Source organism: Pipistrellus kuhlii, unplaced genomic scaffold (genome assembly GCF_014108245.1).
Source record: "Pipistrellus kuhlii isolate mPipKuh1 unplaced genomic scaffold, mPipKuh1.p scaffold_m20_p_6, whole genome shotgun sequence".
NCBI lineage: Eukaryota > Metazoa > Chordata > Mammalia > Chiroptera > Vespertilionidae > Pipistrellus > Pipistrellus kuhlii.
Genome location: NW_023425562.1, coordinates 55,738,959 through 55,810,549, shown reverse-complemented (window position 1 = coordinate 55,810,549; position 71,591 = coordinate 55,738,959). Strand labels below are relative to the sequence as shown.

Genomic DNA, 71,591 nt, shown 5'->3' with positions numbered 1-71,591 from the left:
GTCCAGCCTAAATTAAAAAAAAAAAAAAATTTGGGGGGGGGGAATTCTGGGAAGATGGCAGCAAGGAGAGAAGCAGTTTTTGGATTTTCCTAACCCCCCACATAAATATACTCATAGCACATAGATAGCAAACCAAAACCCCCGGACAACAATTACAACAAAACTAAGCAACAAAATGTTCCTTTTAACTCTAAGCCTAAGCACACTGTGGGGAAACCATCAATAGTCTCAACATCTGTGCGCTGTTAAGTCTGTGCCAGAAGAAGCCAACGTAAGCAATAAGTGTCTAATAGACACTGAACATAAAGAGAACCCCAACGCTAACAGGTATAAAATTGAGCAGGATAGAGGGGCAGATAAAATGAAGAGAAGGTCCCCACTCAAGTTGAGGAAGGGAACCAGACGATCCCAAAAAGCTTGCCATCATATTTTTGGGACATTATACAAAAGGAATAAAAAAGGGAGCTCTACAAATTTCAAAAAGGTCGCCTGAATTGTGAGGTTATTCTAAATGGTCTCTTCCTACAATATCCAGGTAAACTGATTTAACATAAAACTTAGCCTCAGAAAAGTATCGAGGTCAAATACCTTACAAAAGTATTATTTTAAAACAATCTAGAGAATGAGGTTCCTACAGAAAACGAAAGCACTCCAGAGGAACATATTCATAAAGTAGACTAGAACTGTAATGTGCTCCTTCCAATCGAGCTAAAATACTTCAGTGAAAACTCAGAAATTACACTTAGAAATAAAAGGAACACTGTTAAAAAATAAAGTCTAAACTATGATATCAGTAACAGTGAATCCACACAACAAATAAAAAAGGTGAGAATGAGGAAGTTCTTAAATTATCAAAAAGAAATGAAGAAGAGCTTAAATATTTTCAAGAAAAAGTGACATTGATAGGCAAAGAAGACATATCATATGGATAATAAGAGTGCTAAGAGGGAAAAGCAAAGGGAAACACCAAAGAGAATAAATATGAAAAACTACAATTCAAAAAAACTTTCTTGAATAAAAAAACAAAATTATATATTGAAAGAAGATACTACACACTTAGTAGTATTGACCTTGATTGACCAAGACATATTCCAGTAAAATTACTATACTTTAAAGAATAATAAACAAAAGATGGGTAAGTAGGCCAAAAAAATCCTTACATAAAGAAAGAATCTAGATTGCCACCAGATTTTTTTTTAAAGCAACATTTTATGGTAGAGGAAAATGGAGCCATATCTTTAAGATACTCAAGGAAAGAAAACAATAACCAAGAATTTTGTATCCATCAAGATTGACTTTCAAATACAAAAGGCACAAACTGTTAACAACGTATGAGAATTTGGAGAATACTGTTTCCCTGATCCTTTCTTGAAGAATCTATTAGAAATGAGCTTCAGATAACAAAAATAAATAGAAATATGTAAAAATAAAGGCTGTTGGCCAACATTCATATACACTTCTTCATAGACCTATGACTAGATGATGTTTGAAAGAGCATGTAGCATTAAAGGTTTTATATCTGATTATGTAAACTTAAAAATCGGACTTCAAAACATGCAAAAATTTTCAATCTGAACTCAGATGAGCAGATAAAATGAGCAGATAATGATGATCGTATTAGTATTATTCATTTAAGACAGTTGTATGTGTAGCATGGATCAAGCAAATGACTAATTATGGACTATTGCTAACATCCCTGTGCCATTAAGAACTAGAATTGTCAGTGGGTAAGAAAAAAGATACAAATATATTGAAGAGAAGTTTAATAAACAATCTGAGTTCGTAGTTAGAATTGAAAATACCAGTATGAACAGAGACGAGAAATAATGACCTAACTAGTATCAATGAGCATTTCTAGCATTCAGATCATGGTCTTGAAATAACATTTAAAAGGAACCAATACTCAGAGAAATGGCTATTCTGGGTCTGAGGCAGGAAATGAGGGCCTGGAAGAAAAGCCTGGAATATTTTGTTGTACCACATGGCAGTTTTACTGGATACAAACTCTAATGGAGACACGGTAAAATGACTTGGGAGCCAAGGTGGACCCTTGCCCAAGGTGAGACAATGTAAGTATACATCGTAAGTGCAAAGGCCCTGTGGCAGGAGTATCATTAGCGTGTTTTAGATCACCCTTGTGAGTTTCTTAGAACCACCCAGCAGGCCTCCCTGGATATTATATCTGGAGCCCCGGTGACTCATTTGGTTGCAATTTTGGTGATTTGTAGCACTTGGTGCTGGGGCAGGACTGCCTCTGGAGTTGTTAACACCTTGTAAATCTGTCCCTTGTAAGCAGCACCATGTGCACATGCTTTGATACAGCTATAATTGTGGTTTTGGGTTTAATTAGAGAAAGCCCCTGTGGGATTAACTATGTGCTAGCAAAGGCAGGAGACATCCTCCTGCAGAGTGCTCACACTAGAGGTATGCTGCCACTGCCAAGATAGGCTGGTCCCCAGGGGCCACATGGGAAATTTGGGACTGCAGGGATGGTGAGGGCCGCTGAGCAATCCCCAACCAGCCTTCCTCCAGCAGGGGTTCCTTAGGGAGGGAGCAGCTCTGGGGCAGGGATCTCAGAACTGCTTGCCGCATCTAATGGGGACACTGAGACAAGACAAGCAGCGTTCCTTCAGGTAAAGGCCATTGAAAGCATCCGTGAACCATATTGGACACCTGCTCAGGGCCAGGCCAGTATACTCTCCAGAGTTAACAGCGTAAACAAGCCATGGTTGCTGCTCTCAAAGAACTTAAGGCATTTTCACATATTCCCGTCTTCACGGACGCAGTTCTGAGCTACCAAGCTGGAGACCTGAGATCTAACCTCCCATTTGAACATTTCTTGGGTAGAAGCATGGAAGGTATGGTGGTAGTGTATGAACTCTGAGCACTGCCAGACCTTCCTCCCATTTTTCTCTCTTCTCCCCTCCCCTCTCTTACGTTTCCCCAAATACCTGTATCTTTCCTTCTGTCTCTTTCACTTTTCCAGCTATAAATAAGACACAGTGGCTACCCTCAGGGAATCTAGTGGGAAAGCCAAAGAACCAGTCAATTTGCAAATCAAAGAATTGCAAGCTTGTAGGTGCTGAGAAGGATACAGATTGTGATGATAAAGAATAAGAGGTGGGTCAGGGTTCTTCTTTCTGGAGAGACAACACAAAAACTGACCTAAAGGATGAGATGGTGATGGTGGAGTGGGGAGAGGCAAAGGGCTGGGCTGTGAGTCCCCAGTCAGTCAGTCTGCACTTGGCAACCAGGTGGAGGAGGAGCAGCCAGGACTGCAGAACTTCAGGAGTCAGAACAGAACCATGTAGCAAGATGGGAGTGGTATACTGGTCAAATAAAATATCATGAATGCTAAGGGGGATTAAAATAAATATAAGACCAGGAAAAGGAACACAGGACGTGTAGCATGGAGATCCTGAGTGGCTGGCAGAGTCTGCTCAGCCCTACTGACAGTCACCAGAGAAGAAGGGCGGGCAGGTTGGGGTTGGTGGTCTGGGGGCCTGGGTTGTGCTCAGTATTTCCTGGCCTCTGCCTTTGAAAAGTCTGTTGTTAAACAAATGTAAAGTATTATTGCCCCTTCCAATACTATTTTTCTCTTAATACATCATGAGTGACAATAAAGATTGTTGCATAAAACGCTTGTGGCCTTCGGAGGGCTATTAGCAAACCCAATTTTTTTTTAAAATATATTTTTATTGATTTCAGAGAAGAAAGGAGAGGGAGAGTGAGATATAGACACATCAATGATGAGAGAGAATCATTGATAAGCTACCTCCTGCATGCCCCACACTGGGGATTGAGCCTGCAAACCGGGCATGTGCCCTTGACCGGAATCGAACCCAGGATCCTTCAGTGTACAGGAGGATGCTCTATCCACTGAGCCAAACCAGCTAGGGCGCAAACCCAAGTTTTTGCCAAAATTCTGTGCGGTAGAAAGGCAGCCCTGGGCTGATCAACCGGAAGCCCAATCTTACCCCCTTCTACTTTGCTGACTCTCGCCGGGGAGGCTGGAGATGGACGGGTCATTAACACTGGTGTCCCTTACCTCGTAGAGTGGCCACGTGGCCCACGGCTGCCCGGGGAGGTGTAAGGGAAGCTGTTGGGAGGGTTCTGGCGAAAATGTTTTGTATCCGCATAAAAGAGACAGGCCCGGGAAAAGAGCTCATAGATGCCCCCGTTCCTGTCAAAGCTTTCTTCTGGCTAATAAATCCACACTTTGTCTTATGTTTTTGTCCTTGTGTTTGAGTTCAGCATCTGCCATTTGTCACTAAAGGATGGCTGGCTTATGCAATAAGCAGAAACTTCTGTTAAGTTCTCTTGCATAACCAGTGGTCCAGAGGTTTTTTTGTAGGAGTTAGAGGTAACCGAACCCTTCAACCCCAGGGGAATAGGCGGGTAAGACACAGAGGATGCCCACTGTGGCAGACTACTCGGGAGTCAGAAGCAACAGTTGCACACACATGGAGGCTAAATCTTAAAACAGTGTTGAGTGAAAAGTGCCATGAACAGTGATATTACTAACACACACACAGAAAGCAACATTGCACCTCCTCAAGGACATGTGCATATTTAAAGACATACACCACTGGTGTCTGAGGGGGACCTGGGATGAAGAAGAATTAGAGGAAGGATGGGGCATGAAAGGGACAAAGAATAAAACAAGGGAGGGGCTTCATTCTGATCAGCAACAAGTGCGGTTGGCGAAGGCTCTCTGCACCTGACTTCCACTTAGAAGGAAAAAGGGAGTGAATGTGTCTTTGGGGAGCTGAGGGGCAGCTCTGTGTGGCTGGGCAGAGGGCGGGAGGGAGGTCGAGGAAGATGAAACTCAAAATTTGAAATCATCGTGGCTTCTACCCTGGAGCTGGCTGTGTTGACCTATGTTTTGTAGACAATGGGGAGCTTTGGAGCTGGAGAATCATGAGATCTGGGGTAGGCGTCCGGAAGACCCCTCTCAGCTGTGAGCATTTGGATCGGGGTAGAAGGCGGTGGTGGGATGCTCTTAAAGTTGTATCTATTATTAAAAAACGACAGCTGACAGCGTGTTTTAAAATGGCTCTTGGTTGGGAAATGTCAACTGGAAGACTTTGGGTCCCTTGACACTCTCGCATGATTGTCTCAAAATGCAAAGCAGCACGCATGGCTAGTGTCTCTGGTGGGCGATAGCCACGTAGATCCTCTGAACAAGGTGCGTGGCCTGCATTTCTCATCTGGTCCGCACGGCACCAGGAGCGACTGCTCCAACCTCCATCCCTGAGATGTGGCAAAGGAGGCTCAGAGCCCACCCCCTCACTATTTAGTTCCTGTTCTCCAGTTTAATTTGGGGGCATGTTTTTTCTATTTAAAGTTATTTGCTGACAATAGAACTCAGTCCTCAAAGAGACAAAAATACACAGAGTCTCCTTAATGAGAAACAGGGGAGACTCCCTTAGGGAGAGAAGGATGAGACAGCTCCAGGCGGACAGAACAAGATGAGGAGAGGGGCTGGGGCAAGGGATGAGGAAGACCCATTGGGGTGAAGGAAACAACTGGCTGCTCATGCCACTCAAGCAGGAAGATCCTAATTACCCCCCCCCCCCATGCCTTCTTACCACCACCACCACCACCACCACCCCGGCACCATTTTCCCCCACCCCCAGACTCAGACTTCTGATCTATAAGATGAGACTGAAAGTAAGAAGGAGTTTGTTTCCAACACAGGTCCAAGGATCTGCCCTGTAAGCTGAACATATAGATCCCCAAGTCCCAGAACAGAGATGCTGGGACATTAGGACCCAGGCAGCCCAGGTATTGTATGGAAATATATTTTCCATACAATATATTTCAGGTGTGTATAGGCAGAATTAAGCTGACTTCCCAGGGTTCCGAAAAGTGATAAACGTTTCGATGTATCCTTTTTCCTTTTGAAAATAAATTTTATTCTCCTCTCCTCTGAAGACCGCCACCTTAATTATTTGATTACAAATGCATTTCCTTGATTCTAAGACACCTTCCCCTTAGACTTGAACTTTGCTGAAATCTGGAGAAATTTCATGTGGGAGGATTTCCTTCTCTCCTCTGAAACAATGCTGTCCAGTTGACAAAGCATCTCAAAGTTCAGAGCATCATAGAATTAGAGACGCATGGCATACTATTCTTCTAAGCCCAGAGTTTCAGGGGGCGGGTGTGGAGAAGGGGGAAATCACAAAGAAGACAACAAAGTCATCCATAATCTCATTCCCAGAGAGACTATTGCCAGCATTTGGTGGCATTTCTTTCTAGTCTCTTGTTTTTGTTGTTCCAAGTCTTTTACCACATATAAGGATTCCTTGAGCACCCGTTGGGGACCAAGAAGTACAGTGAGAATTCTAGCCACGCTGTGTGGAGGAGACACTGTTCCTTCACAGGAGCACTGTCTGTCCCGCAAGCTGGACCCGGGGCAGAATGGAGATTGCTTTCTGCAACCTCCCCTTAGAGACTGGCCTTAATTGATGATCATCCTGACATCAGTCAGCATCCCTCCCCTGCCTCCTGCCATGTGCTGGTTCCTGGAGCAGATTGTTGTCCTAACCTGGTCAAGCATGTGAAGTAATTTCCATACCTGGTAACATTCATGAACTACTCCCTGTGACTATCCCCCTTTGCATCTCCCCATCCCCCCAAGCTTTCTGCAGGAATCCATTTCCTCTTGCTGCTGCCTAAGACATGGCTCATGTAAGTTTCCCTTAACAGACTATGTCAGTTGCCAGACTGGAGTGGCCTATTTCTTGCTTGGGTCTCCACTTATGGACGTAGAATTTCAGTCTTGGGCTTTTCCCTAAGTCACTCTGTGCTGGCACTTTAGGGACATGACTGCTTCATTCCATGGTACAGTCCTAAGAGGTGGGGGATCCTATGTCCATTGAATGTGGGAGGACACAGGAGCTGAGGAGGTGAAAAACTTGTCTGAGGGTCATGGTTAGTGAAGGGCTGAGTTGGGATTTGAGCCCAGGAAGCTCTCAGTGCGGACATCAGACTGGCCTAAGGTGAGAGAGTTCATGGATTATGGGTCAGGACTGTGGGGAAGAGGCCCCTGGAGAATCATGCAGAGGTGATGTTAGTAAAACATGGCTCTGCAGTCCTGATTCTTACAGATCATTTAAGCACTCTGAGCCTCAATGTCCTCATCTGTAAAACGGAGATAAATGGTCTTCCTTCAAAGGGGTATAGAAAGGATGAGAAATTATATATGCAAAGCGCCTGACTTAGAAATAATACTTAGTATAGAAAAACTAGACCTGCCAGGATTTGGATCAAAGCTGTAGAGGAAATATTAGAAATCTTTCTGACATGTAAACATCAATATCAATAGTCTAAGAAGAGGTGCCTATTTTAGGCAAGTTTTATCTGGGATATTTTGATTAATTATAAGTGATATATTGGAGGGGGGAGGGTGGGAAATCAGCTTGGTTTACAATTAAGGAAAAGCAAAATTAGTCTCCAAGTTTTAGATCTGTAAAAATAGTTTATCTCCTCTGGCTTGAGCCTTCACATGTTCAGTTTAAGTTAAACTCAGGACTCTACCTTTTCATACTAGGGATGGGTCACAGGTGTCTACACTTTTAAGGGCTGCGGGGCAATTCTGATGAACAGCCAGAGTCGCCTGGGCCCATCTGAGTCACCTTTGCATGGACCCCCCTGATGCCCACAGCCTAGCTGTGGCGATGGGTAGATGGGCGGGTGAGTGGGGCAGGACACAGCACAGCTGCCAATTCCTGGTGCCCAAGTTAAAGGCCAAGACAGAGGAAATGACTGAGGTGAAGCTCAGGAGGGGGGTGAGCACGAATGGAGCACCTGCAGTGGGCCAGCACCAGGATGGGACTTGAAGATGGAAGGGCTGAGATCAGGAGGTCTGGGTTAGAATCCCAGCTGCTCCACCTCTCTGCTGCTTGTCCTCAGGGGAGCTCCCAATCTCTCAGCCTCTCCATTCCCTGTCTGTTAAGTAGGTTGTTGTGTATATTAAAAGAGAGTATGCAAGTAGGGGCCTGGCTCAGTACCTGGCATATAGCAAGGTTCAACAGATGTTAGCTGTTGTTATCATGATCTTTTTGACTCTTAAAAAAAATTTTTTTTAATTGATTTCAGAGAGGAAGGGAGAGATAGAAACATCAATGATGAGAGATAATCATTGATGGACTGCCTCCTGCACAGCCATTCTGGGGACTGAGCCCACAATCTGGGCATGTGTCTTTAATCGGAATCGAACCTGGGACCCTTCAATCCGCAGGCTGATGCTCTTATCCACTGAGCCAGCTAGAGTATCTTCTTGACTCTTTATGACAGCACCGGCCATTCAGTGATATTGTTTCTGCCATTATACAGATGAGAAAACCGAGGTTCAGAGGTGTTCAGTTGCTTGCCCAAGGTTACACAGATGGTAAATGGCAGGGCTAGAGTTCTAATTCAGATCTGTCTGCTTCAAAATTCGTGCCTTTTCCTTTTCTGGGCTGGACAAAGCAGACAAACTGAAAAGGGAGACATTTTTGTGAGTGATAATGCCCGGAATTGATCAGCCCCAACCTGATGTCTGCTTAATGGGAGCATAAGAGAACCTCCATCCTTTGCTTATGACTCAGGCCACACCAGCCAGACAGGACCTCCAGGAGACAGGGTTGTCGAGGTTCCAAGACCGGGGGTTTTTGACAACTGGGCCTTGTTTGGTGTTGGTTATGTTGGACAAGTGGAGGGGGACATAGGAGAAATGGTCTCACTCCCAGGCATATGGGAGCCGGCTGTCAGCTAATATGGAAAATGATTAAGACAGCTTAATTTTCTTACTTTTTATATATACTAATAATGAAGCAGGAGGAATTTGGAGGAGGAGGTCTACAAGGAGAGGGGAAAGTGTTACAGATGTTAGAATCACGCTCGGGGATGGCTCTGGTCCCAGTGGGACTGCAGCCCTTGTAGCCAGGCGGGAGGAGGAAGGAGGAGCTAGTGGCATCTGACTGTGTGGCCCTCAGCAATGTGGGAAATCTGCATGGTCTGTCCAGAGGCACGAATGTATCTTCTCTGGGTCTGGGGTGGGCAAGGAAACAGAGTTTCCTCTCTGGGTTGATTCTAATCCCCAAATCCTATAAATGACACACATGCCAAGCAGGAGGGCTAGGGGAGCAAGGTGAGTGTTTTTCAACAGGAAGCATGAAGGGTGTGGGAGGTGGGCTGAGGAGGTCAGTGGAGAACTTGGCCTTGGATGGCTAAGAACCTATGGCCACAAGGCCATCAGTGGATGTGGTAAGGCCCAGAAGGGCTTCTAGAGCAGGTGGAAATAGGGCTGGCAGGAGGAAGAAGCTGGTAAGGGTGAGAAGGACCAACATTGATTGAGCACTTGCTGTGTGCATGAAACTAAAAATTAGAATTGAAATGCATTCATCCAACAAATATTCCTTGAATACTTACTTGTGGGGAAGCATGAGACTAGGTTGGAAAGTCTGTAAGGACGATTCTCTGAAAGGTCAAGGCCTCTAGGGAGACCTTGCTGAAGGTCTTGACTTTTCCAAACAAATCCAGGCCCCCAGGTGTTTTACTGGAATCTCTATGTTTAGTCTTTAGACATGACCTTGTAGAAGCATGTGCTTTCTCAAGGATACTTATCCTGCTGATTGTATCTAGAAATTAATTTTAGTTCAAGCTGTTGTTACAATAAAAGCCTAAGGAGGCAGGCGGTCAGGGTGGTCTGGTGCCACTTGCCAGGCAGCCCCTTAGCCTTCTCTTTCACAGAAACATGTGTCAGAGTAATCCATTCATCTGTCACTCAGGGTTTGCTGCTCAGTCCTGGCACCTATCTGGGGATAAAGCAGAGAATAAAACAGACATAATCACTGCCCTCATAATGCTCACATTCTGGTGAAAGACAGGGACAATGATCACATAAGCAGATAAATATCATGCTGGGTAAGTGGTGATACATGTAAGAAAAAGAAAGAAGGTTCCCTACCATTGACTGAGTATGTTTTGGTCTAGGGCTCTGTAGCCACAGATCAGCAAAATGTGAACTATTAATAGATGGGATTTCTCCCTGATATGGTCCCAGTCACAGTGGTTTCCTCTAAAGTCTGGACTCATGACTGAGACCACTTGCCTGCATGTCTTACCTCTTATGCCATTTATTTTGGTCACACATACGCCAAGCTCAGTCCTACCTTGCATTAACCCAGTTTGTCATGTGTCACTCAGGTCCCAGTTCAAACATTATGGTGTGCCTTATGTTAGGCTAAAGTGCTGTAGTAAAAGGACCCTGGAATGTGTGATGGTTCTAGCACACTAGTTTATTTCTCAATTATATAATGGGTGTGCTAGGGCAATGGGTGGCTCCACGCTCTTCCCTCCTGCGGCCTTGCTGTCATTGGAATTCAGCCAGGGGAAAAGGAAAGAGAACCTAGAGTAATCTCACTCACTTTTGAAAGCCTAGGTTCAGAAGTGACATTCATCACTTCTGTTCCCATCCCATTGGCAAGAGCTGGCCACACCTGGATGCAGAGAGGGCTGGGATATGTTGCCCCTGCTTGGGCAGCCACTTGCCAGCTCCCCATCATGTGAACCATGGATTTGGCTGACAAATAAATACCTTTGCCACAACCACTTTCTCAGAGAGGCCCTCCCCAACCATCTCACCCAAGGACTGTTTCCTCTATCCCTGTCCATCCAGTATCCCAATTTTGTTTTCTTCATAGTGCATTTTATTTATCCACTTGTTTATTGCCTCTTTCTCCATCTAGAAGGTAAATCTGTTGGCGGTAGAAACTTTGGTTAACCAGTTAGTGCCATATTCCTAGCATCTAGATCAGAGTTTGGCCAATAGATGATATTTAATGAGTACACGTGGAATAAATGAAAGGACAAATAATTTCAATTTTAACTGTGGGGACACAGAGACGACAGGTGACTTCATGAACACGCATGCTTGGTTAATGGCTTAGCATAGGGTAGGAGCCATCTGCATGCTAATTTTTTTCCAGCTCCAGGGTCGGTCTTGAAGTTGTCGATTCCAGGGAAAGGCTAGGCTGTGGTCTGTGAGTTGGGAAGCCTGGGTTTGAGTCTGGCTCTGTCCTGACTTCTGTGTGTGCCCCTTTCTCTCCTGTACGGGCCTCGGTTTCCCAGTGTGCAAGATGGGGGTGGAGCAGGCTGGGCCAGACAAACTTCCACATTCTTCCTGGCCGGGAATAGACGACCACCCCTGAGTACATCTGTACCTTCTTTTTCCAACTGCTGACCTTTGGGAGAAAGTTCCCCTCCCTTTCTGTCTCCCCATCTGTGGGTTTAATAAGGCTTAATGAGGGGCCCGGGTGGGCCCACCTCCTCAGTGGCCACCAGCTCATACTTCCACCCAAGGGCGGGGTTGGGGAGCATGGCTAATAACAGGGTCCTGGTGGGGGGTGAGCTGACAGCCTCAGCTGGCCTTTCTGGGCCTCTATTAACAGACCACACAGGGAAATGTCTTCCCAGGGCCCGTGATTTTCAATTTTCCACTGGAAAAGGCAGCTGGGAGGAGGTAGCCAGGAGGCCAGAGTCACTTGCCTGTGCTTCTGTCAACAGTATTCCATCTGTCCTCCCATCTATTCCTCCACGTATCCATTCACTTACCCACCCCAGTATTCAAGCATCTAAGCACCTGTCCCCTATCCATACATCTATTTTTCTACATAACCTTCTACCAATCTACCCTTTCACCCAGCAAATAATCCATCATTCACCCAACAACCTTCCATCTATCCATCCACCTTTTCACCTACCCATTCATCTAGTCACCATCCATTCACTCCCCTGCCCATTCACCCCTTTATTCATACTTTCATTCAACACACACACACACACACACACACACACACACACACACATTATCTATTATCTGTCCTTTCCATACATGGTTATCCAAGATCTATCTGGCACCAATTTTGTACCTTAGGCTAAAATAGAGAGGAATAAATAATTCATTTAATTCCCTTCAGCCTTTGTTTTGTTATATGATGAAAAGTATTACTTTGCTGACTATGAGATTTGGGGTTCATCTGAGCTCTACCTTTATTGACTTTGTGACCTTGTGTTTAAGTGCAGGATACCCCCTTTCCAAACTCTGGCCTTTGTTTCTTTGACTGGAGTAAGGGAAGAAGAGAAGAAAGAGAACAGAATGTGCTGGTTTCATGATGTGCTAGAAACTGGGTCTTTAAGAGATGGTTGGAGCTGTGAATGGGGAAATTGAGTCCTGGAGAGAGACCCACAGAATCCAAGGCTTCAAGATCCTCTGATGCTAATGATGATAAACAGCAGGATGTACTCAGAGCACTTCCTCTGAGCTCAGGCCACATGGTGCCCCAGTTTCCACAACCCAACAATGGGGATTAATAACAGCTCAAACCTCACAGGGTTGCTGAAAAGATTAAAGAAGTTAAGACATGCAAAGGACCTACAACTATGCCCGCCATGAAGAAAGTGCTCACTACATGTTCCCATTATTCAGAATAACCCCATGAAGCCCTGTGAGCATGGAGCCTTTTCTTTCTCCAGGCTAGCCTGAGGTCAGACAAGCAGGCCATGGCTGCTGCCTCCCAGCTCTTGTGTCTCTCCAGATAGTCCCAGATGAGTTTGCTCTGAGTGTGGTTTTACTTAACGCCAGGGCTGCCAAGTGTCGCTGTCAGGCTGTCTGAGAGGGTGTCCAGGAAGGCCTCCTGGGAATGCCATCCTTGTCCTAATTATGCAGCAGCAAGCCCGAGTCCTAGCAGATGTTGCCTGGAGAGCAGGATGCTGGAGCACAACCAGAGTTGGCTCTGCTGCCAGGCAGAGATGGGTTCAAAGCCTGCCTTTGGCCCTTCAAAACGTGAGCATGACTATGCCTCTCGGAGGCCATTTCCTCATCTGTAAACCAGCAAAGTGAACAACAGCTGCCTAGCGCACAGTAGGCTCCTACAGTAAAAGTTGGATGCTTACCTCCCTGGAATCCATTCCCCCTTCTTGCAAAATTTTCCCTTGTCGCCATTTCCTTCCTGCTCTTGGGTCTGTAATCACGCCTCAGCCAATCCAGGTGTGGCACTCCTCGGCCACTGTGACTGGTCCAGACAGATGCTGCTGATACTGCCATGTTGCTTTCACAGGGGTCCCAGAAGTGAAGCCACCTTGGCAGGGTGCTGAGTGGAACAATGGAGAGAAACCCACTCCCATGACTACATTTGAGCCCTAGACCATGCCACACCTGAAGCTCCATCCTGAGCTTTTCAATTCAGTAAAGCCCTTTTTCTCAGGAGCTGTTTTCCTGAAACCAAGAGGCAACTGATACAGACACAGTGAATGTGGAGTAGAGGCTGGGTCTCTGCCCAGAAGCCTCACCAGTGACCCATTCCAGGTGATGCGAATATCAGCAGCTGATGGTTCCCTGTGAGGAATTGCCCTTGGAAGCAGGGGACTGCCCTGCCCCAGCATCATCTTTTCCTGGGCTCAGCCCCTACCTGATGTGTAATACACTCAACTTTGCCCCCCTCCCCCTGGGTGGGGACGTTTTGAAGGCTGTCTCAGCTCCAGAGCTCCTTGTGGGATCAGCTGAGGGTTGTGCTGCAGCTCTACTGTGTGTCAGCTTTTCTGTCATCCCAGGCCTACCTTCTGCACTCCCCCACAGGTATCATCCATGGTAAACCCCTGAACACCAACCTCCACATGAGGAATCAATGGAAGAGAACAGGCGTGGCAGAAATTCTAGTACCCCTGCACTGGGAAAATGGCGCAGGAATCTGGGAGGGTGGAAGATGGAAAGAAAGCCCAGAACAGGAAGGCTTAGACACTGGCCTGGGCAAAGCTGAGCAGTCCAGTCCTGGGTCTCTGGAATATTCCAGCCTTCTTCCTGCCCTAGTTTTCACGACTACCCTCGTTCCTTAGTGATGGGTGTTGGCTGTAGTTTGAATCCCAACTCTGTTTCTGACCCACTGTGGGGCTTTGGGCAAGTCCCTTCACCTCTGTGGGCCTCAGTGGTGCCAACTGTATAATGGGACTGGTAAAAATCAACAAGGGGTGCCACAGAGCTCCCCAATCATAGAGCCCAAGGTCTCTGGGGTGCTCATAAATGCTACCTCTTATACAACCCCTCCTAAGGGATGAGGAAGGCAGTTTACAAATCATCCTGCAGGGGCACCATTTTTTACATTTTACCTCTAAGACACCCTTCTCTGCAGCCTTAAAGTTTCCCAAGACTTTTTATTAATCAGAGGAGGTTTGCCCATTTGGAAAGTTTTATCCTATGGCCTTATATTTCATGATGGCTGACAGAGATCAAACAAGAATGAGCCACCTGAACTGAGATGTTAATGTGTGCTGGGCAGAGCTCTTCCTAAGAGCTCGGTAGAAATGGAACTCTTATGACCTGTAACAGGAGTATTATTTAAAAAAAAAGTAAACTGAGGCTCAGAGGGGTTAGGCAGCATGTGAACAATGACATCTGGGCTGTTGGGACGTTTCTATAAGCTAATGTCTTCAAAGTAGGTAGTAGACAAGGATTATGGTCCTAATAAAAAGGACCCAGAGCAAGAAATGATTTGTTCTGTCCCAAGGAGAGTCCAGGAAGGGCTCGGCAGGGCTATTTGAGCTGAGCCTTGATAGTGAATAAAATATGAATCGTCAAAGATTGGAAGGCATTCCAGGCAATAGCAACTGCTTTAGCAAAGGCCTAGAGGTTTATATTCAAGATTCCAACCCATTTCTTTGGCCAGGCCAGTCTCTTCTCCCGCTTGATTAATGCTGATGGGGAGTGGGGTGAACACTTAATGCTTCATATATCCTCACATAGCATCCAGCTTTGGTTACTGACATTTCCAGCACTCCGTGTTGCCTTGGGCTTCCTGATGAGTGCCTGAGCATCAGTGCACAGCAGGTTTAATCATTTATTCGCTTACTTTTTCATTCATTCATAATGAATTTGTCTATTTGCTGAACAAACATTTCTCAAGGGCCTCCTCCATGCCAGGTGCTATGTCAGCATCAAGACAGCCAGGCTCCCTGCCCTGCAGGAGCTCATGGTCTCCTGGGGAGAATGGATGAGAACTATCTCAGCCAAAAAAACAAATAAAATAAAGATAAAATAGCTGGTAATGAGGTCTGTGAAGGAAGCAAGCAAGAGGTTGAGAGATGATGTCAGAGAAATCCTGCTATCTATAGGGTGGTCAGGGAAGACCCCCCCAAAGAGATAACAAACAGGCAGAGGAAGGTGAAAGGAACAACCCTGAGAAGAGTGAAGAGAAGGACATTCCAGGCCAAGGGAACCTCTTGTGTGACAGCCCTGGTGGAGAGAAGGACTTGGCCTGTGGAGGACCTGGAAAGAGGTCAGTGTGGTAAGACTGAAGCAAGGTGGAGACTAGGAATAAGAGATGGGGCCAGGCATCCAAGGCCTTGTAAGCCATGGGGAAGAGCTGGGTTTTGGTCCGTGTGATAGGAAGTCATAGGGAGGTTTTAAGTGGGAAAATGAGAAGATCTCTCAGTGGACAAGATGGGGCAACAGGAGGTCCGAGGGGTAGATGCTGTAGGCATCTGGACAAGCAATGCTGGGTGTTTGTTTCTTTTCCATGTTTGTGATTTTTTTTTTTTAATTCCTCTTGGATTCTGTACCTTGGAATGTGATTCTTCCATTGTTGGGTAGTTTGAGCTGAAGGAACATGATCCCTTTGGTCAGTGATTCCTAAACATTTTAGTCTCAGGACCCTTTTACACCCTTAAAAATTATTGAGGAATCCAAAGAGTGTTTGCTCATGTGGATTATATTCAGAGCCAGGACTAGGGTGAGTTAAAAGAGCATAAAATTTAAGGGGTGCCCCAAATCTCAGTAATCAAGATACACATTTTATTTTATTTTATTTTTAAAAATATATTTTATTGACTTTTTACAGAGAGGAAGGGAGAGAGATAGAGAGCTAGAAACATGGATGAGAGAGAAACATTGACCAGCTGCCTCTTGCACACCCCGTACTGGGGATGTGCCGCCAACCAATGTACATGCCCTTGACCGGAATCGAACCTGGGACCCTTCAGTCCGCAGACCGACGCTCTACCACTGAGCCAAACCGATTTCGGCCAAGATACACATTTTAATGATATTTTGAAAATGCATATTGGAGACTGAGGCAAAAGGGAAAAAATATAGATCTTGTCTTTACTTAACATTTTTTATATTTTGTTCAACATGAACATTTTAAAAATATTTTAATTGATTTTAGAGATAGGAAGGGAGAGAGTCAGAGATATAGAGACATTGATGAGAGAGGACCATTGATCAGCTGCCTCCTGTATACCCCTACTGGGTTTCAAACCCAAAACCAGGCATGTGCCCTGACTGGGAACCTAACAAGTGACCTCTTGGATTCTGGCTCGACGTTCAACCACTGAGCCACATTGGCTGGGCATTAATTTTTTTTTACATTATTTATTTCAATTGATTTCAGAGTGATGGTGCTACCACATATCATATCAACTATGGAAAATTCCAGAGAGAGTGAAAGGGGCAAATGATGTCTTAGTGTTATTATGAAAGTAGTTTTGACCTTTGGAACCACATTCCCAGGGATTTCAGATTGTACCTTAAGAACCATTGCCTTTATTTATATTAATTATTTAAAATTTTTTAATGTTAACATCATTGCAGGAGTCCCCCTTTCCCACCCCCTTTTCCCACCTCCATCCTCCCTGTCTACCCCATCCTTGGCTTTTACCAAATTATTGTCCATGTCCATTGGGTATGCATATATGTTCTTTAGTTAATTCCTTTGCCTTCTTTAGAATCTCAAGACACAAATCAGAAAGAATATATGCCCCTCCATGTTCATAGCAGCATTGTTTACAATAGCTAAGACCTGCAGACAGTCCAAGGGCCCATCAGCAGATGAGTGAATAAAAAAACCCTGTGGCATAGCTATACAATGGAATACTACACAGCTATAAAAAGAAGGAAGTCTTACCCTGTGGGACAGCATGGATGGACCTGGGGACTATGCCAACTGAAATAAGCCAGTTGGAAAAAGACAAATACCATATGGTCTCATTAATATGTGGAACAAGAACCATTGCTTTTAATGCAATCATTTTAAATGATTTAATTTTCATTGAATTTATTGAGGTGACATGGGTTAATAAAAGTTTAATAAAATGGTTAATAAAAGTTTCAGGTGTCTAATTCAATAACACATCATCTGTATATGGTATTATGTGTTCACCACCCCAGGTCAAGTCTCTTTCCATCACCATTTATCCCCCTCTACCCTCTTCCACCTTCCCCCAGCCCTCCCCTCTAGTAGTCACCATGCTGTTTCTGTGTCCATGAGAGAACCATCGCTTTTAATGGAACCAAAACCTTTTCCAGGGAGTCTCCACCCTTTGGTCTTAGATCTGGCCCCAAGGACTCCGCCTGTCTTTCCGCTGCCTTCAAGATGCTCAGCGCCTGAGAGGCTACGCTTCCGAATTCACGCTGCTTTCCATCTGCTCCAGGCCAAACCCTCACAGGGCTCAGGGTGCCCATCCACCTCTCCCCTGTTTCTCCTCTGGACCAGCCCTACTTGGTTGATGTCTCTGAAGGGCCGAGAGCCCCCAAACAGGACCTGCAATTCCAGGAAGCCTGAGCGGCATGGAGCCTCTGTGGGTTTGTCATCTCCCCCTTTGGGACACCCATCTCTGTTCCTGCCCCTGGGTCCGTCCATCCCCCATCACACGCCCCACTGTTCCTGTCCTCCTCCCTCCTAGACTGGTGGTTTGAATGTTCACAACCGTTCTGGGCTTCTTCTGGGATCCTGGAGAGCCGGCACCTCACCAAATAACAGCTCGCAGGCACCGAAAACCTCCACTGTATTAAGCTGGCTGCTAGGAGGCCAGCTCCTGAAAATTCAATTCGTCAGTAATATAAACAGGATATCCAAGCCAAGCGAGAACAGGCTTGGAGGACAGCAACAGAGGGGAAGAAAGGAGGCAGAAACCTGCAGTGGTACCAGTAACGTGGGCACATTCCTAAGCTACAATATTAAGTCTGACCGCTAATCACAAAGAGATCCCTGCAGGCCCAGGGTCTTCCTTGTTTTGTTCACATTAGAATCTCTCTCTCCAATACCACCACCAAGTCCGCCTGGCTCTGCCTCTTCGTGGGCCTCAGTTTCCTTGTCTGCCATAGGAGAGGGCTGGCCTCCAAGAGTGTAGAATTCCAGGGTTGTAAAATGCCTGGGTTTTATGACTGCAAAATCTGACAGGTCAGTGATGGTGGGTGCTCAAGTGCTTGATTTTAAGATTCAGTGGTTCTCAGGGCCTGAAACTTCCTATGACTCTGAACATTCTGAGTCTCAATGATTTTTAAGTGTCTGAGGCAGCGCAGTGTGCCCTAAGGCCCAGATGGCCTCGTTTTGTCTACTGTCAGCCTCACCCCCACTGACTAGATGACCTTAGGCAAATTACACATGACCTTTGGGTGCCTTGATTTCCACTTTTGTAAAGTAAGGAGCATAGCAGTAACTGTCCCATGGAATGGTTGTGAGGACTATCCGAGTTAATGTTTGTAAACACTGTCTGGAGCATAGTAAGTCCTCAGTAAATGTTTTTCTCCTGCCTTTATTTAGACTGGAAAGTTTCTACAGCCTGGGAGTCTGAGCTGGGTGATTCTAGGCCTCCAAGGCTCCAGGGTTAAAAGTTTAAAGAACCCATTGTACAAAGATTCAGTGGTACATGAGTTCTGGAAGTTGGCTGTGAACATATGTGTTTTGGTGTCCCTGTCTCAGGATCATGGGAGTGTGCCAGGGCAAGCTGAGGAATCTGGTACTCTTAGCCACCAACCCAGAGAGCATGACTAGCGAGGGACTCGCAGCCTCTGAGAAGTACCCTTCTCTGCCCTCAACACACACACACACACACACACACACACACACACACGCACACACACGCACACACACACACACACGCACACACACACACACACACACACACACACACACACACACCTGAAGATAACTTGACCTTCTGACCAAGAGTTCATTGATGCTGACTAACTCCTGGAACACATGGAGACACAGGAAGGCAGTTACCCCATAGCTTGGAACTCCCTTCCTGAAGAACCTCCTGCGGCTCCCTCCTGTCCTTACAGTGAAGTTCTATTTCTCAGCCTGGCTTTGCCCGGCTGGCTTGGCTCAGTGGTTGAGTGTTGATGTTTTGATTCCTCGGCAGGGAGCATAGCAGTAACTATCCCATGGAAATGTTGTGGGCTTGATCTCCAGTGTGGGGTGTGTAGGAGGCAGCTGATTAATGATTCTCAATCATCATTGATGTTTCTATCTCTCTCTCCCTCTTCCTTCTGCTTTAAAGTAAAATAAAATTATATTAATTTATGACCACTTTAAGGTAAGTTGCGGTCATCTACAATGGAAAGGGGAATTGGGATAGTTCCTTTGGAAGTTACTTCTAGGTCCAGATACCTTTGTTCAGCCCTTTCTTTACTCCACAGGTACTTATTAAACATCTACTATATGCTAAGCTCTGACCTAGGCTCTAGGGACACAGAAGTGAATGAGGCTGACAAAGTCTCTGCTCTTGGGAGCTCACACACTCATGTCAGGTCTCACTCACTGTAGAGCATGTGCTCAGAGGGTGAGAGCACAGGCCATTTCCTGACTCTGAGCCTCATTTGTAAAATGGGCCAATAACACCACCTACCGTATGGGGCTGCTGTGAAGATTAGAAGAGCGAGGGGAGGTGAACAGCTCAGCACAGTGTCTGGCACACCGCCAGCTTGCACTCCATGGGAGCTGCTATTGGTGGTGATGGTGCTGTTGTCACTTGATTTCTACCCCCAGCTCCCTTCAAAGCACGTAATGTGTGGGTGAAAAGCCAGCCAGACCTGAGCTCAAGTCCTGGGATGTAAGACAGATATAATCATAGTGCCTGCTTCCCAGGGCTAGCCGCCAGCCATGTGGGGCATACCCAGCTGGCTCAGGATGTAACAAAAACATATTCTCACTTCCCACCAGCTCTGTCTGAGAACACATCCCAACCAGCCCCACTGCCCACGTCTGTTCTCACACAACACACAGCCTGACACTTTCCCCTCCCCTCTGGGTCCCAGGGTCCACCACATAGGAACGGGGAGTGGATGAAATGGGGGTCAACAGGGCGCTGGGAGAAATCAGCTCTAAGACATAGGCTGAGTGAGACCTTTAGGCATGACACAGCAGACAATAGGGAGCCAAGACTGGCTCTGGAGAGAGGGGCTCTCCAGATGAAGCACATCCTCTGTCTCCCAGTGGCTCCTCTGTGCCCTCTGCATCTTGTCCTCCGAGCTGCCAGGGCTTCCCGCCAGCTGTTGGCCAGGAGTCCCTGCTGGTTCTTGGGGTTCGGTTATTTTTTCATTAAGTTTGCAATTATTTTTGAAAATGCAAGTCCCACGGTGACCTGCTGAGCTGAGAAGACTGGAGGGTAAAGCTTTTTCCCTGCCTGCGGCCTGCTGGATCCCCACCCTAGTCTGAGTGAAGGGGAACATTTTCGGGGAAATGAACAAGGAGGCCTTGATCGTTTGGGGACTTTATGAACTTGACCTTACCCCCACTCCATACCCCACCCCGTTAACAGGCTTGGTCGCTCCCCCTGTTAATTAAAGGGAGACTAGTTTCCAGGACATTCTCAGCTCCGGCCCGGTCTGTGCCCACATCCTTTAGAGGGAGGCCACGGGGACTGGGTGGCTGGTGGCCTCCAAGGTAACAATTTGTCCTGAGATGGAATCCACTCCCCCAAATAAAGGGACTTTGTATTCTTTCCTTTCTCATAGCCCCCTGGCCTCCAAAGAGGTAGTTATTAGTGGGGAAGCAGCCGTGGCTCCTCGAGAGAAGGGGCTGCCCTAGGAGGCAGAGCAAGACCCGCTACCTGCACCAGCAAGACTCTCTGACTGCCCCTTGGCCTCTGTCTGTGTCCTCAGAGCTCCTGCCTTCTCAGGAAACTTGGTGTTCATGTCACCATTCACTCCTTCACTAGTTCACCTGACACCTCTTTATGGAGCATCTAATGTACTAGGCACTGTGCTAGGCACAGGACATAGAGTGGAGGAAAAGAAAAACTCCCTCATCACATTCCAGTGGATAGACAGACACTAAAGATGAGTAAGTCAATATAGTGTCCATTGCCAGGCAGGCGAGAGCAGAGGTAGGAGGGAGGACGTGGAGGGAGGGCAGGAGTCCTCTCTGAGGAGGTGATACCTGAGCAGAGACCTGATGGTCTGGCTGTGGGGTCAGCGGCGCTTCTGCCGTAGCAAGGTCAGAGGGGCCACACACCTCCCCCCCCCCACCTCTCCCCCTCTGTGCTCTGCCCGGCTCCGGGGGGGGGGGGGGGGGAGGGCCTTCCCTCTGCTCTGCCTGGCAAGCAATGACTTACCTGGATTTCCCTTAATATAGGGGTGTCGAACTCAATCAGAGAAGGGGCCAAAATCTAAAATCCAGCCTAAATCGCGGGCCGAATGGTTTACTGAACAGTCATAAACTGTCATTGTGATGGAAACGCAGCGGAGTGCAGTGATGACAGCGCGGTGCGGGCCACATTGCAAGGCCTGGCGGGACGGATTTGGCCCGCGGGCCTTGTGTTTGACACATGTGCCTTAATATATAATTTGCTGTTATTGACAGTGTCAAATGCATTTGTAAAAGCAGTACACAGAGCTGTCTGGGTTACATAACACATGCTGTCCCGTGAGCTTCACAAAACCCACATGGCTGATATACTTCTGCTCAATATAATGGTGCTTTTACCATGGAAAACTCTAACAAAATGGTAATTTTAAGATGGCAGACTATGGGCATTTCTACCCCCTTCTCTTATTAAAAATGCTCCACAAAACAAGAAACAGAAACCCAAACTCTATCTTTGAGAAAACTTGGGAGACATTGTAACCCTGAATCATCATATACAAGGAAGAGAAGTGAGCGAAAAATGGTCAGTGACTTAACAGAGAGGAATACAGTCAAACCCAAGTGCCTGGAGTGGGTGGTCCCAGAGCGAGTGCTGCTGCAAAGAGAAATGAACTGGTTTGCCTGAAAGGCACAACAATGGAGAGGAGCTCCTCGGCTCCACTCGTTTGTCTCATTGCAGAATGTCCTTGGGTGGATTTATGCTCTCCCCTCACCCCCAGGCAGGAAATCATCTAGAGAACCACTTCTAAGACAAAGACCTACAGATAGGACAATTTGGGGGAGAGGGAGAATGCTCCCCAGGATAAGCTAACTAGCAGCCACTTGATCACACAACCTACACAGAACCCCACCAGTTCCCCATCCCCACCCATGGCTCCCAATCAGATTGTTAAGACATGGACAGCCAAGGATCCCTATATAGTCCACAGACACCCCATAGCGGTGGAGGAAAAAGACTTAGAGAAAGAGAAAATGCAAAGAACAGGAGAAAACTTAAAAATAAATCCTACAAATATCCTTTGAAAGATGAAGATATTGCATCCAGACAATATGAACTGGAAGCTACTAAAAAGGAAACCTATATAATAAGAGGCTAATATGCAAATAGACTGAACCATGGAACAACCAAACAACTGGTCGCTATGACATGCGCTGACCACCAGGGGGCATGTGCGGAACATGGCAGGTGTTGCCATGGCTGGATGATGGAGCAGGTGAGCAAGGACGCCAGACCAAGGAGGGGTGCCGGTCATTGTCATTGGGGCGAGCCTCTGATGGTTACTGAAAATTTTTTGCTCTCACACATCATGGTCCCACCCAGTGCTCACATCTGCTGCCAGTCCTGGCCCTGCTGGCACCCACTGCCCATGCCAGCCCTGCCTGCATCTATAGCTGGTACTAGAGCCACTGCTCGCACCCATTGCTGGGCCTGCTTCTGGGCCTGGGGCCACTCCTGATCACTCAGTGCCATCAGCAGGTGGGAGCAGCGGCTGTCCACCCTGATCGCCCCTAAGGACTTCTCCACCTCCCCCTGCTCCTGCGGAGTGATCAGGGCAACAGCCACTGCTCACACCCACTGATGGCACCAGCCCCAATCGCTCCAAGCTGTCAGCACATGGGAGTGGCAGCGGTGGGAGTGGGGCTACCAGCAGACAAGGGACCAGGGGCTGCAGCACAAGGGGACAGATGGGGGCATGGAGGATGGGCCAAGACCTGCCCGTGTGCCTACCACAGCCTCTTGACCCATAGTTCCTTTCAAGGTGCACGAATTCATGCACTGGGCCCCTCGCAGAGAATAAGAAAGTAGAACTGGAAATATATGTGTAGATTGCACAAATGGCCAAAGTTCCCTCCATCCAGAGTGCCTCCCCCTTTGTCCCTCAGGTGGAGTATGATTCTCTATTGCTGTGTAACAAACTATCCCCAAAGTTAGTAGGTTAATTTCATGGCTTAGAAACTCATGGAGGGTTAGGCTAGGTGATTATTCTGATTGATGGCGATCACTCAGTGGTTTTCAGCTGGTGGATGGGCTGGGCTGGGGGTGTCCAAGATGGTGGCACTGTGGTCGGTGCCTTTGGCAGGGATGGCTGGAGGGCTGAGCTCAGCTGGCACTGTTGTCTGGTTACATGTGGCCTTTCCAGCATGGCCGTCTGAGGCAGTCAGACCTCTTGTGGTGGCTGCTGCTCCCAGAGTGAGCATCCCAAGAGAACCAGGTGGAGGCCACCTGCCCTTTTCTGACCTTGCCTCAGAGGTTATTGAGCATCGCTTGGGTGGCATTACTAAGGCTGGTCCAGACTCAAGTGGGGGAGGGGAATATCCTGATGGGACAAATATAAAAAGAATTTGTGGACCTGTTTTAAAACTGCCAGGCTACTAGAGAATATACTCCATCAAAAAAAGGGACTAAGCCAAGGAAGAGAAAAACTTGTACCACTTGGCTCTCCCTGTGTAACAAACTTCCTTAAAATTAGTGGCTTAGCCCGGCTGGTGTGGCTCAGTGGTTGAGCGTCCACCTATGAACAAGAAGGCCACAGTTCGATTCCTGGTTTGGATATACGTCTGGGTTTCTAGCTCAATCCCTAGCATGGAGCATGCAGGAGAGCCGATCAATGATTCCCCCTCATCATTGATGTTTCTATCTCTTCCTTCCTCTCTGAAACCAATAAAAATGTATTTTTTTTAAACCAAACCAAAAAACTTAGTGGCTTAAAACAACCACCGTTGACTTGCTCATGAATGTACGGTGCCTCTCGGTGTCTGCTCTCGTGTGTCTGGTGGGCACTGGTGTCTCACGGTTGATATCAGCTGACATCCGCTGGGGTACTGAAGATGATTTGGCCACAAGTCTCCTACCTCTGGCAAACCAGCCTGGGTTCGCCGCCAGCTGGTGCTGCTTGCAGGGTTCCCCAGAGCTGCAGAGGGCAAAGCCCCCAAATACACAAGTACTTTGCAGTCCTCTGCTTGTGTCATGTTTGCTATTATCCTATTGGTCAAAGCAAGTCATATGATTGTGCCCAGCATTGGAGGGCTTCGAAAGGGACTCGGAACAAGAGAAAACTGGGGACTTTGGCATTTGGTAAATCTCCTTCACAGTATGAGATGCAGGAGATGGTGGAGAGAGGCAGAATAATTCCTCGTGGGTAGCTGCACCCAACGCCCAGAACAAAACAAGTCTAGGTGGACACGGAAGGTCAGAGAGCCCAGAGAAAAAGATGGCAGCCTCACATTAATTATGAGATTTGTCTCTGCAGAAATCACACGAGTGGAGTTTTACAGAGCTGTGTCCAGGGTGTGGGAAGCTTGAGTCAAATGTTGAAAGAAAACTCAGCAGTTAAAAATAGCCAATTACTAATTCAAGGAGAAAGTGCTGGGCATTTAAGAGAAAGCAAATGTCATTACGGTACAGCACTTATTCAGCAAGAAACAATACTTGCATAGGCATAATCATGGAAACACTGAAAAGAAATGAACAAAGCTATGGATATGACATTGGAAACAGGAGAGAGGAAGGGCTTAATTGAGCTAAAATCCCTTCTCTTTTATAACAAGCAGTTATATATAATAGAATAGAGGATAGGGGCACAGAGAGGGGGTGGTAACTGTCACATCAGGACTGGCTCTCAGGGCAGGCTGCCTCTTGGCCTGCATAACTTCTGGCCTGCAGCTTAGGACCACAGCTACAGTCCCTTGGGAGTGACAAGGGGCATTTCTCTGGCCCCTCCTGCAGCAAGGAAGTGGGGGGAGGCCTTGCGCTGCCATCGGTGGGGCAGACCAGGCACATCCCTGGGCTCAAGACCCAAAGGAGTTTTGGGAAGTGATCCTACTTAGAGGTGCTAGAGAAATGAGGATTTTTAAAAATCATTTTTATCACCATCGATCAAGAGCTCTAGGGCTAACTAAAAGCCACTCAGTTTAAAAAAATAAATTCCCAAATCTGCTTAAGAAAAGACAATCATCAAAATGCAATAAAAAGGCAACACAATGGCTCTAAAACGCAGCAGTACTTCCCCCCCATTACTCCCAAGTAGGAACTTGTGAATGTACAATGGGTTTGTCAAGGTCAATGCTTAACAGATATTAAACTCTATCCCTTAGCAATAATGACAACAACAGAAACTTCATAATGGAGAACTGAGCACCACTCTAACCAAGTGATCAAGTTAATATGAATAAAGGGACAAAGAGCCATTGGGTGCCTCCTGACCCAGCACAGTGGGAAGGACACAGCACGGCTTACAAGGCATTCCCGCCAAAAAGGCATCACCAGGGCCTAATCAGGGGGGACATCACACATACCAGAACTGAGGGGCATGACATTTTATAAAACAGAATATTTATATTCTTCAAAAGATAACAATGTTGCCCCGACCGGTTTGGCTCAGTGGACAGAGCATCAGCCTGTGGACTGAGAGGTCCTGGGTTTGATTCCGGGCAAGTGCATGTACCTTGGTTGCAGGCACATCCCCAGTAGGGTGTGTGTGTGCACGAGGCAGCTGATTGATGTTTCTCTCTCATCGAAGTTTCTCTCTATCCCACTCCCTTCCTCTCTATAAAAAAATCAATAAAATATATGTGTTTTTTTGTTGTTTTTTTTAACTAATGTCCTGAAAGGCAAAGAAAGGCCAGGAATTGTTCCATATTAAAGAGCACTGAAGAGACACAACGCCTAAAGCAATGTGATGCTGGGCTGCATCCTGCACTGGGAGAAATTCTATGAAGGACATCATTGGAACAGTTGGAAAACTGGGATACAGATTGCGTCAGATAGGAAGCAGTGAGCGGCTGGCCTGGGGGTCAGGCCTCCTGCTGTGCTGCTCAGAGAGCTAGGCCATTGGCAACGTCCACCAGGTTACAAACGCATCCTCTCTGCCCACTGGTCCCACTTCCAGGATCTGTTCTGCACAGTTGCATATTTGCAAAATGGCATCTGAATAAGAACAGGCATCGCGGCATCGCAGCCTCGCAGTGATAGCACAAGGCAGGGAACAACATAAACAGCCATCGATGGGCACCCTTAGATAAGGGATGGCCCAGCTACCCCTGGAGTTTCTGCAGCTGCAAAAAAGAAGGAGGCAGCTCTCCAAATCCTGGTGAAGAAGGATGTCCACATGGTGTGGCAGAAGGGATGTGCTGAACACTGTGCTTAGTGGTCATTTGGCAAAGAAAACAGGGGAGAGAGGCTGCATGTGATAGGTTAACAAATGCACAAACCATTTCTGAGTGGAAGCCCGGGCAGGAAACCAAACACAGTGCTTCCAGGTAGAGGCATTTGGTGGCTGGGGGACAGGTGGGAGGGAGAATCACTGTCCCCTGTATACACGGCTGTACTGTTTGTGTTTGCATAACATATCTCTATTACCTTTTCCAAAAAGAAGAAAGAAAGGAGAATGCGAAAGAGGAGGAGAAGGAAATAAGAAAGGGAGGAAGAGGACAAGGAGAGGGAAGAAGAGAAAGGAGAAGGAAGAGAAGGAGGAAGAGAGGAAGGAGGGAGGGAGAAAATGGAAAAGGAAGGGAGGGAGAGAAAGATGGAGGGGAAGGAAGGAAGAAAGGAAGAAAAGAAGGAAGGAGGAAGGAAGGAAGGAAGGAAGGAAGGAAGGAAGGAAGGAAGGGAAGAAGGAAAGAAGGAAGGAAAGAAGGAAGGAAAGAAGGAATCTCTGAATCAGTGAATGTGCATTTAAACTCTAATGGATGTTGTCAAATCACCTACCAAAAAATGTTACACCTATTGATACACTGTCCACTCATTCATTCCCTCACTCACGCACTTGACAGGTGTCTATGGAGCACCTGCTCTGTGCTGAGCATATTGTGTTAGGTGCTGGGGACTTAGCAGTGAGCAGGAGACAGTCCTTATCCTTCATGGATCTCAGTCTGGTCATGAAAACAGCCCCACGCAAATAAGTGCATGACTATATCCTGTCGGGCATTGACAGTGCTGGAGGAGAATAAGGTGAATAAGGTGTCTGAGCGCACCTAGTTCTCTATACTCTCCCCAACATTGGTATTACCCATTCTTTTGATTTGTTTGTTTACTGATATGACAGCTATTTCTTCTTTATGGGAATTGTGTCTTTATTCCCCATTGCCCATTTTCTCATGACGTGGTTGTTTTCCCCCTCATTGACTTGTATGAACTCTCAATTTATTATGGATTTTAATCCTGTGATGTATATATGTTGCAACTATTTTCCACGGCCTATTAACTTGTCCATTGTCTGCTCATGGTGTTCCACAGAGTCCTCTGATGGGGAACCACAGGAAATTTATTTCAGACTTTTATTCCAGGAGAAGTTGGGCTTCTTCTCTGAAACTGGTTTGGAGGTTATCCCCACTATGAATCCATGTAACTGATTCTCTTCTCTTGTTTTGGCTGCAAGGAAGCTCAGAACAAACTTTGCTCACCTCTAGCAATGGTCCAGAGCTTCCCAGCAGGCATCTGGTAACCTGATCCTTATCCTTGAGCTCACATTCTTTTCCTCTTGTACAATTTCACTGTCCATTCCTTTTTCTATTCTCTGGTTTTATAACAACTGTAAGTTGCCTACAACCGTTTTTTGCAACAATGTGTGGCATACATACATGACTCTATTTCTTGCTTGGAACAGCCCATTTCACAGAGGATGAAATTGAGGCGTCCAAAGGGGCAGTAGCTTGAGCCAGGGCTGCAATAAGTGAGTCAACAGAGAAGAACAGACTCACACTCATCCTGTTCATGTCTGTTGTGCTCCGTCCCTCTCTATTTCCAAAGAGGAAGCCTGTCTGGTTTGCTGACTAGTCTAATCATAATTCTTCCAGTTGACTGTGACAGAAATCCAGTTAAATAAGCAAAGGGAGTTTTTTAATTTGTTGTTTGTTTGATTGATTGATTTTGTTTTTAGTCACATAAAGGGCATATCAAATGGGCTACAGGTATGGCTGGTTCCAGGTACAGAGGCAATATTGGCAAGCCTCCCTCCATATTCCACTTTGCTTCTGTCTGTCTCTCTGCTCAGTAGCATCATTTTTTTTTGTGCTGTAGACAACTTTCATCCCTGGGGCCAAAATATGGCACCAATGCCCAAGAATGCATCCTGATAGCCCAGAGAGAGAGAGCCTCCTCTACAGCCCCAACAGGAAGAAAAGAGGGACCCCACCAGGAAAGCCTTCCTCTTGTAGCCAGCGTGACAGGCATCTTGATTGACAGCTCCATCCAGGCTCCTGGAATCAGAGTGGTGTTCCCCAGAGACAGAGGAAAGGGGGAAAGATAGTGTGGTGGGTAAGCAAACTCTGTGCTGACCCATGGTAGCTGCCCCAGGAACACTGGTGGGGGAGGACCAAGAACAAATCCGCCAATGAGTTGCTTTGGTCTTTCCCCAGGGGAAACGCATCTTCTCCCCTCCTGCTCTCCTGCTCTTGGGCTTCGGGGGCTGCTCTACCTCGTCACTCCCGACCATAGCATCTTTCTGGTCAGTCCTGACTGCACACTCTGGCGCTTGCTCTTCCTCCCGAATGCCTCCTCCTTATCACCTAAGCAATTCCTAGCGCTTCCTCCTTGAGGACCCTAACCCAGGGGATGTCTCCCTCCTCTGAACTTCCCGCCCCATCCAAAGACATTGGTTTTTACAGCAACGACTGTGTACTTAGCTCAATGGGGAGAGAAAAAGGTGTGCCAGGAGAAGAAGGGGCCTCAGATTTGACCTAAAATGCCATTTCAGGAGGTGGCTGAATGGCTCCCACACTCTCTTACCATGGTCCCCAACGTTGCTTAGGGACTAAGTTAGAAGAGAAATGGGAGGAGAAGTCAGTGAGTGTGTGCTGTAGCTAGTATGTGCATGATCCCCCCCCCCCACATATCTGCCCGGAAAATGTGAATTTACAGACAAGGAAACGAGCTCAGAGGTCAAGTGCCAAGGTCACGCAGCCAGTACATGACTGCGGAACTCAGGTCTGAATTGTCCAACTGTCCTGTCCCATTCTCTCCACCAGTTCCCTAATAAACACCCCCCCCTCGATATTAAATGATGACTCACACCACAAAAAAATGTCGCCTAATAAATGTGAAAATAAGAAAAGCATTTGGAATGAACTCTGAGGAGGCTAGCCTTAGGAGAATTACTTCCATACCAAGAATTTGTCCCCAGCTATGTAGCAGCTGCATAATTTTTTTTTTCTTTTTCATTTCTTGATGTTCTCAATGAGTGGAATGTAAGAAGGGAAGATGACCAGTTTTCACCCTTCACTTCCTTCCGAAGCTGCCTCAGACCCTTCATATTATACAGATATAGAACTCAGTGTGGTCAATCAAATATGAAAATGATTTATGAATTAATACATGTCCACTTTTACTTGATATGTTTATTTGGGGCAGTTATTGACCCAAAGTGGACACAACAGAGTCCTGGGCGCCATCCCCCCAAACACAGTGACAATCAGTGGAGAAGGTTGGTTTGTTTTATAGACAACAGCCTGAGAACACATCTGTTGTCAAGCTCCAAATCAAGCCACTGAAACTGTGAACTAAATATGGGCTGTTTCCCTTTCCTCCCAGGCAGAGTTGGCGTAAAGTAAGCTGGGTTTGAACATGATCGATACACTTTAAGCTGTGTGACCTGAAGGCTGACCTTCTCAGAGCCTCTGTGTACCCACCAGTGGAATGGTGGGTTGTGTCAGTGGTTTCGAAGGTCACCTCCAGAGTTGGCCACGAGTCTACAAGTATCTCTCATTCTGAGTCCAGCACCCGATAGGGACTCAAACGATTTTTTGAAAGATTTGAGTAGAGTGACAAAATAGAATATGGGTGAAACTGATGCCACCTCATGACCTCTCTGAGCCTCAATTTCATCTTTTGTAAAATGGAGTTAATGATGCCAGCTTTAGCAAGTGCTAAAGACGGAATGTGCTAAGTAAAGCGTGGGAACAGTGCTCGGTAATGGTTGCTCCTCCCCTTCTTTACCCAACAAATGACAGACTTGTCTCTCATGGAAGCCAATGCGCAAAGCTCAGCCTCCTATGCCCCATCCCTGTTACCAGCTTCCATTGCGGATGTGAACGCCACTGGCTGGGTGGCTGAAGAAGGAGAGATCAGGAAGTTCTGATGCTCAGAGCTTGGCTCTCCTTCCCTGGCAAATGAGGAATCACTCTACTTTTGGGAAACTGTTGACCAACTCACTTGAAATAAAATTGCATTTAACCCTAAATGGCTTCCTCATCTTCTATGGCTCTTTCTCGAATTCTGCTTCGTCCACACCAGCCTCCTTGCTGCTCCCCGCAGCTTTTGCACAGCTGTTCCCTCTGCTGGAAGGCTCTTCTCCCACATCATCACAGGACGTGCTTCATTCCTTTAGGGCTCTGCTCCAGTGTCACCTTGCCAAAGAGGACTTCCCTGCCATCTTGCCTTAGGTACTTCTGGCATTGCGTCTCTGCTTTATTTTTCTTTGTAGCATATATTCCTCATGTAAATGTGCATTTATTTGTTTGTTGTCTGCCTCCCACAACTAGAATGTGAGCTGTATGAGGCAGGACTTTGTCTAGCTTAAAGTCACCTATTAGAGTTCAGTCTCCTAGAATAGTAATTGGTAGGTGGTAGGCTCTCTATAACTACTGAATAAATGGGTAGGTGAGTGGTTGGGTGGACAGCTGGGTGAGAGGATAGGAGCATAGATGGATTGGAATGGATGAACCAGAGTGTGGGAGGTTGGGTGATTATAGGTTGGTAGATGAAATGATGGGTCATTGGGTCAACAGGTTGATGGGTGGATGGTGGATGGAAGGATGATGGATGGAAAGATGATGGATGGGACAATAGATGGATGGAAGGATGGGTCCATAGGCTGATGATAGATCAATGGGTAGAGTAGAAAGAGCACTGGATTTGGAATTAGACAGACCTAGGCTTTTACCGAATGGACCGAAAGTTGAGCCCTAGTTCTGTCCCTGAGTTGGGTAAGTTGCTTCCTTTTCTCTGAGCTCTGGTTTCCTCAGTTAAGAAATGTAGATAATAATCATTTCTGTCCTGTAAGGATATTGTAAGGATTACACAAAGCTCTATATAAAGGGATTATCATGGTAATCTCACTGAGATGCCCTGTTGTGAGGAGACTCAAGCAGCCCAGTGGAGGCACATGTGGAAAGGAACTGAGATCCCTCGCCAACAGCCTGCTCAAGCCTGCTGGCCATGTGAGTGGAGACATATCTTCCAGTCCCAGCCAATGTTCGGATGTGTACAGTCCCTGACAGCTGACATCTGTATTGCCATGTTCAGAGAGACCCCAAACCAGAAACATCCAGCTTTCTGTTCCTCGGTAACTGCTTGAAATAATAAATAATTATTGGTGTTTTTAGCCTGAGGTCAGTGAACTTTTTCTATAATAGTTCAGAGAGTGAACATTTCTATCTTTGCAAGTCATGTGGTCTCTGTCACAACTGCTCTGCCATTGTGCAAACCAGCTAAAGACAACGCATAAGTAAAGGTGGCTGTGTTTCAGCAAAACTTTTTTTTTATAAAAACAAATGACAAGAACAAACTTTGGTCCAAAGTTTGCCAACCCTGTTTTAAGCCACTGAAATAAATGATTCATGCATGTCTCACAGTGTATAAAAATGGTCCCTTTCTTCATGGAGTCAAATGCTAACTCCTGGAATGCTGACTCCATCTCCTGTGCATCTTCCCCATTGAATTGCTCAGACCTCAGGGCAGGGTCTGTGCTGAGGCACCTCCATCTTTTAGCTCTCCCAGCTCTCTGAGCCATGCACAGAGAAAATGCTAACCTGACTACGTGCCGGAGAACAAACCAAATAAAACTTAAGATACTATTTGTGCCCCAAGTGGGGAGCGGACTCATAGGACTGTGGAAAGATACCAAGGATTAGTATAATCTGGAAGGCTTCCTTTAGGAAATGAACTTCAGCTAAATCTTGAAAGGTAAGTGCACTCAGGTGAGCAGTAAGCAAAGGGACAATCATTCCAGACCAGAGGGAGAAACATGAGCAAAATGTGGAAGGGCAGGTACATGGTGATGGAGTCAGCATGCTGAGAGCCTTAATGCCAGGTAAGAGGCTTGGATGCCATCTTTGACACCTGGGCTTCTCAAACAGATCCAAGAGGGCTTCACAGATGAGCTCTTGGGAGGGCGGCTGTGACCGAGAGAAAGAGAAGACACTGAGGTTAGACTGGGTTAAGCAGGGCTGAATATCAAAGTCCATTAGCCTTCCAATGCCTCTCTTTAATGCTAACTGAAGTGTGCTTTAGCGTCCGGCATTAAGCCACGGATGCCACTTAAATTGGTGTTGTATTTTAAACAGAAGGAAGTGTCTTGGTTAGGTTAGCCACAAAGTAGACACTGAGATGAAGAATCAAGCAGATGGTTAATTTAGGAGGTGATTCCAGGAAAACTGTAAAGAGGGGGAGGTGAGGCGTGGAAGGAAAGGCTGTCAAAATGATGTATAATCAAGCTCTGGCCGGTGTGGCTCAGCAGTTAGAGTGTGGGCCTGCACACTGAAGGGTCACAAGTTTGATTTCCCTTCAAGGACACATACCTGGGTTATAGGTTTGATCCCAGGCCCCAGTTGGGGCGGGAGTGGTGGTGTAGGAAGCAACCAATCAAGATATATGTATCTCTCTCTCTCTCTACCCCCTTCTGCTCTCTCTAATGATTAATGGAAAAAATATCCTCAGGTGAGGGTTTAAGGTGTGTAGTCAAGCAAACTGCTGATGTGGGAGAGGAGGTCAGTCCCAACTGGACCTCAATGGACGACTTCCTGGAGACAGTGGAGACCACACCACAGAGGCTTCCCAGCTGAGGGCAAGGAGCTGGGACTCATCCACCAACTCCCATCAGTCATTGCAAAGGCGTTTACATTGTAGTTCTCCAGCACCTCTGGCCTCAGGGAGAGTTGCAGGTGTTTGGGGGAAAGGTGAGGGCAAGGGGACGTAGTTGTGACAGTGACCTTGTGTGCTATAGGTGGGGGTGACACATATAAAAGAGTGCGTTAGGAAGAGCAATTGAGCAGGTGTTGGGCAGGAGGGGCATGGGCAGGAAGAGGAGAAGTCAGAGTCTAAGACCCAGGGAAGTGGCTGCTGCAGATCCAAAGGCCAGACCGGTGGGGGCCAGGGCATAAAGAAGGGGTACTGAGGGCCAGTCTGGCTCCACAGACCCAGGGAGTCGGTGGCTGGGTCCTTCCCAAGGTGGAAGCCAGGAGGAGAAGAGGCTGAGATGCCCGATGGACATCAAGCCTAGCTGTTCAGCCAGGTAGACAGATGATGAGTAGCGGCAGAGCTGGGAAATGGTCCGGAGAGCTGCAGAGATTGAGAGAGGAGAGCTGAGCTGAAACTGGCTCAGGACTGCAGCCAGGATGGAGAAGGAGGAGTGAGAGGCGTCATCAGAGGAGGAAAGAGTGCGGTGGAAGAGGCAGCATTTCTGAGCTGCAGGAACTGGGATGGGGGCTTCTTCCTGGAGCAGAAAGATGGGGTGAGAGGAGCAAGCCCATGGTGGGCCCAGCAGCCTGCCTTGCCCAGGAGGCCGAGTCTCTCCGTGGACCCCACTCTCACCCGGGAGTGGGCATCGAAGGCTGCGGGAGGAGCTGGAGGGTGGCATGAAGGCATCCCTTTAAACTTGTTTGTTTATGGAAAGAAATCTCAGGCCAGCTGCTGAAAACCTGTATTTTATGGGTAATTTTTTCAATTTATTTCACACTGGTATTAAAAACAATAACCCAACCCACCATGGAGGCTGGGATTCCACTGTGGTTGGCAAGGGAGGGTGGCTGGCTTGAAGCAGCTTCTTTGTTTGCCTGAGCACCGCAGGGACCAGGCTGCTGGCCTTCCCCTGGGAAAAATTAGACCAAGCAAAGAGTAGAGAGGGTGGCAGAGGGTGTGCTTTAAGAGGAGAATAAGATGAAGCCCAGAGGAGAACAGTGGGGGGTTCAGTTCCCCCCTTTTATAGATGATGAAAATGCAGCACAGATGAAAACCATTCGTGAGAACTTGCTCTGGATTAAGCATTTTTACCTGCACAACCTCATGGGGGGTTATGAGAACTAATAAAATACTGTCTTTGTGTGAGGTTGCCAAGAATCAGACCCTGACACAAAGATTTAACTTCAAGAAGGTTATTTGAGCCCTAACCGGTTTGGCTCAGTGGATAGAGCATCGGCCTGAAGACTCAAGGGTCCTAGGTTCAGTTCCGGTCAAGGGCAGGTACCTTGGTTGCGGGCACATCCCCAATGGGGGTGGGGGATGCAGGAGGCAGCTGATTGATGATGCTTTCTCATCGATGTTTCTAGCTCTCTATCCTTCTCCCTTCAGTTATTTGAGAATTGGTCCTGGGAAACATGAGTCTGAGAACATGGAGTGAAACGGGATGCGAAGGCAGCCATCGAGGGGGGCTCTTTGGGACAGTTACTACTGGGAACACTGAAGCTCAGCCCTGCTGGTGAGTCCTGGGAGACAGAGTAGACCCTGCCTCAGACTCTCCCACGTTGAAGGAGGGAGTTGGGGTATTTGTCCGTCACTGAATATCTTCACTCTACTATTGAGTCCATCAGTAAATTGTCGTCTTAATTATTGTATTACTCAGTTTTATAATTTTTATGTGGGATTTTATAACTTGCATTTCTTTGCTGAGATGTTCTGTTTGTATTTGTTTTTAGAGAATTTATAATTTCTTGTCAAAGCATTTTGATGATGGCTGCTTTAAAAGCCTTGTCAGATAATTTCAATATCTGAATCACCTTGATATTGTCTCTTCTCATAAAAAAAATTATGGTTTTCTGGTTCTTGGTATGACAGGTGATTTTCTATATATTCTCTACACGTGGGCCATTATATTGGGAAACTCCAGATCCTATTTAAATCCTTTGTTTTAGCAGGTAGCATCACTGTTTAGGTGTAGCATGTAGGTTCTCACCTACTTTGGGTGGCTATAGTTGCAATGACAGTTTCATTTTCAGAGCCCTTACAATGCTGTTTTTAAAATCATTATACCTAAACCAGACAAAGGCAGTTCAAAAAACATAGGGAGCCCAATATATTTCATTAATTTAGATGCAAAATACTTAACAAAATATTAACAAGTAAAATTCACAATATACAAAAGGAATTCTACACCATGGCAAAACAGCACTTATTCCATGGAGGGAACTCTAGCTCAATATTTGAAAATCAATTAATGGAATGTGTTATATCAATGGGCCAACGAAGAAAAATTGCATGATTATATCAATAGATGTAGGGTGTGTGTGTGGGGAGGGGGCGGGGGAAAGAGATATGTCAAAACTCAACACTTGTTCATGATTTAAAAAAAAAAAAACTCAGAAAAATCACAATAGAGAGGAACTGCTTCCACTTGATCAAGGGCAAAACATCTTCAGTTGACATTCTACTCAATGACAAAAGAATGGATGCTTTCCCACTAAGACTGAGAACAAGGTAAGGATATCTGCTTTCATCATTCTTATCCAGCATAGTGCTGGAAGTTCTAACCAATAAAAGAAAACAAAACACACATAGATCAGAAGAAATAAATAAAATTGTCCCTATCTTCAGACATATGATTGGTTATGTTGAAAAAAACCTAGAAATCTATAAAAATACTCCTTGAACGAATAAGTGGATTCAGCAAGGTGGCAGGATATGATTAATACATAAAATTAGTTATATTCCTACATACTAGGAATAAACATATGGGCAGCAAAATTAAAAATACAATACCATTTACAATTGCTTAAGAAAATAATACTAGGTGTAAATCTAATAAGACATATATAGGACTTATATAATGAAAATAACAAAACACTGATTTAAAAAAATCAAAGATCTAAATAAATAAAGAGGCATACCATGTTCATGGATTAGAAGCTCTCAATATACAGAGTACCCTCAAAAAATGTATATTCACTTTAACAGTTGATAGTTCAATTTTGAAAATGAAATGTATTTTAATATTTACTGCCTTTATAATTATTCTAAGTATGCATATATATATATATATATATATATATATATATATATATTTTTTTTTTAGGACATCCTATAGATAATGCATAATTTCCCCCCCAATTGATATACACATTTAATTTAATTCTGATTAAATTCTCAGAATGATTTGTTTAGATATAGAAAAAATTATTATAACATTTTTATTAAAAGGCAAAGAAACTAGAATAGCTAAAACAATTTTGAAAAAAAATAAAATGGGTAGAATCGATCTACCCAATTTCAAGATTGATTATAAAGCTACAGTAATTAAGACCATGTGACATTAGCAGACAGAACAACACATAGTCTATGGAACAGAATAGATAACTTAGAAATAGATGCACAAAAATATGAACAATTAATATTTGACAAAAGAGCAAAAGATGTTCCATAGAGGTAGGAAAGCCATAGAACATTCATAAGCAATAAACAAACCTTGACCTAAACCTGAGCCTTTATATAAAATTAATACAAAAATGGATTATGGAGTTGAATATAAAGCTATATTACTTTCAGGGGGAAAAAAGAGAAAATCATTGAGACTTAGTTCTAGGCAAATGTTCTCAAACTTAACACCCAAAACATTATCCATAAAGGGAAAAATGTGTAAAGTGGACATCATCAAAATTAAAAACATTTGCTCTGTGAAAGATGCTGATAAGAGGCTGCATGGACAAAGCATGGACTAGGAGATAAGATTAGAAAATAACATATGCAATTAAAGACTTCTGTATAGAATAAACAACTCTTAAAATTCAACAGTAAGACAAAAATATCCAATTGAGAAGGTGCAAAAGACATGCACAGACACTTTGTCAACCAGGATATATAGAAATTTGTACACAGATGTCCATAGTAGCTTTATTCTTAATGGCTCAAAGCTAGAAGATATCCAAATGTCTTTCAATGGATGAGTGACTAGACAAATTATTGTACATCCATACCATGGAATATTACTCAGCAGTGGAAAGCAACGGTTAATACATACAACTTGGACAAATCTCAAGGAAATTGTGCTGAGTAAAGAAAGATAATTTCAAAAGTATGCATACTGCATGATTCTGCTATATAATGTTTGTGTAACAACATCATTATGGAGATGGAGAACAGATTAGTGCTTGCAGAGGTTAAGATAGAGGAGAAGGTGTGGGTGAAATCATAAAGGGGTAGTATGAGGGAGTCTTGTGATGATCAAGTAAGGTATTTTAATGTAGCATTGATTACACAAAGTTATACATGATATAAAAAATTGCTTCCAGCCTGGCTGGTGTGGCTCAGTGGTTGAGCATTGACCTATGCATCAGATGGTCACTGGTTCAATTTCTGGTCAGGGCACAAGGCCCTGTTAGGGTTTGATCCCCAGTAGGGGGCATACAGGAGGCAGCCGATCAATGATTCACTCTCATCATTGATGTTTCTATCTTTTCCTTCCTCTCTGAAATCAATAAAAATACATATTCAAAAAACATTACATCCCAGAAAACACCTCAACCCCTGGCAAACCAGGACAGTTGGTCACTCTAGCAGGGACCATCTTGCAATTCTTGCAACTCTGAGGAGTTTGAGCTTCACCTAGAAAAAATGTAAGTCCTCAGCTGAGATACTGAGTTCTCTCAGAGCCCTTAGAAAGAGCTGCTTAGAAAGAAGAGCTTGAAGGTGTCAGAGCCAACACAGTTAGGAGCTACCTCCTCACTGGAGCTACTGCAAGAGTGGCCCAACGAGGCAGACTGGCCAGATGGTCACCAAACTCTTTGGTTCTCCTCTGGAGCACATGTAGCACTTTTAGATAGGTGAGCCATGTGTCTGTGTTCTGACCAATGGATGTGGGGGAAGATGCTTTGTCCCTTCTATATGTGTAGGTGGTCCTCCATGTCCGTCCCCATCCACAGTGAGCTTTTTTTCCTTTCTTTCTTTCTTTTTTTATTAATAATTTCAGAGAGGAAGGGAGAGGGAAAGAGAGAGAGAAACATCAATGATGAGAGAGAATCATTAATTAGCTGCCTCCTGCATGCCCCCTACTGGAAATCAAGACCACAACCTGAGCATGTTTCCTTGACCAGAATTGAACCAGGGACCCTTTAGTCTGTAGTCTGACGCTCTATCCACTGAGCCAAACCAGCCAGAGCCACAGTGAGCTTTACTCCATGTACTGAAGAACTCAGAGTATCCGCTGCAAGGGACCTAAGTCCCCACTATCCCACTGAGAAGGATTTGAGGGTCAGGAACACAAACTGGAACCATAATGTGTTTCAGCCATTACACCCATTTTCTTCTAATTATAACAGTTTCCAATGGTTCCTTAACTGATTCCTCTGGTGTGTCCACACCCCCTGGGGATGTCATTAGCACCACTGGCCTCGATGTCCTTCCTTGGTGCCTATATTCAGAGCGGAGGATCAGAACAAACTGGGATTCTCAGATGGCCCCCTAAAAGCTAGAGAACCCAAGATCCTCTGAGTATCTCAGGGTGACATGGGGCCCTGAGTTTTGGGTATTAGGATCCTAGAAATATCAAATTCTGCAAAGTCTGGAAGAGCTCCAAGAGAACACAGAATCTCAGCTGAGCTATTGAACACGTGGAGGAATTGAGCCCATGAGCGCAGGAGGTACTTGAGTGCCACAAAGAATAGAGGAATGAGTGATGCTCATTTATTCACTCATTTATTCATTCCATAGATATTTAAGCACTTTGTGTGTTGGCATAGGATAAAATAGAAAATTTCTGCAGTCGATCCCCAGTAGGGGGAGTGCAGGAGGCAGCCGATCAATGATTCTCTCTCATCATTGATGATTCTATGTAACAGCTGCTCTATTTTATCTGAGTAGTCAGAGAGCCCTCTGAGAAGGTAGCCTTGAGCTAAGACAGACCCTGAGGGTATCTGAAGAAGACTTTTCCAGGCAGAGGGGACAGCAAAAGTCCTTCAAAGGACACAAGACAGAGTTTGAGAAACAGGAGGAGAGCTGAATAGCATGAGCAAAGGGAACTGGAGGTGAAGGGTAAGAGGCTGTAGCTGGGGGCATGTGGCTCCTGTGCACATTGCTCCTGCCTACCTCGGCTTACCTGGGGGCTATTCTGTTCTGGACTTTGGAAACTTCAGGACTGGGAGTGGTTGGGTACAAACTGACTTTCCAGCTTTCTAATGCTTGATTCTCTAGGGCAGTGTTTCCCAACCTTCTCTCATGATGAGAATCACCTGGTGGAGTTGTTAAAACACAGATTCCCGGATCCCAACTAAGAAGTGCTAAACTAGAATTTTTGGGAACATATATGTAAAATTGTATACTTAACTAGTGCTCTAAGACAGATTTTATATACAGAGCACTAAGTTAGGTATGCAATTTTACCTATATGTTCTCAAAAATTCTAGTTTAGCACTTCTTAGTTGGGATCCGGGAATCTGTGTTTTAACAACTCCACCAGGTGATTCTCATCATGAGAGAAGGTTGGGAAACACTGCTCTAGGGTCACTTCATTTCTCCAGGTACTCGGATTTCATATACAAGCTGGGAGACATCTGCATCTGAAGAACTCACTCACTCATTCTACAAGCATGCCAAGCCCCTATGTCTGGCATGTGCTGAGCTCCGGAGACCCAGATATGAGCTCAGCTCTGGTCTGAGAGAGCTGAGAATTTAGCGGTCGGGGTCACACCTGGTGTGATCAGAGCTGTGATAAAGAGGCACTGAGCCTGAACTGGGAATCAGGGAAGGCTTCCTGGATTAGGCCATATCCAGGGCTGGGTCTTGAATGAGTCAGTGGGGAGGGGGATGGGATGCAGACCAGCATTCCACAGAGAGGCCGCACATGAAAGGCTCAGAGGTATGACAGGCCTGGAGACTTCTGTGAAACACCACGAGAGTTGAGTTCTCTAGGATTACAGGAGTGAGGGGTGGAGTAGTGGGAAAAACTGAGATCAGAGAAGTCATCCCATGAGGGCCTTGAAGGGCATGGTGGAGGTGACCCTAATGGGACACCTGGCTGCACATCCCAGCTCTGTTCTAAAATCACCGAGCTTCTTAGGATAGGCACCCCCAGCCCAGAGGCCTCAGTGGTCCCACCTGTGAAATGGAGCCATTTGGGTGGCATGACTTTGACAGTTCACAGAGATCCTTAGAATGTTGCCTGCCAGTGTTCATGGAATCCGCAGGAGGGTCAGGCCAGAGCCGCCTCACTCTCTGTGTGTTTCCCACCCCCTGACATGTCTTCAAATGCCCTCACTGCCCTGGGGGACCCCCTAAGGATGGGGGAAAGGGGCTATAGAGGAGACATCAGCATTTACCGTCCTCTGCTTTCAGATCAAACCACATACATAAGAAAAAGGAAGGACAACTCTTCAGCAAGAACATGTCAAAGCGAAGTTCCTCTGTGTCCCAAGTAGTTGCTAAGCAGACAGGCACTGAGCCCAGGCAGCCGACTCACCTGCTTTAGGCAACTCACGAGGCCTCTCTGAACTTCCCTTTCCTCCCCTGTAACGTGGAGCTGATCCGAATGGAGCCTCGCTGGTTTGTTTTGAAGATTATATTATGTGTAAAGTCCTTAGCACAACGACCTCAATCATGATAGTCAGCATTACTGTTGTTGTTATTGTTTTCAGTGTGTAAGGCTACAGGGGGCAAAAGTGGGCCTGGTTTTTTGGGTGGGAGGAGGGATTTGGCCCCAAAAGGGTTAAAATCCAAACCAGCAGCTCCCAGTCCCACAGATAAGGCTGGAGAAACAGTCCAGGTCCCCTGCCCCTTCACGACAGAATTTATGAGGTTCCGGTTACTTAGAGTCAAAGATCAGGGGCCAGGCGGGGCAGGAAAAATTCAGGGTCCGTAGGGCTCTTGGAAGAAACAGAGCAGCGGGAGACGGAGGCAGACAGCAGGGCACAGGGCACACACCCCACCCTGCAGGTGGAAAGCAGAGAAGTGGGCACCGAGAAAGAGCGGCCGGGACAGAGGGCCAGCCAAGTGGGGGCCTAGGGACAGGGACCCAGGGTGAAGAAGAAGATGGGCAAGCGAGAAGTTTAAAAACTGGTTCGGCTCAGTGGATAGAGCGTCTCAAGGGTCCCAGGTTCGATTCTGGTCAAGGGCATGTACCTTGGTTGAGGCACATCCTCAGTGGGGGGTGTGCAGGAGGCAGCTGATCCATGTTTCTCTCTCATCGATGTTTCTAACTTTCTATCTCTCTCCCTTCCTCTCTGTAAAAAATCAAAATATATTTTTTTAAAAAGGAGAAGAATGTGCAGTGGGTGTCTGGGAAGAGACAGCAGAGGAGGATCACAGAGACAGAAAGAGAAGAACAGAGGGAGGCGCGGGAGAAGGAAACAGAAAATCAGAGACAGAGGTGCTGGGAACCTAGGGATGGGGTCCCTGGGCGCGTGGTGTGTGTGTGTGTGTGCGCGCGTGTGTGTACCTGCGTCTGGCTGACAGTGCATACCTGAGAAGGACACTGTAGGGGGCGGAAACGATGCCAGACCCCTGGGAGGGCGGGACAGTCTGGCCACTGGGTCCCCGGCCTGGCGACCCCTTCGGCCCCACCTCCGACCTCGCACCGCCCAGAGCGGGTGAGTGCGCCGCCCCACGCCGGCTCCTCCCCGCCTCCCAGACAGTGTCCCGGCTCCGCAGCCGCCCTCACTCGACCCAGACCCAGCGGCGGGTCCTTGGCGGACAGCGGGTCCGGAGCCCGGAGCAGCCCCGCGCCCGCTGCGCCGCCCGCCCCGCCGTCGGGCTGCCTCCCCGGAGTCCCCGCTGGCGCCGCCGGGTGCCAGGAGACCCGCACGCCCGTCGGACCAGGCTGCCCAGATGCGGGTGCCACTCTGCCTGCTGCTGCTCGCCGCCCACGCCGCGGACATGCTCCCCCTGAACAGAAGGAGAAAGCAAGGTACTGGGGGCAGCCGGGCGGGGTGGCCAGACAGCCACAGCAGGGCCGAGGGGAATGGCCGGTGCCCTGGACTATTGGCTCCTCCAGGTGGGTGGCAGTCCCACTTCACAGATGGGGAGACTGAGGCCCATGGCACCCGCTTCACCAGCTGGACCCAGGAGGCTCTGGGAAGAGAGGAAGGAACGGGCAGAGCTCAGTGCCCCCACTCCCTAGAGCAGCATCAGCGCCAGGAGGAAAGAGGGTGCTCGGGGCACAGGCAGCAAGCCTCAGGTGCAAGGCTGCAGGGCACTGGGACTGGGGGACGGAGCTGGTGGCCTAGAAGGCACCCTGAACATCCCTGATAGGCCAGGAGGTGACACAAAGCGCTGGGGGCTGCCCTGTCCCGTCACCTACCTGACTCACGGGGTCCCTCCGGAGAAGTCAGTGATCTTCAGGGACCCCCGTGGGGTGAGGGCATGAGCTGCAGGATCTCAGGGGGACCTCAGACCCGTGTTTGGGTCTGTTTCTTCTGGGAATGACCTGGAAGAAGTCCAGCCCCTCCAAGAGCCTCTGTTTTGTTTTGTTTTGTTTTGTTTTTTTCATCTTGATCTCCTGGGGCCACGAGGAAGATGGCCCAAGGTTCAGACCATAACCCGGGGCACAAAACCGGGGGCTGCTGGCACGCTCACCTCACGGTCCTATGCCACTGCCCCCTGCTGGGAGGGTCAGAGCATCCTCAGGAGGGGGTTGGAGGCCGTCCCCACAGAACTGGAGTTGGCAGAGCCCTTGGGGGTGGAGAGCAAGCAGGTTTCCGCCTAAGCCGGGCAGCCCTTCAGCCTCTGCGTGCCAACCTGAGAATGGACATCGAATGCCCGCCGCTGTGCCTGGGGTTTTCACATACGAAGGGAATCCCCACTACATCCTCAGGAAAGAGCTGGATGCCAAGCTTCAGACAGGTTACGTGACTTTGCAAGTTGTCCAGCGGGTGAATGGGAGACTGGTGGCTCCTTCCTTTCCAGGTGTGGTGTCAGGGCTGAGCAAGGCTAGGGGAGAATGGGGACCAGAGTCTGCCCTCTGGGGACTTCCAGTCCATTTGACTGAACGGCCCTACCTGTGGGCACCCTCCTGGAGTGGAGCTGGAAGCAGAAAGGGGCCTTGGGAGAGCTGGGAGGGAGGACTGGGTGGGTCAGAGAAAATGTGGCCTAAGAGCTCCAAGTCCTGGTGCCACAGGGATAGAAGGACCCAGGGAACAGAGAGGTGGGTGGGCTTTCAGTAAGGGGGAGGTTGGGGGGCGGGACACTCCTCGGTGAATGGCCCTGATGTAGTGGTTTGGTGCATAGGCTCTGGAATCAGCCTGCCTGGGCTCAAACCCTCTCTTCCTCAGTTACTAGCTGAGTGACCTTGGGGAAGTCACTTTGCCTCTCCGAGCCTTAGTTTACTCTTCGGGGGATCTTTTAGAGGACCCCTAGACTCTTTATCTAGAAAAGACCAAAAAGACGTTCTCCTCACTGACTCCTCTATAAAATAGGAATAATCCCCTGACGTGTGAATAAGACTGAATGAGTTAATGGGCATGTCAAGTGAGTTGCCGAGTGCACACGCTACGAGTGGGCACTTGTAAGCATTAGTCACTCTTATTTCCTGTGTGTGGTGTTCTTGGCTACTCACCACAGCCCAGCAGGGGAGCTCATTATTTGCATGAGGAGCCGGAGTCTCAGGGCGGGAAACTGGTTGTCCAAGGTTGCACAGCAGGTGAGTCGCAAAGCAGGCTGGGATCCCCGTGCCTCTGACAGGACACAGGTGTCTCCTGAGCCTAGTTGGTCTTCCCTTCCCAGAGCTTCGGTTTCCCCATCTGAAGAGGAGCTGTTTTAAAAAGATGTTTAAGATGTTTGTTTCTATGTTCTAAACACACACACACACACACACACACACACACACACACACAGAGAGAGAGAGAGAGAGAGAGAGAGAGAGCGAGAGAGAGAGAGAGAGAGAGAAGAAAGAAGAAAAATTCCTTTCCCAGTTGCTCAGTGAGGAGGTCAGGCCTGGCTGCCCCGGTTTGGTGAGGGGGCTCTCGGCACCTCTCCCCAGGGTGGTTGATCTGTTGCCTTTGGACACATACATGTCCACCCAGCCCAGCATCTTCCGAGAAAGGCTGTGGCTCCGCTCATCAGCCAGGTGCAACAGAGACAGCTTTGGGTTTCAGTCCCACTCCCGACACCTTTGTATGGGGTGACTGAGTAAGTGGATAACCCCTCTTCCCACCCACAGGCTTGGCTTCCCCATTGGTACTGGGGTGGGTGGCTTTTGAAGGGGGTGTAGGAACACTCTTCCTATAGCACATTCTGCAGCGAAATCATAGGATCCCTGGCCAAATAGGTTTGGGAAATGCTGGGTTTAGTAGACGTATTGACTTACCAGGGCATTCATGGTGAAGAGGTGAGGATGGAGAGTAGGACCTTTCCCAAACTAATTGCACCTCAGAGTCCATTTTTTTCATAAGACAGCTGTTTGGAAAATCCCATACGAGATTTCTGAGGGTCTTGCTAGCTTTGACATTCTGGCAGGAGAATGTGTCCTGAAGACACCTGGATATTGGCAGTGCTTCATCCATCCATCCATCCAACCATCCATCCATCCACCCATCCATCCACCCATCCATGCATCCACCCATCCATCCATCCATTCATTTGTGTGTTCATTCAGCAAATGTTACAGGGCAGCGTCTGTGCCAGGCTCTGTGCTGGGAACCTCGAGGATGCCAAGGTGAACAGACCTGGGGCCTGCCCTTGAGGAGCTGCCAGTGTGGAGGCATGCCCTCCTCTGACCCGCCCCCGCCTCCCCTCCATGCCCGGTCCTTGGCCCCAGCCTTCGGCCTACTCTGCGGGATCAGGAGGAACGGCTCTGACCCGCAGCCGCCCAGTCTGGCCTGTCACCCCCGGGGCCTGGCTCTCACAGACCTGGGCTTCCTCGGGCTCCAGCATCACTGTTTCTTGACGAAACTTAGTTTTTCTGTTTCAAAGACAAGAAAGAATGAAAGAAAAGGCTTGAGAAAGGTTTTTGGATCTCGTGTCTATTACAAAACAACATTTTGATTAATTAAATATAAATGAATCACAACCAGATGGGGACGTTTCTCTTAAAACACGCCGGGGTGTCCTGGCAATGGGACACTCCGACAAAGGAGGGGGCTCTGATCCGCACCACCCCACCCCCACCCTGACACAGATCCATTAGGCAATGAGGCGAAGGCAGGCTGTGACCCCCTGCCGTCCAACGACGCTGGGGAGAGGGCTCGGGGGAGGCAAGAGTCCCCCACATTCTCATGGTGCTTTTCCATCCTTCTAGACCCGAGGCAGTGAAGGGCCGAGGGAGGAGCTCTGGAATTCTGACAGCCCTGGGTTCAAATCCTAAGGCTTCTCCTGCCCTAATGTGGACAGGCCATATGCCTTCTCTGACCCAGGGCTTCACATCTGTGAAACGGAAACCATTGTACCTACCTCGTGGGGAGGAAGGGACATTGGGAAGATCCACCGCAGTCCCAGAGGGAAGGTGCCCAGAGGCATACAGCTGGATGAACTCAACCCTTCCCCTCCCACTTTGCAGCAGGGTGGAGTATTCCCCGGACTGGGGGGAGGCGAGACTCACTGGGCTGAACTCACCTCTGTCTCCTCTGCCCCTCTGAGCCTCTTTTCCTTTGTTTGTGAAAGGACTGTGCCAGCGCCCACTCTGAAGGCTTGTTAGGTGGACTGAATAGAACAATTCTCTATAACAGGAAAGTCCTGTGGGCAGCCGGCAGACAGCACTGCCCTGTGCACAGACAGAGAAGCTAAGACCCTGCAAGCAGGTGCCCAAGGCGTGATGGGGAGGACCCGGATATCTCGTCTGCAGTTCAGGGCCACGACGAGGCACAGAACAAAGTGCAGCCCCCTAATTACTAGCATCCAGGTGGAACCAGGTGAAGACACATGTCAGGGGCAGAGCTGGAGGGGACACAGGACCCCTGAAGGGCAGAGCGAGGGGTGATGCCTGCAGGGGGAGCCCTCGGGGAATGGCCCTGTGGGTCAGTAGAACGCTCTCTTGGGTGAGTCCTTCTGCCCCTCCGGATCATGGTTTTCCTCATAAACGGGGGCTGGCTGAGAAAAGGGAAGCAGGATACTTGGTGCAGAGAAGGTGCTCAATAAGCCAAGCCCTGCTCACCCGCCCTCCTTCTCTGAAGCCAGTTTTGAAGCCAAACTTGGGGCTCACATGAGACGCTGTTTTCACTTCACATGGCTCTCACCCCCCAGGGGAACCCACTTCCCTCTCCTGTGGATGGGAGCCCCCCAACCTCCACCCAGACTCAAAAGGAGGCCCTGTGACCGCTCAGTGAGGCTGGCCCCGTGCGGGAGCTGGCGTATGGGCCGTGGATCCTCACCGTGGCCCTGCCCTCTCTCAGGCAGGAAATTGAGGCTCAGAAGGGGGCAGTGACCTGTCTAGGAACTCCCAGCAGCTGAGCCAACCGGGTGCAGAGCTTTGGAGGCTCCATGGCCTGTGCCTAGAAATAGAAGTGAATCCTGTTCGTGACTCTCCCAGGACTGCCCGGCAGAGGCCTCTGAGCAGAGCCTCGGCAGAGGGGTAGATTTAGGATTCTGGGAGTCAGGTGTGGCAGCAGGGGAAGGGCTGGGGACAATGCAGGAGGAGAGAAGGTTGTGTCTAGGTGGGAAGGGTCCAAGGAGCTGTGGCCAGCAGAAGTGAAGGTCAGATTGCAGACTGGGCCAGAGTCAGTCCTGGATGGCCTTGGATGCCACTCTCCTGTCGCCATAGTCACAAAGAAATATTTATGGAGCCCTCCCTCTGGGCCAGGCCCTGGACTGGGTGTTGACAAGGACAGCAGAGATGCACTCTACGGTCTCTGCTGCCAGAGGGCCCAGCATCTCCTTGAGGTGTGAGGAGCGGGTCCTTCAGGAGGAATGACATAGAAGGATCCCTCTGCTCCTTACCCAGCCTTGGGAGGCAGGTCCGTGGTGGTCCCACTCTCAGCTGAGGAACCGAGACTCCACGATGGGACTGGGCTTGCCTTCAATGTCACATGGGAAAGGCAACCCTGTTCATTTTCTCCCCCTCCCTCTTCTTGCCTCTCAGTCCACTGTTTATTCATCCATATTTTTGTCCTCCCATCTAGTGAAAAAAAACACACACAAAAAAAACAAAACAAACAAACAAAAAACTGAAGCTCACATTAATTAAAAGTTTTCTAAACTGAGGTTGGCAACCCAACAGCAGGTCAGGCAAAATATTTAGCAAAGCACAGCCAGCATTTTTAATGAAATGGAGTGGAACGGAGTAGAATAAAATAAAATATTCGGGATCAGCAAATATGTCTGTAAAGGGCCAGATACTGAATACTGTCAGCGTTGCAGCCATGTGTGATCTGCCACATTCTCTTCTTTGTTGTGGTGGTGGGGTTTTTACGATGCTTTAAAAATATGAAGCCATTCTTAACTTACAGGCCATACAGAAAACAAGCTGAGCGCCAGATTTGGCCCATGGGCTATGGTTTACTAACCTCCTTTTTAGAAAATATCAGAGTGCATTGCAACTGTTAAGATGAATCATTATTTTAAAAATGGGTTAGAGTTCTCATACACATGTAAATGTGTGTGCAAGTGGTGAGTGTGCATACACATGTGTGTGTGCACATGGGTGTTGGCATGTGTGAATGAGTATGTGTGTGTATTCTGTGGACAGTGTGAACTTATATAAAAATGCAATTTCACCGTTGTCAAAAAGCATGGACCAGACTGGCTGGCATGACTCAGTGGTTGAGCATCGGCCCATGAACCAGGCGGTCACTGGTTTGATTCCTGGTCAGGGCACATTCCCTGGGCTTGAGTCCCAGTTGGGGGCATGCAGGAGGCAGCTGATCAATGATTCTCTCTCATCATTGAGGTTTCTATCCCTCTCTCCCTCTTCTTTCCTCTCTGAAGTCAATAAAAACATATTTATTAAACACACACACACACACACACACATAAGGAAACAGATCTCGGAAGATTCCGATATGCAGATGGGAGATGAAAGCCCGGTGGATCACACAGCGATAGGCATGGGAACCCAGAAGGTCCGGCCCAGAGCTCCAAACGTGACACCGAATTGCCTCAGTAAGCAGTGACTGCCATGAGGCTTTTGGCAGACCCTTAGCTCAAATGCTTGTTTCTAACGGCCTGAGTCTGTCAGCCATGTCCTTCCCAAGCTGAGTGGGAGGGTTCATCAGGGCCTGAAGGTCGCTCTACATCAGACATCCCTGAGCCGCCAGTGAGCACCAGCCAGTGCGTGCTCCTCACGCTAACCCTGCTGGTGGCTCTGGCTGCCGCTCTCCCCTTACAGAGAAGGAAGACTCGTTCAGAGAAAGGAACTGGCTTGTCCAAGGTCATCCAGCACCTGTGAGTGTGACCTGGGTTTTCCTGGTTCCAGATCCACAGGAGCAGATCCTGCCTCTTCCAGAAAAGCCCATTCAATGCTGCTGTTCACCGCCATCTCATGTAGACAGCACTTCACAGTCAACAGAACGGTTCAACCTTCATTTTCTCTCCGGAGCACCGGAGGAGGGTTCTGAAGAATGGAATGTTAGGGCTGAAGAGGCCAATTGAGACCAACACTTGTAAAAGTGGAACCTCCATCGGGGAAGCTGCTCCGCTGAGGTCCCCAAGATGGGGGTGAGATTGGGGGCTCAGGAGAGATCGGGCGAGGGTGGCTTTGGTTAGGTAGAGGACGGCAGCTTGTTCCAGAGTTTTAAAGTCTGATTTAGAGCTTCTCGGAGCCTCCGTTTCCCTCCGAGTGACTTGGGCATGCCCTCTCTGCTTTGCCTTGCTCCCCGGTCTAAGGATAAGTGCCAGATGAGCAGGTGGACCCCAGAGGCCGTTCACAGCTTGAGGGCCGCCTGCAGAGGTTTCTTCATACCCAGAGGCCAGACTGGGGTCAGGAGCCTCGTTAGGGCCTCTGGAGTCACCAGAGTGCGGCTTCGGGTCTGTGGCCGGAAAGGGGCCTGGCGGAGGCCTCGGAGCCTCAGGCTGTGGACATTGCCAGGACACACAATGGCCCTGGGCTTGTTGGACACCCAGACGCATGCTCCTTGCCTATGGATCTACACCCATATACGTTCCTTAAAACGTACATTGTTTCTTTAAGAATCCTTCCTTTCCAGTGGCATCAGAGGTTTAGAAAAGTCTCTTTTGGATCTGGTTTTCTGGTTGAGCATTTACTCTACGCCAGATGTTACCCGTATGGTTTTATTCAACAACGTCGGGCACTGTTCTAAGTACTCTGTACATGTGAACTGATTACATTCTCCTCATAAACCGTTGAGGTGGGTACCGTTCTCCTCATTTTACAGATGAACGGAGGGGTGCTCCGTTAAGTGACTTGTCCACAGCCACACAACCAAGGTTCAGATCCTGCCTGGCCCCAGTCCCCCAGCTCCAACGGCTGGCTCAGTGGCCTCCCAGCCATCGTTCATCCTCACAGCAGCTGGCCAGAGGACTGTTTCCCATCTCACAGGGGAGGACACTGCCTTAGGAGACAGGAGCATTCATAGGAGCTTACGAACTGGCCATTTTTGTTGGTAGGATACAGCCACATATTAGCAGTTTCAGACGGTGGAGCCCAACAGCTTGGCAAGTGCGTTTGGCAAAGCCAGAATGTAAGCCCAGATAATTGATTCCAAAGCTTGGGTGCACAGCCACCCGGCCAGGCCTTCTCCCAGCTCGTCCTCATAACAGCCCATGAGTTCGTTTGATCTTGTTATTCTACAGACGAGGCCCTCCACGCTCAGAGAGGGCAATCAATTTGCCCAGGGCACACAGCCAGGGTGGGGAGAGGAGGGGATGTGCCCTCAGGTCTCCATGGCCAGAGCCTCCTTTCTTAGCCCAGTGCAACAGTCAGCGCCATCTAGGACACACAGGCCCTCGGCCCCATCCCGGGAGACTCCTCCAGATCCCGATTCCCGGGGATGGATGAAGCTAACGCCTCTAGGGCCCTGCGGCCTCAGGCCGGGCCTCGGCCGCCTGCAGTGGAATGATTTCTGTAGCAACGCCACATGATTCATAGGGCCCGCTCTGTGGCCCGTGGTGGGGGTTCCATTGTGCCATTGTGGGTGGGGGTGGTGGTGGTGGGGGGGGTTCACGTGTCACCAGCTCAAAAGAAAGGCATTCCCTAGCCTGGGGGACCCAGACCGCACGGAGAAACCACTCCCTTTCGCCAGAAGCCTCCACTTTCCCTGGATCCTGACAGCCGTGCCCACATCCGCAGGGGTGGAGACGCACGGAGCAGGAATGTCACAACTGCCCTTCCGGAGCCCGCTCTGGGTTTGGCTAGCGGGCACAGCGGAGGCCGGCAGGCTGGCACGAAGGCCGTGGCTCTGCCACTCACTACCTGCGTGGCCTCGGGCAGGCCATCGCTCTCTCTGTTCCTGTGTTGGCTAATGTGACAAGGGGCAGGCAGTGCGTTCCTGGCACATGAGGGGTGCTCCGTTAGTGACCATGACCAGTGTCCAAAGCAGTCAGGGGGGTGGGAGGTGGGCTTGGCAGGCTGGGGCTCCGCTCCCAGCTCTGCTACTGCCATGCTTGGGTGAAAATACTTCCCTCCTGCGTCCCAGTATATGGAAACGATAATAGCATCTATATCATATGGCTGTCTCAAAGGTCACGATTCTGCATGTAACCCCCTGGGAGACAGCAGGTGCGCAATGAACGGTGGTAAGTCATGATTCCTGGGAGCTTGGCTCTTTCCAGTGTTCGGAATGTTCCAGCCTGGTGTCAGACATGCCGCTGCCTCTATAGGAAAGTCCTCTGCAGACCTACTCGTTGCAGGAAGGTTACTCTGAGGAGCCCAGATTCAGAGGGTGGAGTGGTCCTCCGTGCTGCGTGTCTGTGGCCTAGTGACTCACCCTCTCTGAGTTTGTTCACTCCTCTATGAAGTCGGACCTCAGAGGACAGCAGCAGGGATGGAAGTGTGCATGCGTGTGCGTGTGTGTGTGTGTGTGTGTGTGGTGCTGGCACCTTATGAATGTTTAAATAATGGGATGGCTATTTGTGGATGAAGCCGAGGTGGGGCCTGTCAGCCTACCGCCTGCCCGCAGCAGGCTGGAAAATCCCAGTCAGATGCTGCCCAGTCAGACTGCAGACATGTTTTCTTCCTCCCACCTCTTGCCCCGCTTCTGGCAGCACTGGAGTCCCTCAGACTCCTAACTCACAGCACATTATCAGCACCAGTCCTGTGAGACCCTGCTTGCTTGCATTTTTCTTTTCCTTTTCCTTTTCAATTGTTAGAAATTGCTGATTTTCTATTTTATATTTAACATTTATTTCATTTTAAAAAATGTTTTTTTATTTTAACATTCTAATTTCATGTTTAAAGTTTTTATTTTTAATTTAAATGTAATTTATTTACATTTACACTTTTTAATTTTTTCTTACAGTTTATTTGTTTTTCATTTTATATTAATTTTATCATCTAATTTTGTTTTAAAATGCTGTTTTATTTTTACATTTTTAATAACTTTAATTTTTTTCAGTTTTATTCCCCTTATATATATATATTTTTAAATATATTTTATTGATATTTTACAGAGAGGAAGAGAGAGGGATAGAGAGTTAGAAACATCGATGAGGAGAATCATCGATCAGCTGCCTCTTGCACACCCCCTACAGGGGATGTGCCCACAACCCAGGTACATGCCCTTGACCGGAATCGAACCCGGGACCTTTCAGTCCGCAGGCCAGCGCTCTATTCACTGAGCCAAACCAGTTTCAGCTTATTCCCCTTATATTAATTTTTAAAATTACTTTTTAGTGTTTTTCATTTTAAAATTATTTATGTATTTTTATTTTTCCCACTTTGTTACTGGGTTTCCTGGATTTTTAGAAATACACTTTTCATTGCTGATAGCATTGCAGATATCTCCCATTTTCCTCCCCTTTACTTCTCCTTCCAGCCCTCTCCCAATTCACTTCCTTGTATTACCCACATAAAACTGTAATTTGGACATGGGCTATCTTTCTTCAGTCTGACTCTCACCTGTTTACTTGGTGTGTCCTCTGGAGAACAGAAATCACGTATGATGATACTGTTTATGTGGTCAGATCTCTGAAGGAGGCGGGGTTCCTTCTGCCTCAGGGTCTGGCCTTTTTGAGTTTACAAAACATCCTATACCAGGGCTCATAAGAGGGGCATGAGCCCTCAATTCTCTGTCCTGGAGCAGACACCTGGCGCCACGTTCAGGGACCACCTTCCCGGGAGCGATTCTTCCGTCACACGTGTGGATAGTCCTGATGCAGCAGTGCTCGGCCCCTCCCGAGGACACTTCCTGTTCAGTCACCCCTGGATGTCCTGACCCCCGGCACGGCAGTCAGCACACACCTGTTGAACACGTGCTGTCAGCCGGACCCCGTCTCCAGGGGCCCAGACTGGTGGGGGAGGCAGTCCCAACCCAGCGGGTCCTAATGTCAGAGTAGGGGGGAGGCCAGCGGGAGCCCGGCCCCAGGACAGGTGAGGTTGGCTTGAAGTCCTCCCCAGAGCTGAGCACCCCTGGCCAACGGCAGACATTTCCCAGGGCTGCTCTGGCTCAACGCTTCCCTTTGTGGATCATCCCATTTTCCCGCACCAACAACACCCTGGAAAAGAAAGAGGACATTTGCGCATAAAGCAGACTTTACCAGAGGCCTGGGGAGAGCTGCTCAGGGCTCATCCCACAGTGCGGGCGGTTCCAGGTGGACAGTGACTGTGCTGGTCCTACAGCCCCCTCTCCCCTCCTCTGGGGTAACTCCTCTGCTTCTGTCTGTCCCCACAAACGGCTCGGGGCCCTGCTCTGACGGGCCTCGGGCCCTGAGAGGTGTGTGGCTTCCAGTGGCATGTTCCTGCCTTTGGGGAGACACTGGGCAGGAGCCAGCAGGGAGGGGCTGGCAGGGCACCCGGGAGCCGTTAGAAGCTTGGGCTCAGGTTTGCCTCCCTCTTGAGTCCTCCCTGCGGGTTTTTAGGTCAACGCTTCACCCTTCAGCCTCAGTTTTCTCACCCATGAGATCGGGGGCAGGTGTGGCCCCGCTCTGTCAGGTTGTGCTGGGTGTGAGCAGCATGAAGCCCTGCTGGTGGCAGCTGTTCAGCCAGCGTCCACCTGCTGCCACCCGTTGGCAGTCCTGGTCCCTGTGAGGGTCTGCCAGAGCTCAGACCCGCGTGTCCAGCTGCAGCAGCCCGCCTCGACTCCAGCTCCCGGCCTTGGGGTTACCTGGGTGAGAAGGATGTGGTCCCTTTTGGCAGATGAGGCCCACTGGCACCTCTATGCTCTGCATCTCGCTGCCAAGCAGGGCTGATTGGGAACCTCGCCTTGCTGTTCTAGGAGAGCGTCCCCTAGAACAGCAAGGCCCCAGCCACCATGAGCCCCAGAGCAGGTGCAGCGACAGCATTACCATCACGGGCCTGGCCTTTGCAGTCAGGTCCCAGGGCCAGGCTGAGCACAAGGCAGGTGGGAAGGACCAAAGGCACCTGTTCCCAGACCAGGGCTCCAGCCTGCCCTCCCGCTGCCGCTGTGCAGCTCTAAACAAGTGCTGGCCCCTCTCTGAGCCTCAGGCAGGGCGCCGTCTCTCGGGGGGGAATTACTACCGATTTCCAGCCTGAATAGACACTGCCCAACTTCCTTCCTCAGCACTCTGCTGGGTGCTGTCCGTCTTCTATAGTTTGCCTGTCTGGTGGGCCATAAGTAATAATTTATTGTTTTATTCATCATTTTGAAAGTGAGGTGGGACAGCTCTTCATGGGGTGACTTAGCCCATTGGTCTTTTTTTTCTCTGAATTAATGTCTTTGCCCATTTTCCCACCTTGGGTTGTTCCTATTGTTCCTATTGATTTCTGGGAGCTCTTTGTATATTGAGGGTGGTAATCCTTGGTCTAGTTTGTGTGTTATTAGCTTAATGATTAGATTGAGCACATAATAGAAGATTACAAACATGACATGTGTACTATTTTTTTTTTCTCTCGAATTCTTTATTACGTCTCTAAAACGCAATCCTTGTCCTAACTGGTTTGGCTCAGTGGATAGAGCATTGGCCTGTGGACTGAAAGGTCCCAGATTTGATTCTGGTCAAGGGCATGTACCTTGGTTGGAGACACATCTCCAGTACCAGGTGTGCAGGAAGCAGCTGATTGATGTTTCTGGTTCTCTATCCCTCTCCCTTCCTCTCTGTAAAAAATCAATTTTATATATTTATATATATAATTTTTTTTTTAAGAATAGACCTTTAAAAAAAACCCCACACACCTCAATCCTTAAGTTTGGGCAGATCTGAGAGCTTCCTGGTACTAAAAGCCCAGTCAAGTGCTACATTTTAAAATGATGGGTCTCATTCAAAGCTCTCTCCTTCCCCACCACTGACTCCAGTTATCTGCTCTGAGGGGAGATGTGTTCTGCTCCCTCCCTCCTTCCCTTGTGTGATGGGAGCAGAGGAAAGGACGGGACAGGGACAGCTGTCTCTTACTTCTCCGATACGCCTGTGACCTCACAGCTCTGAGCACAGAGAAAACTCAGGGCCCCACTATCAGCGAGCAGCAGGGACAGGTCTAAATGTCGCTCTGCCTCCCTCCATGCCCTCCATGTGTGGCAGGTGCCCTAACTGTGGATGGGGGTGACGTGGGGCAGGAGCATGGGCTTGACCTCTTCTGACCTTCCTAGTTCTCACTGTGGTCTCGCCCCGTCCCTCCTCCCCTCCCCCCCCCCCCCCCCCCCCCCCGCCTCTTTTGGGTCGGGGATCTGCAGTTTGGTTCCAACTCAACTGCCTCCTTCAGAGTCCACTTGACCCGGACAGACAATTGACCAAATGGTGGCTGTGCAGGGTTTCCAGGACTGCCCCTGCCCCTCTGCATCTCTCATTATTCTCCCCTCTCCCCCATAGTCATGGGGAGGATCAGCAGGTGTGTGTCTAGTCAGAGGATGAAATGCCCATCTCCATGGCCATCGCGTCCCCTCCAAACTATGAGGACTCTCTTGCCGCTGCATCGGGGTTTAGGGAGGCAGGGAAGGACTCTGCTCTGCCCATCCCTAGGGGCGGGGCAGTCCTTGGGTTTTCTTCACGCATCTGCTTACACGGCTGGGGAGGCAGCGGGGCAGTGGAGGGCGCAAAGACTGTTGGCCCCACTCACTAAGTCCCAGAGGGGGTGTCTGGCCCCAGTTCCACCCTCATGAGTCAGCTCTCTTAGTACATGGTGGTTGGGGCAGGGAGGACACAGGCTTTGTCTCACCCTTAGTCACAGTAAGGTAAGTCCTGTCCATTCAGTCACTCAACAAACACCTGCAGAGCACCCAGGGGTCCTGGCACTGGGCATGGCGCAAAGGCCTGGGGAACTGGCCTTCACATCCTACTATCATTTTGCACATATTTCTGAAATGCTTTCACCCTTATATTCCTAGAGTTTAGAAAAGGGCCTGAAACATTGTAGGCATTCAAGAAATATCGGATGGATGGATGGATGGATGGGTGGATGGATGGATGAATGGATGGGTGGATGAGTGGATGGATGGATGAGACCCTTATAAACACTGTCTTTAACCATCCATTTGACAGACAGAGAAACTGAGGCCCAGAGACAGCTGAGGACTCACAGAGCAGGAATGAGTTCACATCAGGGCTCTCCCTTCTACCAGGACTTGAGAGGGGGTGCGCCTGTGGGGAGAGGCCCAGAAAAGAGTCCCTGAAGATGCACTCACGCCCAAACTGGATTCCTGACTCTCTGTCACCCCTTAGGACCTCCGGGTCCTTGGGGGCTGACTGAGGGGCTAGGGCTGTCCCTGGAATGCCAGCAGGCTGTGGTCTGAGGGCCAGATTCAGGCCTGTCTCCAACGCCCCGACTTTTAGACCCAGCTGCCTTCCCTGAGGCTAATGGGCAGTGTGACCCCAGGTACCCTCTGCCCTGGGAGCTGATCGTGTACCTAAATCTTCCTTAGGGCTTACTTTTAGGAGGTGAGGGGAGTGTTTGTGTTGGGCCTATTTTGAGGGGTAGGCTTCCTCCAATGTATAACAGTAACTGCTCGTTAATAAGACTGCCTGTCTTTAAATCCCACCTTGCCGCTTACCAGCTTGGGATCCTGGGCAGCTTGCTTGCCATCTCTGTGCTTTAACTTCCTGTCTGTAAGAGGAGATCAGGATCCCTTATAGGGTTGTCACAGCAGTCTAGCCGAGCAAGAGCTCCACACTGCTCACGGCTAACCCATCATCTGCCAAACCTTGTTCTGCTCATGTCACACACACCAATTTCCTGCGCCTTCACAGCAATGTGTGGGGACCGTTATTGCCCTTTTACAGGTGGGGGAACTGTGGCCCCGAAAGGTTAGGCTGGGATTTGAACCCAGGCTGTCTGTTTCCAGAGCCAGAGCTCTCCCCCCCTCCCCGTCTCCTCCTGCCTTCAGTACTGGAGCTGCAGGGCTCGAGGGGCTTAGAGATTATCCAGGCCCCGGGCAAAGGGAACCCAAAGGCCTCGGCTTTCCAGCCTCACCTCACCCCATCGGCTGCAACTCTTACCTGCCCTATTAATTGAGCTCCCATATCCCATCTTGTCTCAGAAAGAACCAGGCTTCCTTGGCTGAAGAAAGCTCGAAAGCCCTCTATCAAGACCAAGCCTTTGTCTTTCTGTTGGGGAAACTGAGGCATGAGGTGATGAGGGACTCTGCCAAGGTCAAGGGCACACAATGAGTCTAGGTCCAAACCAAGACAGGAGCCACGGCCCTTCCTAATTCTTAGGCCAAGGACTTCAATGTGACAGAGTGAAGGAGGTCATCTGTGGAGCAGACTGCAAAGCATGGTGTCTTCCTCAGTCAGATGAATCTTGGGCTTTCCAGTCCTTCTTCAAAGGCCCGCTCCTTCCCCCACCACTTTCCTAAATCCCAGCGCTCACGTCCACCCTCGGCTCGTGGGGGCCTCCTGGTCTGGACAGCGGGCATTGCCCCTGCCCCCGGGTGTGGCAGTGGGTCTCCAGATGGGCTGGGTGTGTCTCCCCTCACCAATCCTAACTGCTGCAGATGCCCTCCCACTCAGCCAAAGCTGAGGCACGTACAGCCCCCCAGAGAGCCACGAGAGGCAATGCAGCCCTGACGAGGATTGTAACTCCCTCCCCAGGGGAGGGAAGGGACCAGCAGCCAGCGTTTATTGCTCCCCTGTCTTGCCAGGCACTTCATACACAGCTCTCGGGGCACGCTACAGCAACTAAGGGAGGCTCAGAGGTGATCAGAGATGACTGACTGCCCAAGGGCACACAGTCAGACCATCCCGCTGTGGAAAGAGCTGGAACTGGAAGGAGCAGGAACACGAGTCCCTTCCCCAGCCCTCAGGGTCTCATCGAGAACCTCCTACTGTGTACCAGGCTCTTGCTTCCTCTACCAGGCACTGGGGCTGCAGCCACGAGCAAACAGAGACAGGCCTGCCTCAGGGAGATGCCATTTTGGGGGAGGGGGGCCACGTAGGTAGTGAGTTCTCTTGAGCATCCACTATGTGCCCAGTACTGTTTTGAACACGATGCATTTCATCCTCTAAATAACCCTATGAGATGGGTGAAGGAGAAGAAACGGAGGCACCAGTATTTAAGGCCACACATGCAGCAAACATATTCCTATAATACGGTGACCAGACGTCCCGCTTTTGGCGGGACAGCCCTGATTTTTAACAATTTGTCCCGCGTCCCGCAGCGTTTTTAAAAAAGGCCCGATTTTTAAAAAATCGAGACTTTTTAAAACGCCGCGGGACGCGGGACAAATTGTTAAAAATCAGGATGTCTGGTCACCTTACTATAACATGAAAAGAAGAAAATGGTCGTCTCAATGTTTTTTCAAAAGAATGGCAACCTCACCCCCCCCACACACACACACACAGTTTCATGACAGCTTCATGTGTAGGACAACTTTAAGGCCATTTCTTACACAAGTTCACATGCTTGACAACCTTATGACATATACACACGCAAGACAGCTTTGTGACAATTACCTGTTGTCTCTTAGCACCCCACCCCGGACTCACAAGATGCATTCTGCCCCTAGAGTCCTCTCCTCTTTCTCTTCCCTCATATCTTACATGCACTCTCTCAGAAACCAGTCAGTTCCACCTCTGAAACATGTCCAGGACCTGACCACTTCTCTTTGCTCCCCTGTCGTCTCTTAATACCCCACCCTGGACCCACAAGATGCCTTCTGCCCTCCATTAGTCACTCATTAAGAGCAGTCACTTGAAGCTGCCCTGAGTGTGAAGCTGTCAGAAAATCATGCCAGTTCGGACACCAGGTGCTGAGCTCTGGGGAGATGGGTCCCCGGGGAAGTCCGAGGTGGGTGTGACTGCCTGCCCTGGTCCTGGCCCCTGCCAGCTGCCTGCCCAGGGAGGGGGGATCCAGCAGCAATCCTTTCTAAAAACACACGTGATGCTTCCGTTAAGGTCACTGGTGGCCGTTCTGGGCTGCTAGGGGCCCCAGAGCTCCCACTAGGAACACAAATGTGACTGCTCTTAATGAGTGACTAATGGGGGGCAGAATGCATCTTGTGGGTCAGGGTGGGGTATTAAGAGACAACAGGGGAGCAAAGAATCCTGGACATGTTTCAGAGGTGGAACTGACTGATTTCCGATAGGTGGCGTGTAGGATATGAGGGAAGAGAAGAGGTGAGAGGACTCTAGGTTTTTGGTTGAGTAGATGAGGCTAGATGGGAGATAAAGTGTGGAGGGCATTATTATTGTTGTTGTTGTTGTTGTTATTATTATTATTATTATTATTATATTCTGAGGATCTTGTCCATACACTCCTTAGGGGTCATGTATTGACGCCGTAGCAGGCATTTGCTATCTGTTCTTCGCCCAAGCTCTTTTCCTGCCACCAACTCACATACCATCCTGAACTCACCTCTTAACTCCTCCTACACAAACGAGTCCTGCTTCTGTCTTCACACCCCTGCCCCTCCAGAAAACCATCCCTCCTGGCTCCAGTCTCTGAGCCCAGCCCTGCCTGCCTGCCTGCCTGGGTCCCTCACTCGGCTCTGAGCTCCGGTGGACAGACAGCATCCGCTTTCTTGGCACTCTCTGATCCTGGTTCTCCCAACCAGACTGCAGGCTCCCTGAGAACAGTCTTTGAGAACATTTATTACGCCATCATTCATTCTTTCATTTAGGAAATAGCTAGTAGGTACCTACAATGTGCAAGGCTGTGGATATCAGAAGGACAGCAAGCCAAGCTGGGCCCCAGCCCTCGAGGGAGCACCTGCGGATGGCTCCCATCGGCCCCTCCCATGAATCAAGTAATAAAACAGTGCGTATGCATCTGCCGTGAAACTGTGCCGAGCGCTTTGCATGGATGAGTACACATCATCTTCACAAGAGCCTGGGAAGATATTGCTACTATTGTGCCCATTTTGCAGAAGAGAAGACTGAGGTTCAGAGTAGTGAGGGCACTTGCCTTAGATCTCCCAGCCTGGAAGTGGTGGTTTTTCAGGCCCCAAAGTCAAGACCACCTAAACATGCGGTGAATGTGAGACTCTCGAGGCTCCCTGCTGAGGACTCAGAAGAGTGTGGTGGGCCGGACACCTCTCCCCCAGATGCCCCGGGAGCCAGGAGTAACTCCAGGGCCCAGCCCTTTCTGGGGATGATGCAATCTGCCCCCCAGGCAGGAAAGCCCCATTCTCCAGGGGTAGTGACTGCCTCCCACATGTGGAGGCTAAGGAGGCAGGAGGGAGCCCAGATGTTGTTCATTTCCTCTGGTCATTGGTGACGGCATCCCCCCATGCCAGGCAGGGGTTAGGGAGTGCCCAGCACTCCCTGCATGTGGCCCCCCTACATGGTTCTGGATCCTTCTCAAGGACAGAGCAGGACCTGTCCCTCTGCAGGTTGCACAGCCTCAGGGCCAGGGCTGGGGGGCGGGGGCAGTGGTCTCTCTTTCCTCGTCCTTCTCAGCCCCCAGGGGGTCCTCCAGGACAGCTGTGTTAAATCCTCCGTCCACCATGACACACGATGTTCTCATGCAAGACACACTCCTCTGGGCACACCCCAATTATGAAGAAACTCTATCCCCAAAACTGTTGACGTCAGCATGAAGAGCCCTGCACGGACTGCCAAGGCGAGCCCGGGGTTGCAAACCCCCACGGGGGCTCTGCAGGTGGGGGTGGTACTATCCCTGAGACCTCGTACGTGTCGGGCTCACTCAGGTCCCCACAGCATTATCTGTTAGGTCAGCCAACACGGTCCCTGTTTTATACATGAGGAACCTGAAGCACAAAGAGGTTAAGGTCAAGGTTAAACTGGGCAAGGAGAAGGGACGGAGCTGAGATTTAAACCCAAAGCAGTCTGGCTCTTACCCCGACTCCACTCTTTTTCAAAAAGTATATTTTATTGATTTTTCACAGAGAGGAAGGGAGAGGGATAGAGAGTCAGAAACTATCGATGAGAGAGAAACATCCATCAGCTGCCTCTTGCACACCTCCTACTGGGGATGTGCCAGCAACCAAGATACGTGCCCTTGACCGGAATCGAACCTGGGACAATTCAGTCCTCAGGCGGACCCTCCATCCAATGAGCCAAACCAGATAGGGCGCGGCTCCACTCTTAAAGTGTGGTCCCAGGACCAGCAGCATCAGCCTCATCTGGGAACCTGTTGGCAATAGACATTCTCACACGCTGCCCAGCCTGACTGAACCAACAGCTCTCAGCTCCCCACGTTAACAGCCCAGCCTGTCTGTGTTAACAAGCCCTCCATGTGCGTCTGCTGTGTGTGCTGGTGTGAGAGCCCCTGCTCCACAGGGTCTTCTAATGGGAGGGAGTGAAGTGGGTGTAAGAGAAACGGCCGCTCGAGGATGGTAATACATAGCAGCTGACCTTTGCCCTCAGCGCCAGGTATAATAAAGAGTGGTGGGGACTGCAGCAAACTGGAGGGTTTACGCCCAGTCTACCTAACTCCAATCAATGATTGCCTTGGCGCATTGCAGGCCCAGCATTGGCAGATACTCTGACTTTCTATAGGGAAACTCAAATTCCAGTGTTGTGGAGGGTTTTTAATGTGAATTTTGATTTTTCAAGTGTTGGTAATCTACTCAAATTCTTGGGCGGGGTTGTTTTCTGTTTTGTTTTGAAGTGTGGGGCTGAAGCTTTTCCGGGGACACAGGCTGCTGAGGAGGTGAGCCTGTCTGGAAGAACAAACTTTTCGGAGTCTCGGAGACGCAGGGGCCTAGGGCCTCTGTTAGCAGAGGGGGCCACACTGGAGCCTGCCCCCTGGAGCTCGTCACGCACGCGCACCAGGGCGGGGCACTCTGCCCTCCTGCCAGTGTTCTGAGGTCAGCAGGCCGGCCCAGGCCATGGTCCATCACCCCCAAGTCAAAGTTCTCAAGCAATGCAGCTCAGCCTGCCTGAGTCCCTGGCTCAGTACCCACCAGGCAACAGGCGCATGCAGGGCCAGCTCTGAGGGGAGGAGGCTGTGAGCAAGGAGGACACTTCCAAAATGCCTGGCACTCTTATTCTGGACTTGTGCAAATGTACCTTCCCCGGCTTACAAGCCTCCCTGGGGATTCTTATGCACAGTCAAATTTAAGAGCCATCGAGTTTGGCTCTTTCTAAAGCAGCATTATACACACTGTAGTTGTCATCACTTGTTAGTCATAAAATTGGCATTTAACTCTCCGCCACCGTGACGTTGGGGGAGGAGGGAAAGAGCATTGCTGTTTTTAACTAGTTATACAGATGTGATGAAAACCCCCGAGTAAGACCATCAGAATTCAGTGAGTGGTGCTATTACAGCATAGAGGCACTAGAGGGCACCCTAGCCAAGCGCCAGGACCAATGCACAGCCACCTCTCTTCAAAGACCTGGGGTTGAAAGAGGCTGGTTGAAATCCATAGTGCATTCTTGTATACGCACGCACACACGCTCACAGAGTCTGACACTATCTGAGGTCAAGGGGAGGGTCCTTGTGGGGTCCTTTTGTCTTCAGAAAGTTGAAATATCACCCCACAAATATTAGAGCTGTGGCTCTAATTGGGGGGTCTTCTCTGTTGTCTGCCTGACTTTGGGGAAGGTTCCACTCCTCTGGCCTCAGGTCCTCGGTGAAAGAGCAGCCCTCCCGAGAGACAGTGGTTATTGAGAGAGCTGCTTTCTCCCCACCTGTGTTGCTATCAGTCACTGTGCAGGCTTCAGTTCTGCCACGAGGTCCTGTAATGGCTGGGCCCTGTGTGGGTCACCGCTGAGGCCCCAGGCCCTGAACGAATGCTCCACGTGGTCCCTGCCCCAACCGGTTCTATGGGGCCCTGGGCGTGTCACTGCACCGCTTTGCACCTCTGTTTTCTCAGCTGGAAAATGGGCAACAACACCCCTGTCAGAGCATGAGTCTCGGCTCACAAACTCAGTTTGCAGGAAATGCCATTTTGGTTTTCTGTAATTGAACATAACTTCTCATTTAAACTCCTTTCCTGCCAAATGGCAGAGATCATCTGAAGCCAAGTGAGGGTCCCTTTGCCCTTTGTTGGTGGGGTGGCATCTCAGGTCAAGGGGGCTTATACAATGCCAAGGCACTAAGGAGGGGCACCCCAATGTTCTCTGACATCACTCTGTGCCCTTCCGTGTGGCTAACGACCTGCCATTATCATGTAGTTCTCTGTATCTGACAGAACCGAGGCCTGAACAAGAAGGACAACACTGTCCTCCCTCTCCTATAAAAGAATCTGAGTAGACAGTCCTGGGGTTGGTCTGGCTCAGCCACGGTGTTTCTCTGCCTTTGTTATGGTTCCAGCAACCTCATTCTCAGCCTCGAGGGAGGACAGAAGGGAAGAAGAGCCCTGCCCTTCCTTTAAAGGGTGTTTCCTGGGCGTGGCAGGCGACATTCCCACATAAAGTCCATTGGCCAGAACTTAGACACATGACCACACACAACTGCAAAGGAGTCTGGGAGATGTAGTCTATTATTGGAAGACATAAATTCTGCTAAAAATCAGGGTTCCATTACTGGGGGAGGGGGGGAATGGACATGGGGACAGGTAGCATAGTGCTCAGAGGCGCAGGTCTCCACTGCTCTCAGAGTTTCTGTCACCTCCCCTTGCTCGAGATCTCAGCTTGAGGATGGGCCAGTGCTTGGGGGAAGGGAGATGGGAGGAGGAGAAATAGGAAGAATATAGTTCTCTGCCCCTCCCCACACACCCAGGACAAAATAGAGGCTAAACTCTTTTAAAAAATATACTTTATGGTGAAATATTTCCAGCCTACAGTTGAGAATAAAATACAATATGGTGAGGATTTGTCTACTGGGCAGCCACTTTCATCAAATCTTGCCATTTTCATAGTTGCCTTAGATTTTAGGATAGTAAATATTACAGATACAAGTGAAGTCCCCAGTTTTCTTGCCCCATGTCTTTTTCCATGTCTCACCTCAGAAGTGTTATGCCCTGAATTTAGTGTTTATCAGTCCCTTCTGTCTTTTAATACAAACTTATGTATAATAAATGTTACAAAACATTGTTTTGCAGGTTTTGAACTTGATGTAAATACCTTCTTACTGTATAACTCATTATGCAACTTGCTTTTTTGTTCTTTCTTTGAGAAATAGGGGCGAAAAGACTGTAACTCTACCTCTGTCGTTCATGACTGGGTCATATATGCAGCTTATGGCTGTGACATATGTCTATATAACAGTGTGTTTCTATATTTTGATAAATGGTTAGGTCTTTGCAATTGTTTGCTATTAAATAATGTTGCAATAAACATCTTTGTATATGTCTCTTTGTTGCACACACACGAGTCTCTCTAAGTCAGTTGTTCTGAGAGTGTGGTCCCTGGACCAGCGGTATTAGCATCACCTGGGTACCTGTTGGAAATGCAGACTCTCAGGCACCACCTCAGACCTACAGAGTCAAACATCCCAGGGCGGAACCCAGCGATCAGTGTTGTAACAAGCCCTCTAAGAGATGCTGGTGCCTGCTCGAGTTTGAGAACAACTGCTCTAGGTTTTAGAACAGAAGCACTTCCTCAGATTTACTAGATGCTGCTAGATTTTTCTCCAAAGGATGGAAGTTTCCTCTCATCCTTGCTAGCCCTTGGTGTCATCAGAACTTAAGATCTTTGCCTACTGTGTGGGAGGCCTGGGCACTGTTCACTTCTCAGCTGTCCTCTCCCTGGCCCTGGAAGTTCCTCTTACAACATCACACTTTCCCTCTGCCCTCAGGTCCTGCGGGTCAATAGTTTTGGAAACACACAAACCTTTACTTGTGGCAGTTTCTCTTCTTAGAAGCACCAGTATGTATACCTCCATATGAGCCCCCTGGATCAGACAGGGCATCATACTGTGTGCCTCCATATGAACCCGTTGGATCAATCAGGGTCTCAAATATAAGTAACAGCAATGGAGTTATCAGCAGGATGTGTGGGCTCCCAGAGTCCTAATAGCTGCTGTTGGTCACATGACCATGTCTAGTTGCAAGGGAAGCTGGGAAATGTAGTCATTTGTCTGGTAGCTGTGTGCTTAGCTAATATCCCAATGAGACAACATATATGGTTTGACCATCTCTCTCCCTTTCCCCCACCCTCCACCTGGCCTGGATGGCAGTGGGCACTGGTCTGGGGGGCAACTGCACAGGCTGCGTCACCTGCTCAGAGGAGAACGGCTGCTCCACCTGCCAGCAGAGGCTCTTCCTGTTCATCCACCGAGAAGGTATCCGCCAGTACGGCAAGTGTGTGCATGACTGTCCCCACGGCTATTTCGGCGTCCGTGGCCAGGAGGTGAACAGGTGCAAAAGTACGTGGCTCTTCCCCTGTCCTGTGCTAGTGTTGGGCTCCTGGGCACCTCTGGCTCATATCCTATCTGGCACCCCGACACGGCCACAGGGGAAGTCGGTGTGGGCCTGAACCCAGACTCAGATATGTGCTTGGTTTCAGGCTGGCTCTGAAGCCCTAGGCAAGCCAGTGCCTTCTCTGGCATAAGCAGGGCACCTTCCTCTCTACCCTAGTTTGCCGTGTGGCCCGGCATGTTACTCTCCCTCTGAGCCTCGCTCGAATGGGAAAAGGCATCCTAGCTCCTAACTCTCTTTTTGCTGGGACCTGGGACAACCACGACCATCTCCGGGCCTTGGTGGAAATGGAGCTGGGAGACCTCACTCCTAGCCCAGATTTGCTGTGTCCTTTGCCTTCTCTTTGCTCCAATGAGAAAAGAAACCTGGTGCTTTAAACACAAATAACCATGCTGCCTTGGACATGTCCCCTGCCCCTGCCGAGCCTCAGTTCAGATGAGAAAGGGAGTTCTCCTTGAATGCAACCCAGTTTGACCTTGGACAAGTCTGGGCTTCAAGGAGACACTGAATCCTGACCCTGTGCTGCAGGGCCTGGGGATGCTCAGAGGCCCGCCCGCCCTCCCCCCTCAGGCAGCCCCAGAATGCCCTCCTCCTGGGCAGCTCCCCTCACCGGGGGTGGCCCCGGCTCTGTTACAGAATGCGGGACCACGTGCGAGAGCTGCTTCAGCCAGGACTTCTGCATCCAGTGCAAGAGGCGGTTTTACCTGTACAAGGGGAAGTGTCTGCCCACCTGCCCGCTGGGCACCGCAGCCCGGCAGAGCCCGCGGGAGTGCCAGGGTGAGTGGGGGCCTCCTCATCCTGCCCGTTCCCCTTGTGCCCTGCAGCAGAGGCCGGTGAGGATGTCAGGAGACCTAGAAACAATGTCACACGGGTGGCAGGCCCAACACACAGGTCAGGTATACACAGGAGCCAATCAATATGCTAAGACCACCACTGTGATGATGATTATTGCTACCAACGTCAGCATCATTACTATGTCCAAGGGAGGCAGCTCAGTACAGAAGAGCACTAATTTTTAAATAAGACACACCCGAGTTCAAATCCTAACTCTAAAGTTTACCCATTTGTGACCTTGAGCAAGTTATTTAAGCTCTCTATCCCTCAATATCTTTAAACATTAAAATAAAAAATACAATAGAACATAGAGCCCACTTCATGGGAGAGGATTGTTATATGGATTAAATGAATCAATAAAATTTGAAGCACTTAACGGAGTGACTAGGAAGTATACAGTAAGTGCTCAATACATGTCATTATTATTGCTGTTGTTTTCCCTGCTGCTCCTTTTCAGACTCCTTTCAGCTCTTCTTCTGTGGTCTGTCCTTGCCTGAGACGGGTTGTTCCCAGGGTTCTCACCTGAATCTCATATCCCTGCCCACACCTTCCCTCTGGGCTCGTGTTCACAGTCATTCCAAAGGCTGGTGGCTCCTGGCTCACTGTCCCTGGCCACATCCCTCCGTGAGCACCAGGCCACACCCGCACCTGTGTGTCTCCTCCCCTCCGTCTTCATCCCCAGCCTGGTGCTTTCTCTGTCCACAACCAGCTCCATGGCCCATGCCGGCCACGCTGGAGACATGGGCATAGCTGGTGACTCTCCTCTCGCATCCTGCATCCAATCCGATCTGCTGATTCCTTCGCCAAGAAACATTTACTAGGGCATCTGCTACGTGCCAGGCACTTCCGAGGTGCTGGGGACATATTAGTGAGCAAAATAGACAACGCCTCTGCCCTCGTGCATGTAACATTGTGCTGGGAGACAGAAGAGTCATACAAGAATAAATACAGATGTCAGGGGGCAAAAAACATACACACACAAACACACACACACACAAAGTTTGGGGGTAATGAAGCAGAATAAAGGTCCCCAACCATCCTACCCCTCCCAACTCTCTTCTCCCCACACTCTGCCCATCACTGGGATCACAGCCACCGCCTCCTGCCTGTCTACCTGCCTCAGGTCTCCCTGCCTCCAGCCCATGCTGGCTCTCGTCCAGGCAGCCAGAAAGATTATTTCAAAATGGCAATAGGATCAGGTGTCCCTTCTGCTCAAGGCCCATCAGTGGCTCCCACTGTCCTCAGGGAGAGCCCTCTCAGGCCTGTGCAATCTGGTCCCCATCTGCCAGCCTCTCCACCCCATCACTGTTTCTCTCCACTTGAGTTTAACCTCCAGCTTCCCCGTTCCGGGCTGGTGTCCAGGCTGACTCCTGCAGAAGATCTGCAGGGTTATTCCTTCCACCGGGAGCACTTCTTCCTCCCGCCCCTCCCTGAGCCTGGCTAACACCCCCCACATATCCTCTTAAGACTCGGGTCCGAGTCTCTTGCTGCAGGAAGCCTTCCCAGTGCCCCAGGCTGGGCCTGCACCTCCTCTGAGCTCCCACAGCTTCCTGGGCTCCTCCCATGACTGAGTGAGCACCCTGTCCTTCCAGCCCAACTTCTTCAGATGGCGAAGGCCAGGGGGCAGGCCCAGGTGTGCCTTGTTCCTGTTGGGCCTCAGGACCCAGCACAGGTGCTCAGCCTTTGCCGGTCAAATGCATACATCCAGCAGAAGGACACTGTTCTAAGGTCTGGAGACCTGGTTCTGGGCCCAACACAGTCTTAAACTTCCTGTGTTCTCTCGTGCAAGACCCTTCTCTTTTCCCTTGGCCAGCCCCTTCCCTGCTCTAAGCCTCTGTGTCCTGATCTGCCAAGCGAGGGTGTTAATAGCTCCCCCATTCTCTGCTACCTCTCAAGGACTCTGGAAAGCACCAAATGTGAAAGAATTTATATATTTTATATATACAAAGAAATTTTTATATATTTATATATAAATGTGAAAGCATATATATATATTGATATATATATATTTTTATTTTATTTTATTTATTTTTTTAATTACTCCCTACTAAGAGCTTTTATGTCCACAACTTCATTTTCCCTCCAACAGCACTGGGTAGCTTCCACCTTCTACAGCTGACCAAAGCCCATGTCCTGGCCCTGAGGGCCATTCAGCCAACCTTCTGGCCTCTTCTCCTGCCCCTCCCCTCCCAGGCCCTCACTGCGGCCCCACTCTAGCTGCCCTGTCCCTCAAACATGGCTGTCCAGGCCCTGGGGCTGTGTGAGGGAGCCAGGCGTGTGCTCGGTTCCATTTCCACCAAGTGAACCACTGTCCCCCTTAGCTTCTGTGTCACCCCTTTAGAGCCAGCCAGAGGCCACGCGCTGGCCCACACGGCCTGCGCACACTTCAGAAGAGCCCTCGTCCCAGGCTCTCAGAAGTTGCGGTTCAGATGTCTCCCTCTGCTCCTGTGCAGCCTGAGTCCCGGCTTGTAGAGATGGGACCTCAGGCAACTGAACCGCTCTCACCCTGCCCTCTCCCTGCCAGCTGACTCCCTCTGAATGTCTTTCCCTCCACCCCACAGAGGAGTGTGAGCTGGGCCCCTGGGGCAGCTGGAGCCCCTGCATGCATCGCGGGAAGACCTGCGGCTCGGCCTGGGGCCTGGAAACCCGGGTACGAGAAGCCGGCCACAAGGAACAGGAGGAAGCAGCCACCTGCCAGTTGCTGTCCGAGTCGAGGAAATGTGCCATCCGGAGGCCCTGCCCAGGAGGTGAGCTCCGGGCCAGGCCCACAGGGCTACAGTGGGGCAGGCCCAGGGTCACTCTGAGCGGCCTTGGGACACTGGTTTCCCAAAGAGTACATGTCAGAGTGTCCACCATTAGCCATGACTTCCTGTGTCCCTTCAAAGGCCTTCCCTCCTGGGGTCAGACCCAGATCATTAGAAAGATCGAGCTTGTCCTTGACATCAAGGGTTCCCAGCACTTTCAGACTGGCCACCTCCCTTTCACCACAAGGGTTTCGGAACAGTCTCTCTAACATTCTGACATGAAGCTCATGGATAATGTAACCCACTTGCCTGCATCACTGGAAAAGATCAGCAGAGCGCCCTAACGCGATGTAATACAGAAACAAAAGAAACCTCGTGATGGCAATGCGGGGCCCACACCCCCGAGAATGCTCAGTGAAGTGGAATCATGGCCCAGTGATGGCCAAGGTCAGGGCTCAAGGGCACTTTTGTGTTGCCATCAGAGATGCAACTTCCCTCATGGTGACCAGCTCTTCATAAAGTCAACAAAACTGGCCACTTGATTAACTAGTCCTGGCCACCCCGGACTAGTCAGGGAAAGGGGAAAGTGTTCAAACACCCTTGGCATTCACGCGCAAGATGGAATTTGGCTCTGAGCAAGCAGATTTTTCAGCTACGGGAAAGCAGGATGGGAGGGGGACAACTCTGTTTTGTGAGGGGACCTCCGGTCCCCGTCCACTGAATGCCTCGGAGACCCCCTTCTTTGTGACAACCAAGATCACCGCACAGATATCCGAAATATTCCCCGAGGGCACTTGAGAACCATGGATGTGGAAAAGAGGGACTGCAGAGTGTGGTAGGCAGGATGTGAATGGGGAATGTGTAATAGCATGGAATTAGCTAATGTTAACTGTGCACTTCCTATGTGCTGGGCACTGTGCTAATTCTCTAGACTCATTAAGTCACTTAATCTGCTCAATGGCACTATGAGGTAGGTGTTCTTATTGTACACATGAGAAGATTGAGGCCCAGAGAGGTTAATTCATTTGCCCAAGACTCACACAGCAAGGGAAGTATGGACCTGGAATTCCAATGTAAGTCTGTGTGCAAAGAGGACCCCAAAGTTGTGTTTAAGGATGAGTGACCTGGAGCTGGGGCACCTGGGACATGGGGGAGCCAGGACTTGAACCCGGGGACACCCCTGGCCACGTGAGCTGGGAGCCACTTAAAAGTAACACCAGGAACTGCAGCCCAGGCTGAGCAAGCAAGGCCTCTCACTGCATCTCAGTCATCTCATCTGAGATGTGGGACTCATCTGATATTTGTGTCAGAAACACGCCCTAACTGGTTTGGTTCAGTGGATAGAGCGTCGGCCTGTAGACTGAAAGGTCCCAGGTTCGATTCCAGCCAAGGGCATGTATTGATACCTTGGTTGTGGGCACATCCCCAGTAGGGGGTGTGCAGGAAGCAGCTGGTTGATGTTCCTCTCGCATTGATGTTTTTAACTCTCAGTCCTTCTCCCTTCCTCTCTGTAAAATTCAATTTTATATATATATATATATATATATATATATATATATATATATATATATACACACATACATACACACACACACACACACACACAAAAACCCTCATCCAGCTCCACAGGGGTCGGGGCACAATGGGGTCCAGATTCTGAGTTAGGCTGGGTCTGCAGCCCAGCCCAGCCCTCCCACAGGGGCCCTGGGTTAGGTACAGGCCAGAGCTGCCTGTCAGCGCCAGCTCTCACGGCTCTCCTGAATCCAACATGGTGGCATGGCGGCCATGGGGGCCACTGGCTGAATGCTCTGTGCGTTGCTGTTCTTTTGATTGTCGTTTCCTGTGGCATCTCTGGGGCCCCGAGGTGAGTGGGTGAATGTGTTTCCTCCACAAAGAGCCCTGTGAGCCGTGGGGTGCGTGTCCATGGAAGCTCCTGGCACCCCCACCAGGCCACCCTTCGTCCTGGGAGGCCCTGTGAGTCTCCAGGCCTGGGGAGGGCCTAGCAAGGGAGCGCGTCCCTCCCTGCCCCCAAGGAACTGAGAGACGTGTTCAGTTTGGGGTGCGCGTTCCCACAGTCCAGACTCCAAAAGGAGTGGTTGCCAGGACAGCGCCCAAATGCTACTCTGGGCCGCTGCTGGGAGGTGGGAGGTGGGGGGAGGGGACCCGCACCTTTCAGACTGAGGGTCTCCCAGGGCCCCGCTGGCCTCGGAAACAGCAGCCTGTGCTCCCGCCGCAGAGAGAAGCCCCAGCCCGAGGAAGGGCCGGAGAGACCGGCGCCCGCACAAGGACAGGAGGATGGACCGGCAGCTGGACGTGCGGCCCCGCCGGCAGCAGGCCTGACCGCCCTCCTCCAGGCCCCGCGCTTCATCCTCACCCGTGGCCTTCTTGCCGCTGCTGCTGCTGCTTTTCTTTTCCCTTTTATCTTTCTCCCCCTGGTTTCTGGCTTCCGTGGCAAGCTGCCTTTCTGTATTTCTTCCCTTTCTTTCCTGTTTTTCTCCCATCTCCACTTTCCCCTCCATCATTTCTTCCTGTCCTCCCTCCCTCTTTCCTCTTTTCTTCTCTTTCCTTTTATCTGTCTGCCTTTCTTTCCCTTTCCTCCCATTTTTCTTCCTGTTTATCATTTCTCCATTGTGTGTGTCATCTCTCTCTCTCTCTCTCTCTCACACACACACACACACACAGACACACACACTTTGAGAAACCAAATCTCTCTCTCTCTCTCTCTCTCTCTCTCTCTCTCTCTCACACACACACACACACACACACAGACACACACACTTTGAGAAACCAAATCTATCTCTCTCTCTTTCTCTCTCTCTCTCTCTCTCTCTCTCTCTCTCTCTCTCTCACACACACACACACACACACACACACAGACACACACACTTTGAGAAACCAAATCTATCTCTCTCTCTCTCTCTCTCTCTCTCTCTCTCACACACACACACACACACACACACACACACACACACACACACACACCCACACACACTTTGAGAAA

The 71,591-nt window shown here is 49.1% G+C and overlaps 1 protein-coding gene across 1 annotated transcript; it reads left to right on the top strand.

Moving 5' to 3' along the window:
- The first annotated feature begins 42,012 nt into the window (after window positions 1-42,012).
- RSPO4 (R-spondin 4) lies at window positions 42,013-71,019 on the top strand. The gene is made up of 5 exons (XM_036419829.2): window positions 42,013-42,223; window positions 64,772-64,960; window positions 65,649-65,789; window positions 68,408-68,593; window positions 70,827-71,019. Exons 1-5 carry the CDS (start codon window positions 42,145-42,147, stop codon window positions 70,928-70,930), a joined length of 699 nt encoding a protein of 232 aa, XP_036275722.1. The 5' UTR covers window positions 42,013-42,144; the 3' UTR covers window positions 70,931-71,019.
- The last annotated feature ends 572 nt before the right edge of the window (window positions 71,020-71,591 follow it).

Coding starts and splice junctions, on each gene's coding strand:
- RSPO4 (XM_036419829.2), top strand. CDS start 42,145: ATGCGGGTGCCACTCTGCCTGCTGCTGCTCGCCGCCCACGCCGCGGAC. Junction 64,961..65,648: donor GGAGGTGAACAGGTGCAAAA/GTACGTGGCTCT, acceptor GCTCTGTTACAG/AATGCGGGACCACGTGCGAG. Junction 68,594..70,826: donor CCGGAGGCCCTGCCCAGGAG/GTGAGCTCCGGG, acceptor CTCCCGCCGCAG/AGAGAAGCCCCAGCCCGAGG.